The 72089-nt window shown below is 43.3% G+C and overlaps 3 protein-coding genes across 5 annotated transcripts in view; all 3 read left to right on the top strand.

Annotated features, from left to right (window-relative positions):
* Positions 1-37928: 37928 nt before the first annotated feature.
* Positions 37929-55043, top strand: LOC136664468 (cylicin-2-like). Of its 3 annotated transcripts, none has more exons than XM_066641667.1 (19): positions 37929-37971; positions 40775-40914; positions 41399-41509; positions 42195-42248; positions 42479-42539; positions 44359-44438; positions 45926-46021; positions 46117-46236; positions 46332-46439; positions 47293-47406; positions 48533-48607; positions 48735-48779; positions 49361-49394; positions 50310-50413; positions 51535-51633; positions 52143-52256; positions 53429-53515; positions 53763-53825; positions 54193-55043. In XM_066641667.1, the coding sequence occupies exons 1-19, from the start codon at positions 37950-37952 to the stop codon at positions 54445-54447; spliced, it is 1782 nt and encodes a 593-aa protein (XP_066497764.1). In that variant the 5' UTR covers positions 37929-37949; the 3' UTR covers positions 54448-55043. The 3 variants fall into 3 exon arrangements, with proteins under 3 accessions (XP_066497764.1, XP_066497757.1, XP_066497749.1); XM_066641660.1 differs by having other exon boundaries at positions 48533-48625; positions 53432-53515; XM_066641652.1 differs by having other exon boundaries at positions 48533-48625.
* Positions 55044-55658: 615 nt separating this feature from the next.
* On the top strand, positions 55659-59568 carry LOC136664213 (uncharacterized). The gene is made up of 4 exons (XM_066641315.1): positions 55659-55755; positions 56096-56190; positions 56662-56820; positions 59431-59568. The coding sequence occupies exons 1-3, from the start codon at positions 55734-55736 to the stop codon at positions 56818-56820; spliced, it is 276 nt and encodes a 91-aa protein (XP_066497412.1). The 5' UTR covers positions 55659-55733; the 3' UTR covers positions 59431-59568.
* A 5899-nt stretch (positions 59569-65467) lies between these two features.
* Positions 65468-72089, top strand: part of igsf11 (immunoglobulin superfamily member 11) — a 95181-nt gene continuing 88559 nt past the window's right edge. The window contains exon 1 of the mRNA XM_066679657.1: positions 65468-66020. Coding sequence (XP_066535754.1) covers positions 65960-66020 — 61 coding nt within the window. The 5' untranslated portion in view covers positions 65468-65959. The remainder of the gene's footprint in view (positions 66021-72089) is intronic.

Genomic DNA, 72089 nt, shown 5'->3' with positions numbered 1-72089 from the left:
TGGTTTTTATAATCCTGTTCCTGTCCTCGTCCATTTCTGGCTCCATCCACAACAAACGCTCCCACGCTGCCGGCGGCGGCTTCATTTGGTAATATCCGCGTTTATTCATAAGTCCTCGTGGCTAACGTGCCGACAGATCGCGAGAGGGAAACACGTCGTATTTCAAAGTAATTTCAAAGGGGACCTTGAGCAAGAGCGTCACATTTGTGCTGAATTTATGCTCGCACAGAACAAAGCGATCCCAAGAAATACGAAGGAATAACGGAATGGCAAAATAAGGGAATAACGCTCTGCTGTGATTGCCACGCTGAAGTTTCTCATTTTATAACTTCAGCTTATTACCACAGCAATATCCTCCTCTGCTCTCGCTTTATTCATCCGTCTTTCATCTGAGACACTGCAGAGGAAGCTAACCCAGGAAAGAGAGAGACAGAGGGAGAAAAAAAGAGAGCGAGGTGACCATCATGAAATGACTGTGAACACAGTGCTGATGCTACAGGCCATCCCTACAACCCATAAAAACCCAGTTAATCATATCTCTCTCTCTCTCTCTCTCTCTCTCTCTCTCTCTCTCTCTCTCTCTCTCTCTCTCTCTCTCTCTCTCTCCCTCTCTCTCTCTATTTTTCTGTTTGTTCTCCTAACATCCCTCCATCATGTTTGCAGCAGTGGGGTTTACTGATTTGTTAAAGCCCCCCCTGCAGGAGCAATTCAACCTTAACCACTCACTTCCACATTTACAGTAATTACAGTAAAGGTCTGCTGCCCACAGGTTATGCCGCAGATTGCTATGAATCTCCCCAACAGTCCTCATGGTCACAAACTAATTGTCGTTACCACATTCTTAGTTGTGCCCTCCAGTTGCAAACGATCTGCCCATAAAGTAATGTTGTTTTGACCACATGCTACATCCCTTCATTGCTACTTGCTAAAGACAAATACATGTCCTTGGCACCTGCATCAGTTGCCTGTGAACTGTAACAAAATTCCAGCACTTTGTCTAGGAGTAAACAGCTGCAGTTGTGCTGTAAAACCATGTACATTAACCCATGTACGGGATCCACAACCTGGTTAACTCTGGATTGTGGAAGTGAACACTGGGAAACAGGTTGCCAGAGGCAAGAAAGCTTTAGCCCACAGGCAGCCAGCAAAAGCTTAAATAGAAATTAAACTAAGCAGCCACTTGGCTCTGTCCAGCTCTTTATCCTGACCAGAGCATCATCGCCTGGTGTTTCTTACTTACAGCACAATGACAGGTAATCAGAGCTGAGTCGAGTGAGGAATATCGCAAGGAATATTACACACAGCCCTCTCTCAGCAGGGGTTGTATTGCCAGATTCTTCCCTGGCACTTCATCTCGCGCTGGAGATGGAGCATGGGTATGAGCATAACTCTGGCTAACTTTGGCTCCAACTGGGCTGACTTTGTATTTGGATTTGTGACACATTGTCCACTATCTTGCTTTAAAGCCTTCTGAACAAGCAGGAAATCTTATTCCAACACCTGATCTTCACTAAGAACTCTTGCTAGGTTTTGAATTTGTTTAGTTTGTTTAGTGTTTATTTTGGCATTGTCTGCCAATGGGTTGGTTAGGAATATTGGAATACAGGTATGGATTCTCCCTGTTCAAAAGAATTACCCCTTCCCTTTCTCATGTAAACATCTGGGAGTATTTTTTTTTTTTTTTTTTTAGAATCAGGCATTTATACTTTCCAACCTTCATTCTCTAGGGCCTGCTTAAAGGTGTCAGCTACAAAGTCCAGTGCTCAGCTGGTTATAACCACTCTCTTGAAGTTCTCCAATACAGTGAATCAGTTCCAGTAGACGGAGCTCAGTCCAGGGGCTTGAATAACACTTGGCCCTATTCGCTTGACCGCCGATCTGTCCTTAGTTGCACCAGAAGGGGAGCACTAGCCATCAGACAGAGGGCAATTAAATGGGGTCAGTGCCTAGTCCCACGAATTGTGCACTGGGAGTATGTGCTGGAACACAGAAGTCCTTGGAAAGACTTTCAGCCCTTCCTATTCTAAGGCCATGGCTAGTCCTTGGAATCTGATGGCGTACTTCCTTCAGGTAAATGGGAAAGATCCAATCCTAAGTAAAGGAGTACAGGTATATTGGGATGTTCAGAAGAGATTGTGTGATTGACTATTGGTTCGCTGCTGTAACTGCAGTAATGCAGACATTATACTAGTGGTGGCAATACTATCTGTGCTCAGATGAGGAGCTTTGGAAACTGGGTGAAGTTGGGAATAGAGCCACTGCTCCTTAATTTGGTGAAGTGCCGCTTACTGTGGTTCAAGGATCTGATCCCATTAGAGGTTTACTTGCCATGGCCAAGTATAAATGAGAAGAGATCCCAGAGTAGACCCATGATTTAGGATTATATCTAGCTATAGCTTTGGTCAGGGAATGCCTGGGGATCCCCCAAGGGGAGCTAGTGGGACAGAATTATTTGTGCCTCTTTGTTCACTTTTCCACTACCACAATCCTAATTTGTTCACTGAGCATTTACATTGTGTGTATCAATGTTTAATCAGTGCTAACTGCTGAGTAAACTGAGAAGAGGCATGAAGTAACAGTACAGTGCAGATTAGAGACCCTCTTAAAACCATAAAAGCTGATTTTAATACTTTAATATTTACATTTTATGCTTTTAATATTCCAGCCTTCCTTATGCCCTGTAGGCCCAGTCACTTCTAACAGCAGGGGGGCTTTCACTGTATTACCAGCAACAAGATCTTTATAAAGACCACCTCAGTACTATTATCTAGTACACTATGATCAAGTACACACTCCTGTTGTTTGGATGCCCCTGGGTTTACAGGTGCAAAGTATCATGGTCCTGTGTTGTACTCACTTCTTGGGTCACTGTTTGTGAGGAGGTCAAGGTGTTCCCGGTAGCCTCAGGACCCTCCACAATCCTGAACAAGATGAAGTGCTTGTGGAAGATGAATGAATGCATGATTTTGTAATTAGTTAATGATTCAGGAGACATTCTTTAAGACAGAGTTTACCATTAATTATTTAATAATTTATTAACATTAGATAAAGTCTTTTAATTTTACACTAGTATTACACCTTCTGCTGTTGCTTCTTGATTTCTTGATTTCTTGCGTTCTAAGCACATGCATTTTGAAAAGAATAAATATGGATTGTTGCAGAGGTCAATTTCTTCAAAGCCGAATGTGAAAAGGAAGGGTGAGGGCCGGTATCCCCATCTCAGTCCCAATCATTACAGACTGAATGCTGGGGTTGTTTCTATGTTGTGATTAATCAATCAGGGTTTTCACAGCACAAGAGGAACTGAAATTGATTTGCGCTGAGCCAGTAAAGCATATTTACAGTCTCTCATTTCCTGCTTGATGTGTTCGGCCTGCTGCCTTCGCTTCCATTTAGTTTAACCTTGAACGAGACAATGCACTCATTAATGCAATCTCATGCCATTACAGGCGTAAACCCACCCGCCTCGTCCTTGCTTCCTCACCATTTTGCATCGGAATGAGACTGTAAACCTGAGCAACACATTTCGCCAGTGTTTAGGGATTTGTATTCTACCCTGTGCTCCATGATTTTAGAGCCATGTCTGTGAAATCTGGCTCCGTGTTGCGCTTCCTCTGTGTGACTGAATAGAAGATGGTAGGGAATTGATACGTGTCTCGCAGTACGCCAAATGATGCAGTTTGTTGCACGCTTAACTAAAGATTCCTTCAAAATAAAGCTAACTAACTTGTTTTTTTTTTTGTTTTGTTTTTTTCCTTTGGGGGTGGGGGGGCACACATTCCCAGCTGTTGAGTCTCTGTGCTTCGATTATGGAGTTAGAACAACAATCCACAACCCTGTGAGTTTCGCATGTGAACATACAAACATGTAGTGTCTGGCATTTGAAAAAAATGTACTGTACACTTGGTCTGTCACCTACCAAAAAGTTGGGAGCTTGTTTCATGCATTGTTCCTCTACCTTCCATTTTCAATGCAGTTTTACAGTATCACTCTAGTGTTGACCATCTCATCTGTGCCTCAAATCTGATGTGCATGGACATTGAATCTGACCCTGTAGGGTCCGCCCTGTCCTCTTCATCCATCACCACGTCCACCCTCACAGACTTTAAAGAGGGGTTGAGGTACACAAGACACACATCTGTGATCTACCTCTCACTCCGTGTGACCAGTGCAGTCACATGTCCATAGCTATTCTTTGTAATACTAACGGATAAACACGCATGAGATTACTTAGGACTGATCCCTCACATGTGACACCTGTTGCTCTTCACTCAGTCAGCATCTGAGGAGTGTGTGTAGTTGTGTGTGGTGTGTCTTCCTGCTGTTGAAGCTCCTGCAGTGAATTTGGAAAATAACAAAAAAGATAAAGGAGCTCCAGAGCCAGAGGGGTTTGATTCATAGACTCCCACAACTGCACTTGACTTTTTTCATCATATGTTACTCCTTGATCTTCACATACAAGCATTTCTCCAAAGTCCCCGAGTATGTCAGTGTTATCATGTGGTGTAGAGAGCCCTCAGACCCTGCAGCTGTGGGGCAGCGACACCAACTCTACCACTGCTGTGCTGACAAACTTGCTGGATAAGTAAGCTTAAGTGGCAAAGCAATTTCTTGGTCATTGGATTTATCTGTGGAAATATTTATGGAAATATTATAAATATAAATAAACTGAATTGGAAGTTTTTAAAAAGTGGATTTAAAAAGTGTTAAAAAGTGTTTATAATATGGACCTCCTATTTCCTCCTGCTATTCCAGATGTTTTGGGACTGAGTTTGTCCATCATTGGCAGCATCAGTGATTTGGTGAGGACCCTGCTGTTGTTTTGTTTTGTTTAATCACAGAGTTTCGGACGCCCAGACACTCCAGGAAACAGCGGAGCAGGTGGACAGTAGAGTGCCCTTGCGGCAAGCCACACTGGCAGACTTCACACACACTGGAGCATTTCTCTGAAGTAAATTATCCACCACTGTCCCACCGTAAATTACAGCAGCTGCTGGGAATCACACGTCGGACTCTGGCTCTCCCCATAAAACCAGTCGTCCGTGCACTCTTCAAATAACTTCCTGGAGAAGCCTCAGGTAGAAGCTTTGCCTCGAATAGAGAACATCACACACACATTTAAAGTTCCAGATTACAGGAGGAATGTTCGGTTTCCCTTATTGCTCATATCTCTAAACCCTTAACTTTACATAAGAATTATAAAACATTCTTAGCTTTCAGTGAAGGTGAATTATAAATATGTAAACTATATTCAAATGCAGTTTTGTTTTACAAAAAATTATCAACCAAAATAATTGATGGTTTAGCAATATTATGGGAATTTCTATTAGAACGGACTATATACCTTATCAACTATAATACAACGGTTACTTCCAGTTGAGAAGCATTTTTAACAGCAAATATATCACTACACTGAACACTTTCTAAAACTCTATTTATGATGCAGACATTATTCATCAGTAAATAACCTTCAGCTCATGTTTCACACCAATAAATTATTATAAAGAATTACATTTAATGAGAGAGTATACACTGTTTCTAACAGTGTACACAAATCATGTACAGATTCTATATGTTTTACTGTTATACATTAGTAATATCCTGAATTATAAAGAGCATATGTATTCAAGAAACTATGAACTAATAAACTAAATCAACTTAATGGCTAAAGAGGGAAGGCAGACTAATAATACAAAAACAGACAGAGAAAACAGATAGCAGTGGAGAGAAAGCCCATCAGAGAGGCAGCTTTTGTAATGCATCTTTAACAGTTTATTTAGCATTCAAGAAGGCCTTCCAGCTGCACATTCAGGACATGTCTCAAATCACTTCCGATTCCCTAAATAGTGCACTAAAATGGCATGTAAGCTATAAATATAGGTTTTAAAACAGAATACAAAATGTTAAAAATGCAATCACGCAGCCTGTGGTTGAATGCGGATAGTGTTTTTAAATGTATAATGTTTGGCTGTTGAAACCATTACCTCTTTAGTTAAACAGTGTGCTACAGAAGGGACATATGCAAATCTGAAATAGTTGCAGCCCAGCCAAACACACATGGCTAGATAAAGACTCTTCTGGGCAAGAATAATTTCATCTGGAGTAGTTTAGTCAGCAGGTTAGTGGTCTGAGAGCTTTACTAAGCAGGTTAGTGACAGTGTAGCGAGGGATTTGGTGAGTAACTGACCGATCACTGCGGTGAGTGAAGTGGAATTCATTACTGGAATGTAGCAAAAAGTTACTTGTTGAGGAACTACAATTTGGCAGAAGGAATCTGCAATTTGATGTTACTTTCACTGCTCCTTTTATTAATTTCTTATTTATTTATTATTCAAAATCGTTGTATAAATCTATAGAACCCTTCAGGTTGGGTGGTATTGTGAAATAACAGCACAGAATTTCACAATAACCAAATTGTGAATAGTGTATGGAACTTAATATCTAACTCACTCCTACGCCCTTGCACCAGCCTTTGCTCATTTTTGCACAGATTGAAAAAGTGAGAAACCTTAAAATTGATGGTAATGTTATTTCTGGTGTTTATAATGTTAAGCTACTGATTTAGAGATAGAAGTTGGTGTTGAAAATTGTAAACTTGCATGTGCTTTTTATTACCATTTTGGGGGCAATATGGGACAGGTGGGATGTGGGAATTCCCTTTCCTCTGAGGTTTGAGAACCATTGGGTTTAGGGTTTGTGTTAGGATAAGTTTGAGGGTTTGGGTTAGTGTTAATAATTTTAGTGTGAAGGTTTGGCATTGGAGTCCTAACATGTATCACATGCTGTTCTAAATTTGCTTTAGAAACAAAAGACTAATTCAACAATAAATGATGATTTAGCGCTAATTATTTTGATTCAAAGCACACTTGGAGGACCTATTATGTTCCTCATGTCATGCAGTCTTGCCACCATTTGAAGGCCAGCAGGTATTTTAAGACCAAGGCAAACAAATTAATGTGGATTTAAAAAAAAAAAAAATTCCATTAATTATGTTATAGAAATGTGTGTGTGAAGATTATTTTTAAAGGATCTTCTGTGGAGATAAATATTGCCGTTGGCTGTTTATTTTTCCAACTAACAGAACCTTGCAGCAGTAGAAGAGAAAGTTGAGCTGAATGAAACACAGGTCTGAGGTCCTTCTGGAGGCGTCTGACCTGTCTGACTTGTCCGACCTTGTCCGACCTGAGAAACTCTCCAATTTAACATCAAAGCCACAACACACTCACCTCCTCACACTCCACAATGGGCTTTGGAAGAACTCATCAATAGAGTCAGTTACTGTAGATAAACAGCTCCTTCAAAGGGCACAGAGGAACCAACCAGTAGCAGCCAACAGATGCTGAGCCAATGGCGATGCAAGGTATTTTTGAACATCGGTAGAACGCCCCTTAATTAGTGATTTCAGGTACTTTAATAAATCAGTAGAACATCAGAGGGAGTGTGTTGTTGTGAAATAAGAGCACAGCTGTGATACGGCACAAGAAGTCCATCTCAGTCGTGTTGTTATTTCATGATAACACATGACCTTATGTGTTCTATTGCTTTTATACATCATTAATGCTTGAGCATTAAATAAAATAAGACATTCATTAACAGTGCAATTAAAGTGAAACAAGTGAAAGTGGCATGAAATATATCTTAATATTGGCAATTATTTTCTGCAAATTACAGTTCCTCAACATGTAGCTTGTCACAGCAACAAACTCCTCTGCATTCACTCACCCCAGGTTCTGGAACAGCCTCAGCTCACTAACCCCCTCATTACAATATCGCTAACCTGCTGAGTAAACTACTCCAAATGCACTTCCTTCTGCCCAAAAGAGTCTTTATGTAGCCCCATGTTTCAGGGTGAGTGTTAACATCAAACACAATGAAACGTATTTATATACTATTGTGTAAAATAATCCATTCATCTGTCATTAGTTCACTTTTACATCTGTTTTGTTCTCTGTTGTGTCTCCGGTGTCGACCCGAGGAGGATGGGTTTCCCATATGAGTCTTGGTTCCTTCCAATGTTTCTTCCTCGTGCGCTGAGGTAGATTTTCCTTGTCACTGTTGCCCCTGGTTCGCTCATAGGAGGCTTGGACCCGGATCTCTGTAAAGCTGCTTTGTGACTACTTTTTTTGTTGTGAAAAGTGGTATATAAATAAAGTTTGATTGATTGAACTCAGACACAAGCTTTAATCCATATTTCAATTTAAAATTGACCTTCTGACATCCCTGAACTCAACAGTAGTGACACTGCATTTACATCGCCTAATGTGTCACTGTAACAAACTACTGGGTGTGTGAATTACTGGAGAAAGCTGTGGCCAAATTTGACAAATTTATTAATATGCATTTAAATATATATATATATACATAGGGTAGACAATGATACTGAAACACCTGTCATTTTAGTGTGGGAGGTTTTATGGCTAAATTGGAGCAGCCTGGTGACCAATATTTATTAATTGCACATTGCACCAGTAAGACCATGTGTATCCAATGGTTCAAACATTGTATCCTGAAGGCGGTGCCTTGTATCAGGACGACAATGCACCAATACACACAGCAAGACTGGTGAAAGATTGGTTTGATGAACATGAAAGTGAAGTTGAATATCTCCCATGACCTGCACAGCCACCAGATCTAAATATTATTGAGCCACTTTGGGGTGTTTTGGAGGAGAGAGTCAGGAAACGTTTTCCTCTACCAGAATCACGTAGTGACCTGGCCACTATCCTGCAAGAAGAATGGCTTAAAATCCCTCTGACCACTGTGCAGGACTTGAGTATGTCATTCCCAAGACAAATTGACGCTGTATTGGCCGGAAAAAGGAGGCCCTACACCACACTAATAAATTATTGTGGTCTAAAACCAGGTGTTTCAGTTTCATTGTCCAACCCCTGTATATATATATATATAAAAAATATATGCATTAGAGTTTCCAGATTTATCAAGTGTTAACATGTTAATGTTGACAGTGCTAATAATAATGCTATTCATATTCAACTATGGGTTGCATGACTGTTCTGTTGTAAAACCCGTAGATGTAATGTTAGTGCACTTTGTAGAGCATAGGGAGTCATTTGAGACTTATCTTTAATGTGCAGCTGAAAGCTCTTGACAAATGCTAAAGGAAATATATAACAGATGGGCTTCATCTCCATTGTATCTGTTTTACCTGTCCACTTTTCTTACCATTTGTTTTTTATGCTTAACCTGGTTTGATCTTTAGCTGTTTAGATTTATTTTAATTTGGTAGTTCATAGATGTTTGTGAAAACAACTATTTTAACATGATTTACCTCTGTATTACTATTACAGTATTCTCAAAATAAATGTAACACCATTAATTGTTATAAAACACAAACTAACATGTAGAATGTCTGCTTGATGTTATATAAAATCTGCAAGAGTTTCACGAGTCACATGAGCCACTAGACTCAGTGCCAAGTGTTGGCAAGATAGATAGGAAAACCTGCGGAACAGTGGAACTGGAGTCAGGAAGCATCGTCCTTTAGGATCCTACAGCTGTGTACAGATATAAAGTGCAAAGTAGTGTAGAGACTGTTATGTCAGCAGAGGGTGAAGACCACCTGTTGACCCCTGATTTCAGAAGACATGTTGCAGGAGCAGGTGTTCTTTTGGCTACTTGGTGTTTACCAACTGTTGCTACCCAATTCATCACTGGTCAGGTTCTGTCCAAATGAGCTGTCGACCATCTGACCATCTGACCATGAGGCACAGTGGTGTTCCTGGGGATTTTGACCATGATGCTGCTAAATTGCGAGTGGCCCAGTGCTCAAAATTACTCAGACTGCAGCTTTGGGGTGAGATTTTGACCATCAGTGAAAGGTTAGAGGATGTGTAATTTCAGACAATGGGGTACTGTGTAATGGTAAGTGCTGCAGTTCTGGTAGCATCTGGTGAGCTCTTGCTGGCTCCCTTGAAAATCCAGGGTAGAGGGTGTATATCTTGTATCGGCCCGTACCCATATCCACAGCAGGTCTCCAAGGTGAACATCCTCTGCATGTTTGGAACAAGGGGAGTCAGCAAGTCAGATCTGTATGTGGGATAAAGATTAGCTCCCAGTGCTGGTTCGGTCAGGTTGGGTGTGGAGTGGGGCTGGGCCTGAGCTGCAGCAGGGAGGAGCGGGTGTCCCAGTTACTCACCATTCCACCTCACGTCCAGAGGCTGGGCTGGACAAGCGGTGGACTGCAATGTTGCTTCAGCAACATTAGACGTGTGCTGGGCACTTCTCACCAATCTCCATGCCACAGTTCATGTCGGGACCTTCCTCCGTTCTCCCTCTCAGGGTGGGGCTCAACACAGTCCTCTCCGACACAGTGCCTTGGCCGACACTGTCTTAAACCTTGTGCAGACCAAGAAACTTCTGGATGATGTTCCATATGATTTCTTAGTCAGTATAAGTTCAATTTATATAGCACCTTTCACAAACCAAAGGATGATTTACATCGCCAAAAAAACAAAACAAAACAAAACAGTTGACTTCCGACTTTCTCATCCCCTTTCTCTTCCTTCTTATCAGCCTCATCTTTTTTCCCTCTCTCTTCCCTAATCTCAGGAGCCTGTTCTCAATCCAGCATTTGTCCCATAATCTGGGCCTCTGCAACATTGTGTTGTTGCTGAAGCAAGGAGAAACCCAGCAGCAACATTCTCCCAGAGATGGGGACAAATTTTGAGGGAGTCATCCTCTATTTGGTTCTCATTATCCTCAAAGTTTAGTGTGTTTACAGAGCTGTGTGGAGCCCACCAGTGCCTGGAGAGGAAAAACACCAGAGCTAGAGCCTTGGTAATGTAACATTAAAGGGGTGTGTGTCCCAATAAAACAATGTGAAATCTCTGCTTCTGCAACTGAGTGGAGCCAAGTGTCATGGCCGATGGACCCAGGTATAGAGGGGTGATCTGAGAAATAGAAAGCAAGGGAATGTGTGAATTTTAATGACTTGTCTGATTATGTTGTATATATCACTAACTGCCTCCTCCAGAGCCTCCAATCCTGAGAAAAACTATTTTTACTGGTCATTTACAGTAAAGAGGCTCTGAAATCACTGCTGTTTCAGGAAAAATGACAGACGTGGTCTAATCACATGGGATTAAAGCTACAGAGACACTCCAGTTATATTTTTTTATTACCTTATTACCACATGTCCACAGTTAAAACTATCCTACCCTATCCAAATAGAGCTCATGCAGCTGTTGATGGGGAAAAAGGCAGAAAAACCTGTGAACAAAACAGATGCAGAATGATTCAGACAAAGGATTTTTTTAAGAAGAAGAGAGCCAAACATAACCACTGAGTTTTATATCAATCTTCTGTTCTAGACTGTTCCTTTGTGTTGTTTTCTTTTTTGTGGTATGTTGCTGTGTTCTGGTTGATCTTCTTAAACTATCGTGTTCTTCCACTTGATCTCCATCTGTCCTCTATCCGAATAATTCTCAGCTCTGCCTGGACAAACACCTGACCCAGAGCACTGTGGACAGAGATCTCTCACACAAAATCCGAGAAGCTGAAGTTGGTTTTTACAAACTCTCCCTCTCTCTGTGAAAACACACCATTGCTCATGAGTGACCATCGGTCAGCGCCCCATAGAACAGAGACTGACAGAGAGGTGGAGGATCTGGCAGTGAGTGGACAGGGCAGTATCTACAGTTTCAGAAATGTTTAAACCACGTTTCTGCACTGTGTTCTCACAAAGATATTCAGAACTAAATCCAGAAATGTGCAGGTGACCCCAGAGGGTTAAACATTACCAAATAAGTTCAGACAATTCCACTATATTAAATATACACAGATGTTATAAGTGCAAGCTGATGGTACACTATTCAATATGAGATGTCTTTACTGAGGAAGCCTGATGTGAATCCAGATGTGAGGCTTAATGGACTTGCCCAGGGTCAGAATGGGTAATATATTCTGCCGCAGCCCAGTTGACCAGACTGAACCCCATTTGGGTAAAACGCCACATTTCCAGCATGGAATAAATGAATCTATTAAGCTCTGATTTCTCCATTTTTTATTTCCTCACCCAGAAATGCTGAAGGTGTCTGAGACGAGGCATAAAATACTTTGGCATGGTTGTTTGATGTATTCATTTGGAAGTCTTGTCATTTTACATGGTCAGGATTATGCTAAATTAGTGTATAGCGGCTTAGGGCAACCTCAAGGCGGCATAACGCTTTCATTTGGAAAATAACTACTGATTCCCACACAAGGCGCAGGGCACCCTGAGTAAATGGATAGGAGAATTTCAGTTTGTCTGCTTTCAATTCACCTTCTTCTAAAGCAGAACTCCAGGATCAGTAACTGAAAATTAATATTATAATTATGATTATTTCCTTTCAGAAACTGCCAAGATATAACATTAGTCTTCTAAGGAGCTATATACAGACTTCCCCATGTTATTAGTGCTCTAGCACACAGCAGTAGGTGGAGGCCTTAGCACTGGAGGCCCTGGAAAGATTCACTCATTCATGCATTCACCCAGTCACTCAACACCTGTGGAGTTTCACACAGTCATTCACAAATTCACACCTGTGGAGTTTCACACACTCGCCCAGTCATTCACACACTCGCCCAGTCATTCACACACTCACACCTGTGGAGTTTCATACACTCACCCAGTCACCTACACACTCACACCTGTGAAGTTTCACACACTCACTCCATCACTCACACCTGTGGAGTTTCACACACTCACCCAGTCACTCACACACTCACACCTGTGGAGTTTCACACACTCACCCAGTCACCCACACACTCACACCTGTGGAGTTTCACTCACTCACCCAATCACTCACAGCTGTGAACAGAGTCACACTGTCACTCCATCCACCAGCACATTCTTAGAGTTAACTATGTTTCTTGGGAACATGAATATGACCATGCATTTATAAAAGCTGAAATCCATATATCTTAGTGATTGCTATGGCAACGCACCTACATATCACATTTCTGAATAATTACTGAAAGCCTCCCCTTTTTTAGACCACGCTTGACCACTTTAGAGCCATTTGCTTTGGGCATCCAGCCTCCTGCTGTGTTAATTAATCCCACTTAGAGATTTAAACGATGGTCCATCATCACATCCCTTTTGAAGCATGAGCCCATGGCAGCAGTGTAAGATTCTCGTAGGTCAGTCTGAAAAATATTGATGCATAATTATCCACTACCTACAATCCAGCAAAGTGCCTCTCAGTTGAGCCCAATTGGCCCTAGTGAGGCCACTGTGGTCAATAAAACCTCAAAGACATCACACAGACTAGCCTGGTTTGAAGTAGCCCACACCCCTCAGGTAGACAGTCCTGTGTTGGCGCCAATATGTAGGGGCCAATGATAAAATTTCGAAAGGGGTTTAGCTGACTTCAGAGTAGGGGCCATTATCAGTCCCAGTGCAGTGTGGCTCACTGGGAAAGGGATGAAATTGTTCTATGAAAACTATACATATCTGCATAGGGGTAGGTGTGGCCTTGAGGTTAGAGAAGTGAGCTTGAGGCCGGGGGGTCCTGGGTTCGGTTCCTGGGACGAGCAAAAAAAATTAATTCATGGCTGAAGTGCCGTTGAGCAAGGTACCTAGCCCCCCAAAATCCCCCCAGTTGCCGAGGTGGTCACAGCCCACTGCTCCGGCTGTGTGTGTGTGTTCACTGCCCCTAGTGTGTGTTTGTGTGTTCACTACCAAAGATGGGTCAAATGCAGAGAAGCAATTTCCCTAATGGATCAATAAAGGTGTTTCTTCTTCTTCTGTCATCCTCAGAGCAGTAAAGACAGCCCTCAGTCCTTAGACATCAGAGAGATGGCAAAGGCATTTCATATTATTTCACACTCACATATGTCTTTTAAAAAAGCCTTTCTGGAACTATCTAATGAAGTCAGACCTGTCATTGCTGCTCTCGGCTTGCCCCATAATGATTTGGACACCCATTTCTGGACAAGCTGACATTGTCCAATGTAAAATAAAAAAACAAAAAGTCACACAAATAAAGCTGTGTCCAGCTGTAATTGGCACCAATAGCTGTCTGTGTTTTTTTTTTTTTTTTTTTTCTGGGGAAGACAATAGTCACATCCTGTGACTGTGTCCCTGTGATAATAATGGACATGTCCCTGTACGGCACTGTGGGAAGATAACACTAATTGTCCAAGTCTGCCACTCGCCATCATTGCAACCTGCTGGGTTTCACTGTCTCCGTAATTACCACATTTCATTTTATTGGAGAACTTCTATGGTCCTTTTCCATTTAAGAGACTCCTGAGTCCCCCAGGGTCCATAAGTTCCTGGGCAGCTGGTCATCCAGTATTTGTTCTTAAATGACGTTGATGTCTCTAACCCTCTGGTAGGACCTTAGAGAAGCTGCTGGAACAGTGTTGTGGGGACTATGAGGACATCTGTCACTGAAGACAGCTCCACAGCCCAGAGCTGTGGGACTTCACACCCTGCTTGGCTGACGCTTGGCATTGGGCATGGGACCTTAGGCTAGAGAATTGCAGAGTGTCCCTTTCCTTTCCTTGGGCTTCATACATGAGACATGTGCAAAACAAAACTGTTTAAATTGTTAATGAAACACATATTTTTTCGTAAATATCTAGATTCACAAGTGTGCATAGTCTAAAAATTCATAGGTATGGACACAATTTTGAAAATGGGTAAAGTGTATGTAAGGCAAGTGTAATTAAACATGATTGCACAAAAACTAATTAATTAAAATGTATTAAATAAATATTTAAATAATAGTTTTAATTAAATAGCAGACAAACAACTGTCTTCCAAATGCAGTTAGAGATCTGTGAGATATCATAGAGATAGTCAAATGGCTCCAAAGTCATAAAAGTCAGTTGGATCAAGATTGTATTTAGCTTTTGTGCATCTAACTGTAAAGGAAAATGCACCTCCTCCCAATTTGCAAACCATTGGTACATAGACAGGTTCCACTGATAAATCTCGTGTTTATGCAGCATTCCTGAATCTGCCAGACAGTTTTCATGAATGTCCATTTTATTCACAGTTTACTGATGTTTTTAGTGAAGTTTCATGTATGAGGCCCAAAGTGTCCACCAAGGGTTAAGCTGAAAGTAGCCAAATCCACTCCACTTATTAGGGATATCCACAATGTTCACACCGTCAGTGTAGTTAATGCAGCCGGAGGTGGAGAAGTGTCTCTGGGAGCGATGTTCTGCGCTGTCGGAGGATTACTCACATCCTGTTTGACAAATTACACCCAATCTAAACAGTGGTGGATTGGCAGGGAGCTAGAGAGCAACTGACATGGGATTAATTACCATGACAAATTACACCCACCCTGTCGGAGAATAGACAAACTGTGTTTTCTCTGTTTTTCCCCAAAAAACATCACTCTTAGCTCAGTGAGGGGTGCTGAACACCAAACCTACCATTTAGTGCTGGCTTATGCTGCATTTACATGTGTAAAAACAACGGATGCAGGTAACGCAGGCTGTTCAAAGACTAGACACACCTTCAGATGTGAGATCATTTTTTTCTTAAAACTCCTACAAGAATAGCAGGCCATTCAAGTACTTCAGCAAATAAGTTCAGTGTTGGGAGGGTTAATTAATCCTTTCATATGTATTCCAAAATACATGCTGTAAAATGTAACTGGTGACACTTTATGAATCCTGTATTCATAATGAAATGTAAAGGTATATATAGTGCGTTTTTGCATTGTGTTTGTATAATTACACATAAATAGACATAGTTACATACACAGCTCTTGAGCATGTGACTTCATAAAGGCAGGAGTTATAATGCAGTCTAATACCCCTTCATAAGAACACTGTACCTAGCAGCACCGGAATCCGGGCAGGGCTGAGTTCTCACAGGGGAGCTCCCGACATGCACTGCGGCCTCCCCCTGGTCAGTATTTTGGGTTTTTTCTTATTGGTATGTGTTATGCGGATGGGAGATGGTGTTTTGTGAGTTTGTGTGTGTGCCTGGTTTGTGATGATTGACAGGGGCAGAGTAGTATCCACCATCTGGGAGACTTGTGTGGCAGTGGGTGAGGCTCTGACACTCATCATCATCCACCAGATAATGCCTTATTCACTTGTTTCCTTATTAGTTTTGTCTTCCTTGTGTTTATAGTGGTTGTGGGATTGTAGGAACTTCACAGTGAGAGAAGAAAGACGTCCAGTTGAATGGATGAAGCCATCGTTTCTTCTCTGGAGCAGAAAAGGACAAGTCGTAAATAAAAAATAAAATAAGAAATAAACACTAGCAATTGAGCTTTCTTACATGCCTCATTTAACTAACAGTTGCTTGTCATCCATGTGTGTGTGTGTGTGTGTGTGTGTGTGGGGAGGAGATCTAATGCTCACTGACATTTTCCCTCAACGGACAACCCTCCCCCTCACTCTCCCTCGCCCCCTGAGGCTGAGCAGGCCAGTCGTTGGCCTTTTTTTCACTGATCCGAGACCACTTCTGCTGTTCCTCATTGGCTGTGGGTCCAGAGGTCAGGCACTGAGGACTGGCCCATAATCAGTTCAGTAGAGCGGTTTCCAGGCGTCCAGAGGATTGTGGTTCAAACAGGGTGTGGACCCCTGTCAGAAACAGCCGGCTGACATTTAGCTCCGTGAGGCGGACGTGGCGCTGGACCACTAACCAAGCGGACAGCAGGGAGACAGGGGGGTGGTCACCTCTCTATCTGACCTCATCACACCTTCCTCTGCCTGTTTTTCTTCTTCTGCGCTGCTGATGAAACAGTGCTGTGGAAATGAAGCAAGGGGTCTTTCTTACTCAATCTGGAACTACACTGTGTCCACTGTTGTGGTGTCCAAAGCAAGCACTGTGTTTAGTATGGAATTCTCTGGAGCAGCTGCACATGAGACTGCTTTACCGTACTCAGAGTAAAGTGTTGGCAAGTGCAATGTAAAAGCCCCTAGTAGAACATTTCTTTTTGGAAGTGATTGGATACTGTTTGATCTTAGTTTTGCTCTTGAGAACAGGGGGCTCTATTCCTGTGTGGATCCCAATATCTGTGTGCAGTCACAGGGACACAGTACTGAATAAATAATGCTGTCATTTGGATGTGATGAAGTACAGAGCCTCTCTGAGGTCATTAAACCCCCAGAGACATTTCCTGGAACAGAGTTCAATGGTGACCCTGATGTCCAGCTAAATCTGCCACTGAGGTCACTATCTCTGGCCTCCTGACCATCCCCATCCTCAATAAATCAGCTTGGTCACTCCCTCTCACCTCCTCTCTACCTAACAGCTGGTGTGAAGTGAGGGGACTGGTGTGTATCAGCTGCTGGGGCATCATCCAGGTGGAGGCTGGCCATTCATAGATGCTGAGATTAATTGATAATATCCCAAACATGGTCTAATGAGTACAGGAGGTGCAAGAAATGTTTTATCAATTTTGGGAGCTAATATTTTTTAAACGGCGGCACCGTGGCAGAGCAGGTAGTGTCTCTGTCCCAACTCCTGGGACCTGGAGGTTGTGGATTTGATTCCTGCTCCGGGTGACTGTCTGTGAGGAGTGTGGTGTGTTCTCCCTGTGTCTGCGTGGGTTTCCTCCGGGTGACTGTCTGTGAGGAGTGTGGTGTGTTCTCCCTGTGTCTGCGTGGGTTTCCTCCAGGTACTCTGGTTACCTCCCACAGTTCAGAGTGTGAATGTGTGAGTGCGTGTTGCCCTGTGAAGGACTGGCGCCCCCTCCAGGGTGTATTCCCACCTTGCACCCAATGATTCCAGGTAGGCTCTGGACTCTACATGACCCTGAACTGAATAAGTGGTTATAGATAATGAATGAATGAATATTTTTTAAACAAACATTTCCACTGCAGGTCTTAACAGTACATCTGACTTGGAAGAAGCTGAGCTTGATCTCTCTGACCTTCTCCATCCCTCAGGGACTCAATTTAGCCTCCACACACATATCGAGATCTTTAGACAGAGGTGACTTTCATGCCTCAACTGGTTTCAGACACATCCTACTGGATGCTAGCATTTGAACACTGTACTGCATCATGTTGCCATGTGCCTACTGCCTCTAATCAATACAGAAGTCCATTTTTGCCATGTCTTTCAGGAAATTGAAGTATTCCTTAGTAACCTGAGGAGCACGGGTTGCATGTGACATCACTGTGTAGAGCTGCTGTAATAGTCATTACTCAAACCCACAACACAAATAAAAACAGTGATATTTAAATAGTATGTTTTCTTTCAGCACTTCTAGTTTTCATGTAGACATTAAAATTAAAGTAATACAAGTATGGCTCCCTGACTCATTTATCCACATCACATCCATAAACAGAGCTCTATTTGCCTGTGTTGAGGAGCCCAGGCTGTGTCCAACATAGTCCCATACCCACTACATAGTACACATCAAAGATAATTGAAATAGAAATACTGCACCCAGAAAATGTGACCAGATTATTTAACAGAGGTAAGCAGGAAAAAGAATGAGATAAAAAAAAAATACAGGGCTGGTGTCTGTAGTCTCTTACACTTTGAAACAACACAGGAGTGAAATATGATGATTGCTGACGCTTGGGTATTATCTGTGTGTGAATAACTCAGAGAGCAGAGAGACACATTAGAGTCCATTAGATCCTATGACAATAGTGCTAATATATCTAACAGAATATAACAGTCTTGCTCTCCTCATTATGCAACCAAGAGGGATCATTTAACCCCTGACGCAGAGAGGCAGTAGGCTTCTGTGCTTCTAAGTGCTGTGAGCCTCTCTCCAGTGCAGGAAGAGGAGCTGTGTAAGAGATAAATCTTTTCATTTTTCCCATTGGTTTTCATTAGTATTGCGCTCTAATATGCGCTGACACAAAATACAATCATGTAACTGCAACCTATGGATAGTTTATCACAGCTCTCATGCCTCAGTTGGCTTGACCCTCAGCCTGCCACATGCCAAGGCCCTTTACGACATAATTTTCCCATATGGCATCAATTGCTTGAAATCAATAGGGTCAATATAAAATGTAATGTTTTACATTTCCTTTGGGAAACTTAAGTACATCTTAGTAACCTGAATATTAGGTAGAGAGGGCAGTGACCCAGACATTTTTCTTTTTTGAATATTTGGACAATTAGGAGGTCAGAAGTTAGCACAGGGGCAGATTTAGCCAGACATTGAGGACATTTTGAGCCCGACTCCATTCCCCCAGCCTTTTAATGGCCTCAGAGAGTCAGGAACTGTTTTACATCTCACCCAAAGCACTGCACAATTTGTTCAGTACAGTTTCCCTGTCACTGCACTAAGACATAGGGTTTCCACAAAGCACACAATCAGCGCTCTGTAAGGTTTACACGCCACGGTTTAGTCCCTACCCAGCCCGCTCAGAACCAAGAACAGCCACTAAACGCAAAAGAAAAAAGTATATATAGTGACGTTGTAGAGTAGGGACAATACAGTGAAAAAGCACCTTAAGGCGTGTCTGTAAACTATTGGACACAGTGAGATCAGCTATTGAGCAATGGAAACAGCAAGAAGTGAGGCAAGGTCTGGGTCGATTTAATTTTGCCACAAACAGAAGTCAAATGCGAGGAAATCATACATAAAAATGTGAGCGAATTCCAAATATCTGAGGAATTGCATTGCGCTCATTCCTCCGTCTGAATTAAGATTGAGTTGACTCTTATCCCTGACCCCAGGCCTGAATGCTGTCGAGTCTAAAGAAGCAGTCAGTGCCTCACGCTGCCTTGTGATGTCACTGAAAACTACGAACTGAACCAGGACTCTCAACTTTCTGATTCACAACTTCTGATTTCTGAACTTTCTGACATTCATATCTCACACATTCATTCACTCACTCATTCACTCACTGCCTCCTGCATCATTCACTTACACACACATTAACTCACTCACACATTCACTTAATCACACATTCACTCACTCACACATTCACTTAATCACACATTCATTTATTCACACATCCACTCACGTACACATTCACTCACTCACACATTCACTTACTCACACATTCATTTACTCAAACATTAATTTATTCACACATTCACTCACTCACTCACTCACTCAAATTCATTTACTCACTCACACATTCACTTACACATTAATTTACTCACACATCCATTCATGTACACATTCATTTCCTCACACGTTCACTTACTCACACATTAATTTACTCACACATTTATCCACACACACTCACTAACTCACATTCATTTACTCCCAGATTCACTCACACATTCACTTACACATTCATTTACTCACACACCGACTCACATACACATTCATTCACTCACACATTCACTTACACATTCATTTACTCACACATCCACTCACATACACATTCACTCACTTACACATTCATTTACTCACACATTCATTTCCTCACACATTCACTCACTCACACATTCATTTACTCACACATCCACTCACGTACACATTCACTCACACTAATTTACTCACACATCCACTCAGGTACACATTCACTCACTCACACATACACTAACAGATTTACCAACCAATTAATTTACTCACACTCACTTATTCTCATTCTTATTCTTTCATTAACATAAGTTCACACTCACTCATTCACTCAGTCCCCACCACACACACACACACACACACTCACACATTTGTTTCCTTACTCATTAACTAATCTACTCACTGAATGACCAATTCAATTTATCACTGTCACTTACTCACTCGTTCACTCACACACATACACTCAATCACTCTCTCACTCACTCATTCACTTACTCCTTCACTCACATGTATACAAAATTATTCACTAACACACTCATTCAGTTACATTTTCACTCCCATGTTTACTCACTCATTCATACCCTTGTCATTTACTTCCTCACTCATGTACTATTTCAATGCCTCACTCAGTCACTCCTTTATTCACTCACTCACTCACTAGAGTTTGACTAAATGCAGCCTTTTTATATCTTGTGCCTGTGGGTTTGTAATGACGGGTTTGAGCTTAAAGCCACTTTACAGCGGATGATAATCAGGTCTTAGGCCTGAAGTCTGCTCAAAATTGTCCACTCTCTTCCCTCCATTAAACTGCAGGAAGGGAATCGATATTTTATCCCGTCCACTTCGCTGCGAGAAGCAGCGGCTCTTCTCTCTTTTTCCCTGACCACATCATTACACTGCTGCTTTCCAGAGCCACGAGATTCTTCCTTTTATTTTCACATCCTCGCCCTTCACTCACTCCTCTTCAACTCCTTCATCACCAGACTGAGAAGAGAAGAGGAGACAAAATACACACTCCAGGAAACTGACGCACAATCCGTTTCTTCTTCTTCTTCTTCTTCTTCTTCTTCTTTGTCTTCTTCTTCATTGATGGCTCCATTAGCAGAGGACAGCAATAACTGTGGTGTAACATCTGGAAGCAAGCTGCAAATGCTTTAAAGCTTTGCCATGACTTTAAGTCTCATGTTTGTGTCTTTCCATGTTTTTATTAACTTTCCATGTTAGTTATTAACATCAGGAAAGATGAAGATAATTGAAAAGATTCAGTAAAACATAATGCAAAATGATTTATATTAATTATATTACTCTCATTATGCTATAGTCGAGGATAATGTTGCTACAAAATTTTACAACGACCAAAGCACTGTGTCTGTCTGTCCCTCAGCCGTCATGAATAATTCACAGGGGTTTTGTAAGTTAATAAATGGGAATCCAATTGAATGTGTTCCTTACCTGACTCAGGGTCAGTGATAATGTCGGGACGCTTCTGGGCGTCCAGTGGTTCAGTCTGAATCAGCCTCTTTAGCTGATTTCCTGTCAGGACCATATTGTCAGAAGATTTCCAGCTGCTGTCCATCCTTTCTGGCCTTGGGCTAATCATGACACAACTGTCTGCCATTTACGAGAAGCAGGAACATGTGCAGACAGTGTATGTCCAAATATTGGTCGAGTCAATTCAGCTACTTTAACGTTCGCCTCATTGCATCATTTCTAATGAAAAACAGGGGATGGAACGAGACATTCCAGAGCAGCTTAAGGTCACTGTGCTCAATGCCAAGCCTCAGCAAGAAGGGCTAATAAACCTCGGGCACCGGGAGCAGTGGATTGTGGTGGTGCTGTTGTAGTTTGGTTGTAGAGGGTTGTGAGTAAGTGGCAGGGTTAGAGTGGGGTGTGTTTAGACGTGATATTCTGTGTGTGATTCCCTCAGCAGGAGAAGAACAGAGAGAAGAACTGGGGCTGAAAGAGAGGATGAATGACAGATCCCTCCATATCTCTGAAATCTCTGGGAAATCCACGTCCTGTCTTGAGAATGACAGCTATCACTTCTTATAAAAGACGTGTACTGCTCCAAATCTCTCTCTCTCTCTCTCTCTCTCTCTCTCTCTCTCTCTCTCTCTCTACACACACATTTGTGTCAGAGATATTTTTATTATTAATTTCATGACAGAGAAAACTTTTACATCATAGGAAAAAAATGTTTATTCCTGTCAAGCAAACAAAAGATACTTTAAGATTTTCATTTTGTATTTAATTAATTTAAATGTAGCACAAAATGGTGGTAATCTCCTCTCTAGCTTTTCCCCAGGTGTAAGGAGAATGTCTTGGCCAAATGAAAATAAGAGAAAATGTAACCCCACAGTAACAGTGAAGAGTAAAAAGTGGGTCTCATGTCTAAAAGGCCGGCCGTATCACTGCGAAGTTAATGTGGCTGTAAATCTGGTGATGTGTTTCATGAAAATGGCTCAGTGTCTTTAAGCACTCTTTAAATTCAACCTTAAACTAGAGGAGCTTATCTTTCCAGCCGTGTTATTACCAATTTCACCTACTGTAGGCTTTTTCTTCAGTGGCTACTTAATCAGAGGATTTAATACACCATCCAGAACGAACAGCAGCAGCACTGCTCAAAGTCTTAGGCCCAAAACTAAATTTATAGCCATTTATCCTGGCTACAACTATGTGTTTTTTGCTTCATGAAGCTACATACAATCTTTGAACTGAAGAAAATAAACACAAATACTGTAGATTATCACCTACCCGTGATATAGTCACATATATAGGAGACTGCAATTCGTGGCATAGTCGCATATTTTAAACATTTTATGCAACAATATCACAATTATAAGTGTATGGGTAATTACCATAAAAACCGTCATATCCATGCCCAGTGTTATGCGACAGTACCATGAAAACCCTTCCTCATTACAGGAGTCATTACCATCCATTAATACCACAGTCTTATTTTTATTTATGGAAAATATAACGTTACTAATTCATTATTTCTAAAATATCAAAGCAAATAATGGCTAGAGAAATGTCCTTTTTACTATTAACCTTTTGAAAATTAGTCAAAATTACGTTAAGTGAAAGAAATGTTCTTGTTAGAGTTAAAGCTAAAGTAGGACACCAATAATAAGCATTGCTTAGGGGAATATATAAAAGTATAATAAAACACTTTAATAAAGCACAGTAAATTCACCAGTGTTAAATCAACACTACTAGTGTTAAATTAACACTGTTAGTGTAATAATTTAACACTCTCAGTGTTAACACTAATAGTGTTGATTTAACACTGGTGAATTTACTATGTGTCTTTGTTGAAATAACAACCTATTTTATGTAATTTGCATTATGCCTTTTTCTATGTTATATGAGTAATGACGCCTTAATGAGGAAGAGTGTTTGTGTTACTATCGCATAGTGTTTTTATGGTATTTACCCATGCACTTATGATTGTGATATTGTTGCATAAAATGTTGAAAATATGCAACTATGCCATGAATTGCAGTCTCCTTTATATGTGACTATATCACGAGTAGATGTGAGACCGGGTTGGGAAAGAAGCTATAGTAATAAAGCATTGATTGGCCTGGTATTAAAAAAAAACCCATTTCCTTTAGGTCATAAGGTGTTATCATTAATACAGTTTAGTCTCAAACTAAAACAGGCTGCACACAGTCAAATCTCGAAATAAAATGTGCCCTTTATAATAGGTCAAAATTTCAGAATGAATGAATCAACAGCAATCTCCAGGGGAGTTTAATTCCATCAATTTCCAACAGCTGAGGATTGTTTTAGCTTCAACTATAACATTCTCACTGTGGACATGTGTCAAAAAATGTAGGCTTAGGTCCTCAAAGGTTAAAAGGTTCAATTTTATGATGGGGTCAACAACACTATATTGTGTCATGCATCATAATAAGAACATTCAGTTGCCTGTTATATTTGCTTTACGAGCCATTGATTGGTCCATATTGATCGCAAGGTCCAATCAATAAACTATGACAGAAAAGCATGTAAATCTAAATCTATGTGCAGTGCACAGTAGGCACTTTCAGACCAAAGGCAAATGAGGGTGAAATGACATTGAGCAAAAATACCTCTTTCTCTCTCTCTTTGTTCTTCTCAGACATTAGCTGCTCTGGTCTCAGCTCTCATTTCTAAAGGAAAGGTGAAATGTCTCAGAAACAGCCTGAGATTTTTGTGTCTTGACAAGCCTTTGAAAGGCCACGAAAACTCCATCCGTCCAGACACTGTGACGTCTCCGTCCGACCTGATTTCATGCTTCAGAGCGAAATGGCAACCTTTAACGGAAAACAAGGAAAAGCTGAAGAGGCATCCATCAGGATCACTTTAGTCACACGTGTACATTTCTACTGATCTTATTGGAAAAGTGTCTCAGCTTCACCCTGTGCCAGGCCTAACGTGTGCTGTACATGCTACCAAAGCACACCAATGTGTCAGGTCACGTTTTTGGGCCTTTAGGGTTAGCTTTGAGGTTAGGGTTAGGGTTCGAGTGAAAGCTAATGTTTAGAAAGAGAGGTAACGTACAGAGAGTGACCAGTAAATGTAAAAAAAGCCAGTACATGGTAAACTTGTGTGTGCCAAATGATTTAAAAGCCTGTAGTTGTCTTGTGTAAAACGTATGCAGCGTACTTAAACATTTATATTATTTTTATTCTTTTTTATTTTGTTTCTTGTGTTCTCTTTGGTATTTTCCAGTTACCAGCTGCTCTTTTAAGAAAGTGCTGTATTGTCTGTGTGCATCTCCTGAGTTTAAAAAGCTCCCTGTCCAGATGAACATAGTTTGGGTAATCACCCCAGAGCATTCTGGGAATACGAGTTCTTGGTAAAAGCTGCTTTAGAGCAGTACCATGTCCCCTCGCTGGTAACAGGCAGCACTGAGCAACTCCACACTCTTGGTGGGACACTCCCATTATTTGTAATAAGCAAATTTTCAAAACTCCTCCCAGTCTCAGTGCTTCAGGAGGGAAAATATATGGTCATTTCTGGTTTTGGGAACTGAGTAGTGCCTTGAAGTCTAAGGACTCTGATGGACAGTTGATTACTATTGTTGTTGTTGTTGTTACTGGAACACTGACCTCCGTTTGTAAAGTAATTCTGCTGTGTCCCAAAAAGGTCAGCCCTTCAAAAATGCTTTGTATCCCAGCAATGGCTGCTTGGCTCAAGAGGGCAGGGAATGTTCTTAACTTCTTTTATGGGCAGAATTTCATTCTGAGTCCAATTCCATGAAATTTTCACACAATGTAATGGGCAGCATTTCAAAATTGTGTGAGAGAAAGACCCTCAGGAGAAGAGCTGGATTGAGATTTTGTATGACACAGACTCAGTAAGGTGTAGGCCTCTGAAGAGCAATTTCAGAGCTGCGTAAAATGTGTCACAGATGTGGTGGCTGTGTTGCCTTTCCTTGCATCAGGCGCTTTCTGTTTTGGCGGCTAATTCCTGTAGCCTTCTCACTAAGTGAGTTGTTTTTGTTTTTGGCGGCGTGTCGTCACGTCTCATGGTGCACAGCTGTTTAAAAGACTTTAGACGTAAAACACGACGACTGAGATGACGCTAATTAATCAGCATGTCCGAATATTTATATTTCACTTCAGCTGACTCTTTAATTGGATGGCACGCATGGGTAAGTCTGCGCTGAACAAATTAGCGGTCGCCTATAGGTATGTTATGGGACAGATTAGCACGCTCACTGAACGAGGCTGTAATTAGCAATGGTCTACCCATGATCCTGTGCTTCGGCTCAGCATCGCTCAGAAAGAGTTTCGATGTTGAGTTGTAACATGGCGGTTCCTGTCACGAGTGTTGTATAGTTGTGAAGAAATTCAGATTACAAGGAACGCTGGATCTTACTCTCAGTGTTTATTTCCGGAGTTAAACCCAGTTGTGTTAGAGTCCCAGATGCTTGGAATATTTGTCGGGAAATCTGCAGGAGACAAGAATGTCCTCATCTTCCTTGCCATCTTAAATAAAACAATGGCCCCTGTATCTTTACTGACAGGTAGGGAATTAGGGAAGTAGGCATTTACATAAGGTATGCCCAGTTTCCCATCATTTACACATGCCTTACATTAATTATGTAGATGTTAGATCATGCAAATGTTACAAATATAAGCCACAGTGAACCATATTCAGTAGCTCATGAGCCAATGGTTGTCCTCATAATTAGAGCGTACATGAGCCCAGTCCAATGGTCGACTCGCTGCATTGAGCGTGTTCAACTCATGTGCAGCTACTCCAGATCAGCCTGTCGCACTGGTCTGTGCTTTTCTACGAGGATTATTAATTTATTCATGATAAATCTTACAATGAATCAAAAGTTGCTCTTCTTCTGCAAAAACCTGACAGCTCTGTTGTTTTTAAGAACTACGGTGGCTCAGAGGAATCAAACACTATCCTCAAAATGACAAAGCACAGTAAGGTAGCAATTGCTTTTAGGGTAAAATGGTACACAGTAGGTGTTTCCTTAAGCCCCTCACAACACCCTCCCCCCACCATTACCCACCAATACCTCCTTTAAAAAAATACTGATGTGGTTGCCATGGTAACAGCGAGCAGGTCTGGTGCGGCGACAGCCTCCCCAGTCCCTACGGCTGCTTCACATGCTTTTTATCAGAGAGGGCCAAACCTTCACACACACACACACAAATGTGTAAATACAGAGCTATGGATGTATTCGTGTGTAACATTCCACTAATTCAGGGACTCAGTCATGAACACCTCATGGAAAGACCACTGGCAAGTTGTGTCCACAGTGGTCAGAGCTCTCTGATGGGTGCTGTGTTTACTATCACTAAGTAAATGATGCAAGAGCCTTCTTTTATTACTGGATGACAAAGGAGGGAGGGAGAGAGAGAGAGAGAGAGAGAGAGAGAGAGAGAGAGAGAGAGAGAGAGAGAGAGAGAGACATACGTTACGGTATAGTAATGTTTTACAAACTTCTTACTACAACATGGTAATATTAAGATAAGTCTCTGATTCTCACATGTGACAGATGTGTTGATATTACAGAGAATTACTTGATATTTTAGTGACTAAGTAAAGCTGAAAGTACATTGGGATGCTGATGTTATTCCTGACATTAAGACTAAGGAGCTTATGGCTCATACAGTGAGTCTCATGATCTATGTTCATAATTGGATCGCCGTTATATTAAAATGAAACTATGTTTCATCCCGAGGTCAGAGCAGAGAAGGAGCCAGAAGATGGGTTCGAAGAGGGTTATATTTTCAGATGTGATTTAATTAGAGTTGTCCTCCAGTGGAGGAATATGAATGGAGCCTTTTGGGGGTTTGGGGAACAAAGGGAAAACAGCTCTGGCTTTAATTGTATCTCTATCTGTTCATCACAAAGGATCTTTTATTAAATTTACTCCGGAGTAGCACTCCCAGGCATCAGGTCAGATGAAGAGGACGAGAGGAGAGATCACACTCATACCGATGAGCATCTAACTCTGACTTCTGAATTATTAAAAGGTGAAACTGAATCATTTTCCCAGAATTTAATGTGTTCAGTGAGGAATGGGTCTGGATTTCATTTGATTGGACCCAGTCGTGGTGGTCATGTGGTTTATCACATCAAACATCCCACCACTCGTGTAGACGTCTCTATGTGGGAACCTCTGGAGGAGCAAACAAATGCCAAGGGTCACTACGCTCAAAAGCAGTGGATGTTGAAGGAGAATGAAGTGCAGTTACCAGTTTTTCCTCCCAGTCCATGGTTAGGGTGATGTTACAGTCCCAGATTCACATTTCTTATCTTTTACCACAGGGAGAAGGCATGGCTCCAAACAGCTTCGGCCAATTCATTTGGGATGATTTGGAACTCCAGAATTAAACATCCAGTATCAGAACGTGACCTTAATAAAGCTCATATGGCTGCCATCAAACCCTCACAGCAATGGTCCAAGATGTAGAGACTTTCCAGATGAGTACAAGTCAAAATCCAAAATCCAAGGGTCCCAGGAGACTATGGCACATTTTTACAAATACAGTTTCTAGAGATTTGGAAGAAACAGTAACATGTGTTCCACTTTTTTCCCCAAAACACAATACTAAGCACTTGCTAAACATACCCCGTCACCAGAAATGATTACAGCAGGAGAAACTTGGATACTGACAGATTAAAAAGTGTTATAAGGACTTGTAGAAGTTTGGGGCAAAACCAAACTCCAAGTGGGATCCCCACAGACCTAGCATCAGCGAATCACAATCCTGTGCTCGGGAGGCTCTGGGAATAATGCATACGGCCTTTTGCACATTTTCTCAGAATGAAAAAGTATTTCATCAGCTGCTGAAACGTAAAAACAAATTGAGTTATTAATTTATTTGCCCCGACAGAGCCGTGCAGCTTGGTGAGGCACAGGTAGCTTGGCGTGTTGAGAGTTCATTAGCCATTATGTGGCAGTGTATGGCTTTGACAGCTGCAGGAGACGAATGCTTCTCAGAGTCTCTGGGTAACACTGTAGTTTATAATGCTGTTATTACAGTGTAAGGACAGTATAATTATATTGATTTAGCTGCTCATCTGATTAATTACATGGTTAGGAGATGTGGAGTGATGACTTTTTGTGAAAATGTGAAATTGCAGAACTTGTAGAACTTGTTGCAAATGTCTACAACAAACTTCAGAGCCCAGTGCGGCAGGGGGTGGGGGTTTATATTCCTCTAGGCTGTTCTTTTGAGTGGCCATTGTTTCCTGTAGTACTGCCAGTGATTGTCCTGGGAGAGTATACAGTACACAGCGCAACACTGATATAAACAGAGAAATCAATGATGTAGACACTAATCCAGGCATAACTTTAGTGGTATTTTGCAGAAAGAGGTGGACCTTTGCAGAAAAGGAATGGACAAATATTTATAATAAGCATTTGACCCCATCCAATATGCTGAAGCTATAACTTTAACATTTTTTTTTCCAATTTTGTTAACACACGCTGACCAGCTAATCTCCCAGACAGCAATGCCTGCTGAAAAAGCCAAGCATGATCGCTGTTACCATACTGTCACTGGAAGCTTGTTAAGCTTTGACTTACCTTACTTTCACTGGAAAGACTGAAGGCCTGAGAAAGCCAGAGGTATCAGCAGCATATGTTTAGCTGCTGACTCCAGCAGAAATCTGTCCCAGCCACAGGGAGCCTGGCATACAACAAACGATGAGATGTTAGATGTCATTTCCCAGGGTGTTTTATTTATTTATTTATTTATTATTGTTTTATATATATATATATATATATATATATATATATTTCTAGGTTGTTGCAACTTGCCAGTCAAAGAGAATTGCTACAGATAGTGGACGTTTACTTTCCAAAACACTGTGGGCACTGTTACTGTGGGCATAACTGTGATTCCTCAGCCTTGAGTCACTGAGCCAAAGCGCAACTTCAGAGGAATGCAGAATCGTCTCAGACTCCCTCAGTCAAGAAAAGCAACATTTAGTTGTGGATGCTAGGTTTCTGAGCAGGGTGTAAAACTATCTTTCTCCCAACAGGCAATAACTTGAGCCCTTTCAGCCACATTTACCCATTTACCAGCTCAAGAGGCAAGACCTTACAGAAGCACCATGTCCACTCAACTCCCATTTTTGTAAGTTAGAGTTCCTCACACCAGGGTAGCACCAGTCTCTTTAAATGAGGTACAGATATAAGAAAATATATCCACAGCCGCCTGATTGTCTCTTCTTATTTAAGAGCAGGGTTTCTCCTGTGGAGAGATGCTCTGTTTACTTTGTAAGAGATTTCCCACTCTAACATTAACCTTTTTTAATATGGTTCTAAGCAATTTCTCAGGGTCGATTTGGTAAAAACAATGGATAACAGTGCTGACCAGCAGGATTCCATTCCCCATTCAGGCAGGAACACATTGGTCACAGCAACTTTTGGGCACATCTGTTACATCACTGTAATCTTTTAATAGTTTCCCTACTTAGACATCTTCATCAAATCCCAATTAGAAGCCCAGAGTCAACATGGCTTTCTGTTTGTTTATTTGTTCATTTGTTTGTAAAGATAAAATTACAAGCTATGATTAGGCTATTCGACTGACAAAGCATCCATCGGGGATGGCTGTCACTCAAGACATTAGCATTTAATTAGTCTCGTCTCACTGTGAGTCATTTAACCTTCTTTTACATAACAGACGCAGAGCGGCACGGATTAGCCATTAGCTAACTCGACAACTCGACTTCAGATCTTGTGACTCTTGACTCAGATTCACTGATTCTTAGTGACTTATGATCAGACTCTGATTCCACATCCAGAGAGAAATGAGTTGATTAAGTGATTCATAACCCAACTTGGACTTGATTTTCATTGATTCATGATTCAACGCCCAAGAATCATTTCCTGAGTCAATGATACTTAATTTATATATTTTTATTTATAGTTACGGTGGTGCAGCAGGTAGTGTCCCTGTCACAGCTCCAGGGTCCTGGAGGTTGTGGGTTTGAGTCCCACTTCGGATGACTGTCTGAGCAGTGTGGTGTGTTCTCCCTGTGTCTGTGTGGGTATCCTCCGGGTGACTGTCTGTGAGGAGTGTGGTGTGTTCTCTCTGTGTCTGTGTGGGTTTCCTTAGGGTGACTGTCTGTAAGGAGTGTGGTGTGTTCTCCCTGTGTCTGTGTGGGTTTCCTCCGGGTGACTGTCTGTGAGGAGTGTGGTGTGTTCTCCCTGTGTCTGTGTGGGTATCCTCCGGGTGCTCCGGTTTCCTCCCACACTCCATAAATATACGTTGGTAGGAGGATTGGGTGTGTTCCTACCTTGTGCACAGTGATTCCATATAGGCTCCAAACCCACTGCAACTCTGAACTGGACAAGGGTTACAGACCCTTAAAAAATATATATAGTTACACTTATATAATGCCTTTCTCGATACCTAAGGACACTTTACAAGCAATACTGCTCGGAACGCCATTACATTCAACACTCAATCCACAAACACATACACACACACACACACACACACACACACACACACACACACTGGTGAGATGCAAGAACGCACACAGCGTACTCTCCAACAGGAATAAACATCCACCTGGAGGACTGCATCCGGCACTAAGGCTTGACCGAGGACAGAGTGCCAGTTCATATCTGGGCACACATTCATTCACACACCAGGACAGTTATTAAAAACCAATTCACCTAACCTCCATCTGTGTGGACTGTAGGAGGAAGACGGAGACCCTGGAGGAAACCTACGCAGACACGGAAAACATGGAAACTACACCCAGATGGAACTTGAACCCAAGATCCAAACACAGGGAGGCGACCGTGCTCACCACTGAGCCACCGTGCTGTACCCTACATAAGCCCCTTTCACGTGTGCAGTATCACATAGATGTTCTAGACATGGAGGAGTTGTATACTGAACGTAAACATCCATAACATTTGCACCAGATTTCACCCAGACTTCATCCTGCCATCCCCCGAATACCGAGTAATGTCGGAGTGAGCTCCTGTGTGAACAGAGACAGTAATATTCCTGAGATCATACCGTGCCTCACAGGAGCTGCTGCATAGGTGCCGTCTCAAATGCCTGAACCACGTGGAACATTTCCAGCTGTGAGAACACATCTGTCACTGAAGATCTGAGACTAAATGCCAAATGTGTGAAAGGGCAACACCTGATTCTCCCAACATTTTCCAGAATTCCAGATTTAATGATTCATGAATCAATTCTCTCTGACTCAGAAAACGACTCTTAGTGATTCATGGCATGATTCTTAATGACTCAGGGAATGATTCTCAGTTATCCATGAATCGATTCTCAGTGATTTGTGACTTGACTCAGGAGCCATGGCAGGTGCCTAATGACTCAAATTCCAGTGATTCACTACTCATTACTTATTGATTCCTGGCACAATTAGACCTAAATTCTCAGTGATTCATGACTTGATTCTTAGGAGCTACTCACTAGATTCAGACTCTATTCCTAGTGCCTAATGACTCCCTATGATTCATTCATTTATTTCTCATTTCTTCGTGACTAATAACACAACTTGTGCTCATTTCTCACCGACTTATGACTCAAGCTGATCAAACTTGATCCTCAGTGACTTGATTTTATCAGAAGGAAATAACTTACTATTCTGGATTGCTCTCGTGAATTCTTAATAATGTCAAACCTACAAGAATGCTGAACGTAAACTTGGTCTTAGTGCAGCTCCTCACATGTTACCCCTATTTATTTACTAATGTAATTATGCAAATCCGTTTTAAGAGTATGTCAAACAGCAATACTATATAAAAGCCTAGGACTCATGCTTGACTACAAACCTTTTTCTTTTTTTAATGCTCTCTGCTATTGACCGCGTAATTCAGTGCAGAACTAGGCTTAAACTGGATCTAGAAACCTGACCCTGAGCATCCCAGTAAATACGGCCAGCCTCCTGCAGCTCCACACTGGCTTTGATAGATCAATATTTTACAAGCGTGGCACTGTCTTTGCCGGGAGAAATGCAGGGAGTCTGGAGTCGTTGAAACCTCTGTAGAGACAGTCTATATCTGGACATGGTTTATAGACACATGTTTATCTAGGGTTTCATTTGAACGGATGGGTATTAATCATCCTCTGCGCTATGCTAACAGCATCTACTCTTATGGGAAGATGGTGTAACATAGCTGTGAGAATGTGATGGCAGCCAGAAGGACAATATGATCAGTGTAGATTTGCTAATTGACAACCTCAGAATCAAGATGGTCCTGTCTTAGGGCATAAGACTTGGGTGAACATCAGTTCAAGCTGGTTGTCATTGGAGAGCTTTGGAAAGCACCACGGCCTGAGGTCCTGGAACCACAATCAGCAAATTCCACTGGAGCTCTAATGCCCTCTCAGCCCTCTCTGCTGCCCAGTGGATGGACCTACTATCTATTACTCATTGCCTTCTGCACTGAAGCCCAGTATCAGGATGCAGCATGCCATGACTGACCACGTTGATGAAAACAAACGAGAACATAAATATTCAGACGGGTGAATGAATCATACCCTGAGAAATGTAATAATGGAGGAGTGTGTTTGTGTTTGGGAAGCGCTTTAGAGCAGAGAATCAGTCCGTCACGTCCAGGGTGGGGTGTGTTACACTGAGATAGAAACTGATGCCTGCAATGAGTATTACCCAGATCTCTCTCTCTCTCTCTCTCTCTCTCTCTCTCTCTCTCTCTCTCTCTCTCACTCTCGCCCAGGCCCTCTTTCCCTGAATCAATAGCTCGGACGGCTGCCGCATTGTCTGCCAAGCCTCGCAGCCTCCTTCTCTTTCACACTCGGCTTTATCAAGGTCATCTGAAGCAGGCACGTGGCCCTCCCTCTCCCACGCGCCTAGCTCATGCTCCTCCGGCCTCAGCCAAATGCCAATAGCACCCACCAGTGGATGAAAGGTGGAACTACAGATTCGGATATAGACAATCGCATCGAGTCCCATTAAGACCCACCGCTTCAGGACTTGGCACATGTTGTCATTCGGCCAAATAAAACCTAATGTGAATTTACACATTTACAGAGGTACTAACAGCACAAATGTCCACGGACAGGTCCCAGCAGTGGTCTAAATCCTGCCTGGTTCCAGAGAGGGATTTTCAAGGTAGAGTCAGACCTTACTGTCCATGGGGGGCTGGTTCCACAGCCACCTTATACATTATGTGTGTGTGTGTCTGCGTGTGTGTGTGTGATCACTGGCACAGACGAGTTAAATGCAGAAGACATTGTATGTTCTACACTGACAAATAATCGCTGTGTATTCTCTCTCTCTCTCTCTCTCTCTCTCTCTCTCTCTCTTTCTCTCTCTCTCTCTCTCCCTCTCTCTCGCGCTCTCTCTCTTGCTTTCTCTCTTTCTCTCTCTCTCTCTCTCTCTCTCTCTCCCTTGCTCTCTCTCTCTCTCTCTCTCTCCCTTGCTCTCTCTCTCTCTCTCTCTCTCTCTCTCCCTTGCTCTCTCTCTATCTCTTTCTCTCTCCCTTGCTCTCTCTCTCTCTCTCCCTTGCTCTCTCTCTCTCTCTCTCTTTCTCTCTCTCTCTCTCTCTCTCTCTCTCCCTTGCTCTCTCTCTCTCTCTCTCTCTCTCTCTCTCTCCCTTGCTCTCTCTCTCTCCCTTGCTCTCTCTCTATCTCTTTCTCTCTCCCTTGCTCTCTCTCTCTCTCTCTCTCTCTCTCTCTCTCTCTCCCTTGCTCTCTCTCTCTCTCTCTCTCTCTCTCTCTCTCTCTCTCTCCCTTGCTCTCTCTCTCTCCCTTGCTCTCTCTCTCTCTCTCTTTATACATACGTCCAGAGTCCGTTCCACACTCCAGTCCATGTGTTGTGTGTGTCACTGTTTGCTGTACGTCAGCGCCCCGGGGGGGAATCATAAAGACGCCGGTGTGAACGCTGAGGGCCGGTTGTGTCTGTGCTCTGTGTTAATATTGAATCCTGTGTTTCTTGGTTTTGACTTAGTGCTTCCTGTGCCTCCCGTAAACCTTTGTAAATACGTTCACTGTGTGTATGTCTCACCAGAGTAGAGCTGGATGCCTTTTGTTTGTGTGTGTTTGTGTGTGTTCTTTGTGTGTGTACTTATTTTGTCGGCATAAGACCTTCTTGAATTTGATGGGTGTCTGTGTGTTTGAAAATATCACATCTACGATAAATTCTATCCCTTATCCATTCTGTGTTTCCAGTTGTGTCCTTTCCATCCACATTCTTATCTCTGTTATAGTTCATTTTCCCACACACTGACCATAACACACACCTCATTCTGTCACAGCTCAGCCCTAGACTGGAACGAATGAATGAATAAAGGAAAGAGATTACAAACTACATGGTACTGGTCCAACCACAGAGTTAATGAGTGAATTAAGGACACGAGGGTGAACACTGCCGAGTCCATGAGGCTGGACAGAGACTGAGGACGAGTGAAAGGGTGAGGGCTATGCCCTTAGACCACTACTGTGCCACTGAGAGCACATTTACAGTGCTTTATTTCTAATAAACAATGATGTACCGGTACAGAACTTTTTACTCCGACAGTGAGGGGACCCCAGTGCTGTCATCCACTCTTCTTCATCCACGAGAATCTTCTGGAAGAGTTTGTGCACCAGCCGCAGCAATGCGCTACTCTTCTGGAGACATTCAAACCCAAAATCAAAACATCCCCACATCCACCAGGACTGGGCACGTTCCGATCCCCAGCACTGCGCACAGCTCACCGCCGTTCCGCTTTTAGGGCTCCCTGCGTCCTGATATATCCCTCCTTTGTGTTTCCTTCTTCGGAATGAGTCACAGAATGTTGTTTTCAGCTGGAAATATATCGGCATGAAAGGAAGAGTGACACCCACCACAATGAACGCGTGTCTGTGTGTTGGAGATAAGACCCACATTGTGACCCACAGGAAAACAACACTGGCTTCAAGACGAGGGTAAAGTTGTCCAACTCTCTTTTCTTATTTCGCAGATTGGTTCAAGCTAATTTTCTTCAAAACACATGAAGCCAAAGTAAACGATGCTGGGAATTATGGGAAGTGGGTTTAATGGAAGAGAAAGATGTAAGGACTACATTTACACAGGTGCATGTCTGAGCACTTATGACTAGGGACTCGTTGTAGAAAAGGCATGGCAGTGAAAGGCACTGGAGTAGCTGGGCATGAGCCTACACTCACCCTACACAATGCCAGAGTTGGGTACGGACCGGTGGAACCGTGATCCTAAGAGTAATCAGCTCTGTGAGGACTTGGTGTTGATGACCTTATTAATGAAATGAAATCACCCAAAGATATGAGGGGTCCCAATGAAGCAGGGAAAGCAACTTTCCAGTGGACCCCAGCAGTGACGGGAGGGATCCTATAACAGGGATTCAAAGAGAGCCACCCCAGTGATACAGGGTCCGATCGACAGAAATCAGCTTTACAAGTTTCTTGCAGCTGCCATCAAATGCTCAAAGCAATCTTCAAACATGTTTTGTAAGGTGTTTGTACAGCCCTGAGTGTAAAGTATAGAAGCTCCTGATAATTAATAATATAATCATACATCATTGTAACTAATGATATAGCTATGTAATAACAGATGTAATTATATAATGCAAGGACAGCTTATTAGCACTGGAATAGATGTGTTTCTGTGGTGTGTTGGAGCGTTCTAGTTTGATGTCCGTTTTTCTTCTCTTTTCCTTCTGTTTTAAACATTTTCATAAATAATAAAGTTACAACGCGTTTGGATCAGTATTCTCACCGATCCTCTGTCTGGACTCGCCTCACTCCTCCAGGTTACTGAGGTAAAGTCAAAGCCGGGCTTTCCTTATGTGCCTTGGGTCCGGCTCAAACCTCTCTAAAGAAAACCTTATGAAAATTTCATGTGCGTTTTCCAGCCTCTCTGACAAGTGATGGATTGGAGCTCTGGGACCGGGCGGACTCGGAGGGAAGCGGAGCGAGAGGATGTGGGTCAATCCGGGTCAGTCACGTCAGGTTGGAGGCATTTGAGGTGAGAGTTAAAGGAGTAGGTATTTTACACTCTCCTCTCTAAAGTGCAGCTAATGAGGTGAAGTTCCAGAGTGGGGGGAGTTATGGGACATGGAGAGGGTCCCCTGCATGTGGGGGAGGGGTGCCATGACTAAGATGTCCAGACCACATGGTGTCAGTATGAAGTAAACCAACAGAACCTCTAGCTCTTATTGTATGTAAAGCTCCCCATGCGTTTTCCTCAAACATGCTGCAACTGTGGATCCTAGGGCTGCGAGAGTCTGCTCAGCAACTCGGCGAAAGCAAACGCTTTGGGTGTAATTGCCCACAAGGTGTGCTCCAATATTCTTGTCCAAGGAAGAGTTACACCAGCATCTTCCTCCCTGGAGAATCCAAGTAGGTCGTTTTACATAGTAGCGGCAGCTGTGCCTCGGCAACGGTGATTAAACTGCACTCAAAGAAAGGATGGGCTCTGTTTTTCTGTATGCGGTATGCCATGAAGATTTGAATTATCTTCCATGCTGTTTGTTTATTCCTTGTTTCTCTCTCTATATATATATATATATATATATATTTATATATATATTCATATATTCCCTGTGATTATTTCTTTCACCTCGACACACGTCTGGATGAATAATGAAGCCTTAGTTAAACAGATACGCCTCCAGGACTAGCACTTTCCAGCCCATACGTCCAACTCTTTCAGCTAAAGCTGTTATGGACATCAGAGGCTTCAGAGGAACTCGCAGTGGAGGTGCTGCATGGTGCACGGAAAACGAATGAAAGGGGGGAATTGGGACAGTTACTGAGAGTCTAAGGGGGGCTTCTTGAGAGGGGGATGAATGTGGAACATGAATTAAGAGCTCAAGCCTCCAGTATATTCTTCCAAGTAAGGCTAGGTGTTAGCTGTTTTCATAAATAACGCTTTTTATAAAGAGGAACATTATAATTTTCTTTTTAAAGCCAGCAGAGGGAGGTCTGTTTATTACTATGTTATTTGAGCATTATGTGCCGTAATGGTTTATCTGCGTCACAAAATCTGCTCCACACAACTGACGGCACAGGAGACACTTCATTTCAAGAGTGACTATAGCAGGAATTATAACACAGTTATAACACAGTAATAAGTCTTATATATACACACAGAAACAGTAACACCTCTAGCTCAGGCAGCTCATGAGTTTACTGAGTCAGGTGACTACTGTCAAAACGCAGAACTGGTTTAACCTGCTGAGGCTCCACCCACCTGCCAGCCTCAAGGGAAAAAACACCAGCAGACTTTTATTCTGTCAGACTGACCCTGAGAGAGCATCCAGACCTGATGGAGACCAGGCAGCTTCCAGGTAACTTCAAATAATAATAATAATAATAATAATAATAATAATAATAATAATGAGATTAAATGGAGGACTAACACCATTCTTTATATTACGTTAAAATTACCTCTTTATTTCTGCATTCACTGTCCATTCTCTCAGCTCTACTAAGCACATTGGCCACTTTATAGCTCTACAATTACAGACTGTAGTTGTTCTGTTGTTCTGCATACTTTGTTCACCCCCTTTCACCCTGTTCAACAACCACAACCACAGGTGAACTACTGTCTCTGACTTTAGGGGGCTGTGTGTAATAGAGTTGACATTGAGTGGACACACAGATATGTTCCATGTTCATTTTCAGGGTACCTGCATAGGGATGTTAAAATGCATGCATAAGCATGTAATACATGAAGAAAGGCTTTCTAAATCGTTGTCATCAGCATTTTCAAGATGAGTGTGTAGGCAAAGATGTTTCCAACCCAAATAACCCTTAGATTTTAGAAGACAGACGTGGAATAGTGATTTATTTTTAGTTGTATCCCATTAAAATTTTATTTTCTTTTTTAATCAACCAGCTCCGGGAGCATTTAAAAAGATCTAAAATTAATAAACACACAGGAACATATGATGAGCACCTTAAGTCTCCCCCAGTGTAGACCTTACTCATGCCTTCAGCATAGAACCTTATCAAATCTGCTCCCATCACTGCTGCAGTAATCACAAACACTGCCCTGTTCCATCAACAGTGAACACCTTGTGTAAATATTGATCTGTGCCGGTCCCTGATCAGATTTCTGATCATGTTTGTGTTTGTGTGCTCTTTTATTAACACTTGCTCTTTTGGTTAGAGGCTAAACTCTGGTGAGATGTTGTTTCATTGTTTCACAAATAGGAAACCTTCAGTGACTCAGCAGAGTGACTCCTGACTATCCACAGGGTTTTAACACAGACTCCACATTCCTGACATCTGCTAATGTACTAATTCTAACAGAGTATTAACACACCCAAGAAAGTGATAACAATATTTACATATCCAAGCTCCGCCCACAGAGCCACTCTCTCTTTTCCTGATCAGGATTCAGCAGGTAGACCGTACCTTCAGGCAAATGTCCAAAAACATGCTGTTTCTGCTCATGTGTTACTGCAGGGGTGTCCTCTAGTCAGGGGAATGGACTACAGCCTGAAATTAGAGAGCTACAATGTGGCACTAAATGTCCAGCAGAGCCATAATATTACACACATCTTTCTTTTTATGTAAAGGGAAATATTATTGATCTATTGATACACATTTAACAATTTATCAAAAAAAACTTCTACTAATTCATTGTAATTAAAGCTAATGATGTACTTTAATACGCTGGTCCTACCTCACATTTTAATGCAGTGGAGCAGTAGTGCTCTACTGATCTGTCTATTTTGGATCATTCTCCTGTGTGATATCAGCCTGAAAATGAGCTGCTATCAGATGAAGTGCAAACAAACCAGTAATCAGGTCTTCACCATGTAATTAGCTTAGCCTCTGAGCACAAAGCCAGTTCAATCAGCAGCGTTCTTCACATTCTGTCTTTATATCCCCAGCTCTGGTCTCTATACCAACATCTGAGTGCTTATAGAGCCCTTATTTCACAGCTTACAGTTTCACAAGGGGTTGCAGAACAAGTTTGCGGAACACTGTCCCAGTCCCCTTGGGAGGGGACACTTGGTGAAGGGTGAGGCACTTGGTGAAGGGTGAGACACTTGGTGAAGGGTGGAACACTTGGTGAAGGGTGGGACACTTGGTGAAGGGTGAGACACTTGGTGAAGGGTGGGACACTTGGTGAAGGGTGGGACACTTGGTGAAAGGAGGGACACTTGGTGAAGTGTGAGACACTTGGTGAAGTGTGAGACACTTGGTGAAGGGTGGGACACTTGGAGAAGGGTGGGACACTTGGTGAAAGGAGGGACACTTGGTGAAGGGTGGGACACTTGGAGAAGGGAGGGATACTTGGTGAAGGGTGAGACACTTGGTGAAGTGTGAGACACTTGGTGAAGGGTGGGACACTTGGAGAAGGGAGGGACACTTGGAGAAGGGAGGGATACTTGGTGAAGGGTGAGACACTTGGTGAAGGGTGGGACACTTGGTGAAAGGAGGGACACTTGGTGAAGTGTGAAACACTTGGTGAAGTGTGAGACACTTGGTGAAGGGTGGGACACTTGGAGAAGGGAGGGATACTTGGTGAAGGGTGGGACACTTGGGGGAGGGTGGGACACTTGGTGAAGTGTGAGACACTTGGTGAAGGGTGAGACACTTGGTGAAGTGTGAGACACTTGGTGAAGGGTGGGACACTTGGTGAAGGGAGGGACACTTGGTGAAAGGAGGGACACTTGGTGAAGGGTGGGACACTTGGTGAAGGGAGGGACTCTTGGTGAAGGGTGGGACACTTGGTGAAGGGAGGGACTCTTGGTGAAGGCAGGGACACTTGGTGAAGGGTGGGACACTTGGAGAAAGGAGGGATACTTGGTGAAGGGTGGGACACTTGGTGAAGTGTGGGACACTCGGAGAAGGGAGGGACACTTGGTGAAGGGGGTGGACACTTGGTGAAGGGTGGGACACTTGGAGAAAGGAGGGATACTTGGTGAAGTGTGGGACAAGTGTGCATTCCCAAGGCTAGCTAGCGAGCAATTCACACAGCCGGAGCAGGGGGTTAGGTCCCGGGAATTGAACCCAGGTCACTTCTCTAACCTCAAGGCCACGGCTGCCCCCTATGGGCAGAGAGTAAGATTGTGGGTTTTACTGGTCTCTAAATGATCAATATATCAATATGTACATTTCTCTGGATCTCTGCAGCTGTCTGGTCCATACACGGTAATGGGGCAGAGGAGGAAGTGGGCATGGCCTCTCACAGTCCTCCTGCATCAACTGGTGAAGTGGGTGTGGCTGAAGAAGTGGGAGGCGGTCCTTTAATCCCCATCATCAAACAGGAAAAGGTGGGCTGCTTATATATAACAAGCCAAAATGTTCCCATGGAGGATTCCACTTAATTCCTCTGTGTAGAATAGTGCTGAGTCCACTTTTTTCCATAAAGAACCATTGTTGCTGATTTGACTAAATGGGTAAAGAAATCTAAGATTGAGTGGGTGATTTTTAAACTTTTATAAGGTTCTTCACGCTCATAATTCTTTAAAAAACAATGTTCTATATGGAACCAAGATAGGTTCTTCTAAGGCATCCCTCAAAGAGGCCTTTGTAACACATTGGTAGCGTTGGTCTTTTCTTTACTGAAAGGTGTCTTGATCTTAGCCTTAACTCTGACTCGGTATTGGCCCGGTCTTGGTCTTAAGTCAGACTCAGTGTGTCCTGGTCTCTGCCTTGATGCAGCTTTGTCTTGTCTCTAACTCTAGTACACACTGGTTTGAGAGCAATGAATTCCCACTCCTCACTGTCTCCAACTTTACATTCATCCTTCCTCAGGACAAGCTGTGGTCCTGTGACAGCTCTGCTTCCTCCTCAGAAAGTGAGGATGAGGAGGATAAAGGCAGAAAGAAGAAGAAGAAGAAGAAACTGAAGAAGAAGAAGAGTAAGGTAACAGTGATTAGATGTGTGTTGATTTTCCAGGTCAAAAATCCAGTGAATGTTCTTGTAGATAAGTCAGATTCTCTGTGGAAGGAATGGTGTTCCTGGGTATAACACATATCTCAGATTTTTTTTTCCACTGGAAAAGTGTCAGTTTGACTGCAGAACATGTCTCAAATCCCTGTCAAACCTGCAGTGTCAGGTTATTACTCCCACCAGCTTCAATGTATTCAGCTCATTTACACTGGACACATTGGGAGCGGCTGCCTCCGCACATATATACAGTGTATCTCCGGTCCTATTCTTTTTTTTTGGCATAATCTGAAAATCCCAACTGTTTACAGCGTGGAGAATTTAGACGCAGTGCAGAGCAATAGGGTCAAATTAGTTTGAATTGGTTCATTACTACATCGATTACTGTACGTCCAGAGCAGTTTATTTATCTTTGTGTATATTTAGAGGAGACTACAGTGCCATGTTTAGAAAAGAGGAGGGTGTATAGCCCCTCTAACATTGAGTTGTGTAGCAGTGAAACTGTCTTCTCTAAAGTGATGTGGCACCATCCAGCACCATGGGATGAGCTGAGATCCACAAATCATCCACCATCTGCACTACTCTCAGTATTTTGTGCTAAAATGTGAACCTGAAAACAGCTGGTATTTTGTGTTTAAAAGCACTGTGACTGTTTTCACAGAGGTCCAGGTCATCCTCATCCTCCAGCAGCTCCTCAGACAGTGACAGTAGTGAGGTGAGTAATCCGGATTAAAACCCTAGCGTTCACACACAAGATCATTTCGAATCATTCTGCATGCAGAGACTTTAGAATGGCCTCGCCCCCTTTTTCGGAGTCTGTCCAATCGCAGCGCTGGACCCGCATTTATGTGAGAGCGCAAAGACGAGGTTAAACGCAACAAAACAGACACAACGAGCGCAGAGAAATAAGAGCACTGAGTAAGAGAACTGAGTTTTCCTTTTCAGGATGAAAGGACGAGGAAGAAAAGAAAAGAGAAGGCTGTGGCGACAGTTATACCTGAGTCAGGTTAGTGTCTCTACTCTGTCATCAAAGTACTCTAGCTAGATAGCATGCTAATCCCTGACAGTGTGTAGTACAAAACTGGCACACAAATACAGTATACACTACAGTAACAGAGTATGTAGTATATATTTATAGTGAGTACTAACACTAATAGTACAAGTTTCGCAGACTAGTACAAAGTATTAAAACACTTCCCTGTTTCTTACTAATGGGATAGGATTAACTGTTGCTATGACAACACACAACACCAATCTGCATTTGCAATGCTGTCTGCCTTTTTCCTCCAAAGGGTTGAAACTCAAATGTTGTTTTCCACACTATGTAGTGCACAGTGCAGGTCATAACATAACTCTGCACGAAAATAGTTTATATTCACATTGCTCAAGAGGCATGGCTCGCTAACATTTAGTCTAGCATTTAGTGCACTGCCCAGTGTTAGCTTTATCATCTGTGAAGTGCACTGTGTAGCGAGGAGGGCTCTGTTTGGGATAAAGCCAGTGTTTTTTATTTCACATTGGACTGAGGGACTAGAGTATGCACTGTGGGTATACTCAAATTGTAACGGTAGTACATACTACACAACTACACACTCAAACACTACCTTGAATTATTAGTATTTCTTCTAGACTGCAAAAGTTACATAGTGCAGTTTCTGCAGTGCTGAGCCTGGACCAGCAACAACAGAGGCATTATTATCCCTGTTACAGCTCAGTAAATCATCACAATGATTTTAAAACTGTAATTTTAAGGTTAAAATATCACCTAGAGTTCCTTTAACACCCGAGCAGAACTTCATCTGTCTTTAACTGGCCACACCCATGCAATCAGAAATGTCCTTATCTACTGATACACTGCCTTTGTGTGTGTGTGTGTGTGTGTATACACATTCCAACACACACCATCAGACTTCCATAATAACCCACAGGTCAGTGGACTATTCTCAGTGCAGCAGTGACACTGAGGGGTTTAAAAACTCCAGCAGCTGCTGCTGTGTCTGATCCACTCACACCAGCACAACACACAGTAACACACCACCACCACGTCAGTGGAGAATGCTGAGAATGATCCACCACCACACAACACCTGCTCCGTGAGGGTCCTGAGTGCTGAAGAACAGTGATGAATGTAGACAAAGGGAAGTGTCTATAATGTTTTGGCTGGTTGGTGTGTGTAAGAGCTACTTGCAGAAGGCAATGAGTTTCTCTTTATTTCATTAGAGTCTCATATTCAGCAATGTGTCATTACACGCCGATCTATATAATGGATCACTCCAGCTGCTGAGGATACACACACATACACACACAAAAACACACACACACACAGTCTGCTCAAATGAAACTCACAGGTGCCAAAGGAATGATGAGTGAGACTTTCACTCTCCACCTTTTTCAATTACAGCGCTGGTGGATGGATAGCATCCAGAAAAACAACACTGAACACATGCACTGTGCATCCAAAAGTGTGTAGACCCCCCTGAACACCCCCCCCACACACACACACACACACACCTCCCTTCACACACACACACACACACAGTGTGATTTAAAGTCCCTGTGGCGCTGAACCACGGAGCAGAGGAACTGTACTCTCTCCTGAGTGAAGCTGATCAATGCAGTATGTTTGGAATGAGGTGGAGCGACTGAACTAAGCACCCAAACACAGTTCCTGACCACACTAATGTCCCTACTGCTGCCATCAGATCCTCACAGCAATGTTCTTAAACCTTCTATATAGTCCTTCTGTGTGTGTGTGTGTGTGTGTGTGTGTGTGTGTGTGTCTGTTTGTGTGTGTAAATGCTAAATGTCCCTCGTGTGCTCCTCAGGTCTGATTTTGGAAATCGTACTGATTCCCCTGAAGGACAGTGATGAGCTGCAGAAGAAAACAAGAAAAAACAGTGCTAGAGTAAGAGCAACTGCAGAGAGAGAGAGAGAGAGAGAGAGAGAGAGAGAGAGAGAGAGAGAGAGAGAGAGATTGTGTGTGTGTGGTTAAAAATTATTTAAATTTTCTTTCATTAAAATGTGAAGATTTGCATCAGGTTCAGGACAAGTGTAGGATTAAAGTTAAGAACAGGGTTAAGGACAGTGTCAGAGGTACAGTGTTAGGGACCGTGTTGGGGAAAGTGTTAGGGACAGTGTTAAGGGGACGGTGTTGGGGACAGTGTTAAGAGGACAGTGTTGGAGAGTGTGATAAGGGGAGAGTATTGGGGACAGTGTTAAGGGGACAGTGTTAAGGGGACAGGTTTGGGGACAGTGTTAAGGGGATAGGGTTGGGGACAGTGTTAAGGGGACAGGTTTGGGGACAGTGTTAAGGGGACAGGGTTGGGGACAGTGTTAAGGGGACATGGTTGGGGACAGTGTTAAGGGGACAGGGTTGGGGACAGTGTTAAGGGGAGAGTATTGGGGACAGTGTTAAGGGGAGAGTATTGGGGACAGTGTTAAGGGGAGAGTATTGGGGACAGTGTTAAGGGGACAGGTTTGGGGACAGTGTTAAGGGGACAGGGTTGGGGACAGTTTTAAGGGGACAGTGTTAAGGGGACAGGGTTGGGGACAGTGTTAAGGGGACATGGTTGGGGACAGGTTTGGGGACAGTGTTAAGGGGACAGGTTTGGGGACAGTGTTAAGGGGACAGGGGTGGGGACAGTGTTAAGGGGACATGGTTGGGGACAGGTTTGGGGACAGTGTTAAGGGGACAGGTTTGGGGACAGTGTTAAGGGGACATGGTTGGGGACAGGTTTGGGGACAGTGTTAAGGGGACATGGTTGGGGACAGGTTTGGGGACAGTGTTAAGGGGACAGGGGTGGGGACAGTGTTATGGGGACAGGGGTGGGGACAGTGTTAAGGGGACAGGTTTGGGGACAGTGTTAAGGGGACAGGGTTGGGGACAATTTTAAGGGGACAGGTTTGGGGACAGTGTTAAGGGGACATGGTTGGGGACAGGTTTGGGGACAGTGTTAAGGGGACATGGTTGGGGACAGTGTTAAGGGGACATGGTTGGGGACAGGTTTCGGGACAGTGTTAAGGGGACAGGGGTGGGGACAGTGTTATGGGGACAGGGGTGGGGACAGTGTTAAGGGGACAGGTTTGGGGACAGTGTTAAGGGGACAGGGTTGGGGACAATTTTAAGGGGACAGGTTTGGGGACAGTGTTAAGGGGACAGTTTTGGGGACAGTGTTAAGGGGCTGCAGCGTGGGGTCGAGGCAGAAGTATAAACTGGGTCTGTCGGAGAGGACTGAAGGGACAGGGTTGGAGGGTGGTGACGAGGTCAGGGTCAGTGTTAGTAATGGGCAGATAATAAGGTAATGGGCAGATGTCCACGTCCCCTGCAGTATGCTCCTGTCTGTGCTGCTCTTTATCACTTTGAATAGCTCTGGATCTGAATCTATGTCTCAGTCTCTTCACCAGAAAAAGAAGATGAAGAAGAAAGACAAGAAGAAGCAAAAGAAGAACAAGAAGAAGAAGAAAAAGAAAAAGAAGAAGAAGAAAAAGGTACAAATGGAAATTAATGAGAAATGTATTTTCTCTGTTAAAACATTAACAGTGATGACTCTCTCTCTCTCTCTCTCTCTCTCTCTCTCTTTCAGGATTCCAGCTCTTCTTCCTCTGAGAGCTCCTCCTCCTCGGACAGTGAGGATGAGAAAAAGAAAAAGAAGAAGAGTAAGAAGAAGAAGAAGAAGAAGAAGAAAAAGAATCAGAAAAAGAAGGTAAAAGTGGAAATGGGAATGTCTTCTTTGTTGGAAACATTAAAAGTTATGAGAATCTCTCTCTCTGTGTCTCTCTCTCTGTGTCTCTCTCTCAGGATTCTAGCTCTTCCTCTGATAGCTCTTCCTCCTCAGACAGTGAGGAGGAGAAAAAGAAAAAAAAAAAGAAGAAGAAGAAGAAGAAGAAACTGAAGAAGAAGAAGAAGGTAAACAAAAACATCAAGTACATACAACAAAAATTCTATGACTTCATATTTTATTACTTCATTTATATATCACTTTATGTTTCATTTATTTTTGATGAGTGGCTGTAGTTAGGTTTGTGTGTGAGGGGGAATGTTTTCGAGAGCGTGTGCAGGCTACAAATATTGGTAGATGGGGTGAAGCAGGAGATTGGAAATTGCTGGTGGACAAAGGTAAAAAAAGACTGCAAGTCCCAGAGTGCACTGTGTTAACTGCACTGAGGCCGGAAATTAAGGGCAGCTATGATCAGAAACAGCTGAAAGGTCTAGTCATTGGCTGTGGATAAGGAGAAATCAGATTACTTGGTGAAATGCACTGTGGAGGTGCTAATGTGATTGTTGGTGATGTAGCATGTAAAGTTCACATGGAACTGGTGGCACTGAGCATGCATTAACAGTGCCAGTGGGGCTGGGTACAGCCCCAGGGAGGCCAGTGTGGATGTATGGTTATTGATGGTTAAAGGTAAGGTAGGGCTGTAAAGCTGGCTTTGAGGGGAGTGGGTCTGGGACGCCAGACTTCACTGTTCACTGTTCCGTAGGTGTCGGCTTAATTCAGCTAAACAGAGATGAGTGGAGGTGTCTGCCTGATGACCCCTGTGAAGAGCTAGTGATACAGTGGGTGGTTAGCTGATCATATCATAAACGGCTACAGCAAACTTAGTGTTGAGGTATAGGAATCAACAGGAGTTGTGTGGCTGCAGGTAGAAAGAGAGTGGGGTGGGCCCTATGTGAAGCTCTAATCTATTGGCATTGGATAATTTACATCTTACCTTGTGTATGATTATAATTAATAATTAAATTCTTTGTTTCCATTCAGGATTCTTCACTATCATCATCATCTGACACCTCCAGCGATGACGAGAAGAAGAGGAAGAAGAAAAAGAAAAAAGACAAGAAGAAGAAAAACAAGAGGAAGCAGAAGGAAAAAAAGGTGGAATAAAGAAAGTCACACTGTGTGTACCACACTGCAGTCTGATCCATGACCATATATGGAGTTCCAGGTCTGAGCTGTGACCATATATGGAATTCCAGGTCTGAGCCATGACCATATATGGAGTTCCAGGTTTGATTCATGACTATATATGGAGTTCCAGGTCTGATTCATGACCATATATGAAGTTCCAGGTCTGATTCATGACCATATATGGAGTTCCATGGCTGAGCTGTGACCATATATGGAGTTCCATGTCTGAGCCGTGACCATATATGGAGTTCCAGATCTGAGCCGTGACCATAAATGGAGTTCCAGGTTTGATTCATGACCATATATGGAGTTCCAGGTCTGATTCATGACCATATATGGAGTTCCAGGTATGATTCATGACCATATATGGAGTTCCAGGTCTGATTCATGACCATATATGGAGTTCCATGTCTGAGCCATGACCATATATGGAGTTCCAGGTCTGATTCATGACCATATATGGAGTTCCATGTCTGAGCTGTGACCATATATGGAATTCCAGGTCTGAGCCATGACCATATATGGAGTTCCAGGTTTGATTCATGACCATATATGGAGTTCCAGGTCTGATTCATGACCATATATGGAGTTCCATGGCTGAGCTGTGACCATATATGGAGTTCCATGTCTGAGCTGTGACCATATATGGAGTTCCAGGTCTGATTCATGACCATATATGGAGTTCCAGGTTTGATTCATGACCATATATGGAGTTCCAGGTCTGATTCATGACCATATATGGAGTTCCAGGTCTGAGCTGTGACCATATATGGAATTCCAGGTCTGAGCTGTGACCATATATGGAGTTCCAGGTCGGATATGTAACCATATATGGAGTTCCAGGTCGGATATGTAACCATATATGGAGTTCCAGGTTGGAGACGTGACTATATAAGGAGTTCCAGGTTGGAGATGTAACCATATATGGAGTTCCTGACTTACTCCCTTCTCAGATCACTGTAGAATGGAGTGAACCAGTGAATGAGTGAACTGTTCTTTAGACAACTATGAAATATTAAACGAGACAGAGCCTCAGTGCCCTATAGGATTCCCACATAATTCTACACAGTGATATTCTCCTTGTCTTTCCCAGTGCTACAGCCCTTCCTCATCCTCCTCATCTTCATCTTCATCCGAGAGCGATGGGGAGCAGCCGAGCATCAAGAAAGTAGGCTTCATGATTACGGTATTCCTGTCTCAAACAGTGACAGAGTATAACATATTAATAATAATAACAACAACAACAATAATAATAATAATAATAATAATAACAGAGTTTGAATGGCATGTCCTAGGAATCCAGGGAATATTCGATGTGGGATGGTGACACACACAACAAGGTAACGTTCATCCATTCATATTTTCACTGTAGTCGCTATATTTGTTAATATTAACAAATATTAAAATCACTTATTTAACTTTCTACCCCCAAAACATTATCCCCACACCTCCCTAACATAACCACACCGCTCTAACATCCCCACACATCCCTCCCCACACCTCCCTAACATCCCCACACCTCCCTCCCCACACCTCCCTAACATCCCCACACCTCCCTCCCCACACCTCCCTAACATCCCAACACCTCCCTATCATCCCCACACCTCCCTAACATCCCCACACATCCCTCCCCACACCTCCCTAACATCCCCACACATCCCTCCCCACACCTCCCTAACATCCCCACACCGCACTAACATCCCCACACATCCCTCCCCACACCGCACTAACATCCCCACACATCCCTCCCCACACCTCCCTAACATCCCCACACATCCCTCCCCACACCTCCCTAACATCCCCACACCGTACTAACATCCCCAGTTTGATGGACAGTTTCATTTCTCTCGTTTTCTCTTTCTCGTTCTCTCTCTCTCTCTCTCTCTCTCTCTCTCTCTCTCGCTCTCTCTCTCTTTCTCAGGGAGAACAGACAGAGTTTACTGAGGGAAAAGATGGTGAGTTTGTGAAAATTGCACATTCTTCTGTTGTTCTCTTTGTGTATTATGTATAAGCTTAACACAAAATGTAAGGAAATGTGTTTGTAAATTATTTCTTTGTTGTAAGAATGGTGCCACATTTGTAAGGAACATGTATTTGTGGGAGGAGCAGTAGAACTGAGTGTGTGGGTTGCGCCCATGAAAGATTTGCCAAATACTCTCTGCCAAAGACAAACAGCTTATTCTGCCATTGATTCGTTTGGTGTGTGGTGACTGGATAATTGAAGATTGAAGAAACAACATATTGGCAATTTAACAGTTAATTAATTTAACAAACAGGAGCCTCAGTAGCGTGTGGAAGAACCATTCACAGCCACAACAGCCTCCTCCTCCTCACACTGGTCACCTGCCTGGTCACACACTGCTGTGGGATGGCATTCCATTCTTCAACCAGCATTTTTTGCCACCGTGGTTGTGTTGGTCGCTCTGGCACCAACAGAACGTCCAAGCTGATCCCACAGGTGTTCAATGGGGTTGAGGTCAGGAGCTGGCAGGGCATTCCCTCCTCTCCACTCCCACGTTCGGGAGGTAGTCTCTGACAAACCCCACTCTGTGGAGGCGAACGCTGTCATCTTTGAAGATAGAGTTCAGTCCCAGACTGTGGAGATATGGGGCTGCCACTGGTTGCAGAATTTCATCTCTATCTCTGCACTGAGAAGCCTCCCATGATGACAAGCCTTGTTTCTCCAGTGAGGGAGGTGCCACCCCACACCATCACACAGAATAAACTGTTCGACACTGGCAGAGAGGATTTGGCAAAATTTTCATGAGCACAACCCACACACTCAGCTCCTTACTTTTTGTGCTAAGTTTATTTTAAAAGAAACATGATTTATATTTACCAAGAAAACCACTGTTTTCTACATTTCCCAGTATTCCCAGCAGAGGCAGAGGGCAGGAGGCGTGGGGATGGAGAACAATTGGAGGAAGGGAAGACGGGGAAGTTGAAGAAGAAGAAAGTGAAGAAGATGAAGAAGGTTTTGAAAATCCACATCACAGACTTATACCAATGAACCAATACATTATGAAATGATGAAAAAATGTGTGTACATTTAAGTGCAATGTTTAAGTATTTAATCTATCAACTAATAGTTACAATTCCTACTAATATCATCTAGAAAAAAATATATAAATAATAATAATAATAATAATAATAAGGGCAGCACGGTGACTGTCTGTGAGGATAGTCTGTGTTGGTGTGTTCTCCCCGTGTCCATGTGGGTTTCCTCCGGGTGCTCTGGTTTCCTCCCACAGTCCAAAACCACACGTTGGTAGGTGGATTGGTGACTCAAAAGTGTCCGTAGGTGTGAGTGTGTGAGTGAATGTGTGTGTATGTCTGTGTTGCCCTGTGAAGGACTGGCGCCCCCTCCAGGGTGTATTCCCACCTTGCGCCCAGTGATTCCAGGTAGGCTCTGGACCCACCGTGACCCTGAATTGGATAAGCGGATATACAGATAATGAATTAACTAATAATAATAATAATAATAATAATAATAATAATAATAAAGGGCGACATGGTGGTGCAGCAGGTAGTGTCGCAGTTACACAGCTCCAGGGACCTGGAGGTTCTGGGTTCAATTCCTGCTCCGGGTGACTGTCTGTGAGGAGTGTGGTGTGTTCTCTCTGTGTCTGCGTGGGTTTCCTCCGGGTGACTGTCTGTGAGGAGTGTGGTGTGTTCTCTCTGTGTCTGCGTGGGTTTCTTCTGGGTGCTCCGGTTTCCTCCCACAGTCCAAAAACACACGCTGGTAGGTGGATTGGAGACTCAAAAGTGTCCGTAGGTGTGAGTGTGTGTGTGTGTCTGTGTTGCCCTGTGAAGGACTGGCGCCCCCTCCAGGGTGTATTCCCGCCTTGTGCCCAATGACTCCAGGTAGGCTCTGGACACACCCTGAACTAGACAAGCGGTTACAGATAATGAATGAATGAATGAATGAATGAATGAATAATAATAAAACAACTTTTGAGAATAACCATTGGCTCAGGAGCTGATAATATGTTGATCTTTTACTGGCTCACTGTCGAAACATCTACAAAGACTGAGACAAACAGCATGTAAATGCATTCTTCTGCCAATGATACTGTAATTATATTTATTTATTAGGAATTATCATCAATGTCTTCATCTGGGGACAGTTCATTCTCAGAGAGTGAGGGTGAGAAGAAGAAAAAGAAGAAAAAGAAAAAGAAAATTAAACTAAAGGTAAAGGATGACAAAACATTAACAACGGTAACGCGTCTGACTCCACATCAGAAGGTTGTGTGTTCAAATCATGTCAGGGTCAAGTGCATGTGTCACGTGGGATGCCCTTTCCTGTGGCATGGTATTTCTCTTGGTGGAGCAGTGGGGGGTGTCTCTATCACAGCTCCAGGGTCTGTGAGGAGTGTGGTGTTCTTCCTGTGTCTGCGTGGGTTTCTTCCGGGTGACTGTCTGTGAGGAGTGGGGTGTGTTCTCCTTGTGTCTGCGTGGGTTTCCTCCGGGTGACTGTCTGTGAGGAGTGTGATGTGTTCTCCCTGTGTCTGCGTGGGTTTCCTCCGGGTGACTGTCTGTGAGGAGTGGGGTGTGTTCTCCCTGTGTCAACAAATAGCTATGTTAATATCTAATAAATATTTAATATCATTTATCTACAAATGAATTAACGGTCGACACATGATGGATGTTAGTTGAGCACAAGCCTAAACTATTCTGGTAAATATTCATGGTGTGTCCAGGATTCCAGCTCTTCATCTTCTGAGAACTACTCATCCTCAGACAGTGATGACGACAAGAAGAAGAAGAAGAAAAAGAAAAAGAAGAAGAAAAAGAAGAACAAAGGAAAGAAAAAAGTAAACAGTAATCCTTCTGTTTCTGTGGTGGGTGAAGGTGGTTATGGGTGCAGTTTAAGGGCTGAATAAAGCATTTAAGGTTGAACAAGACATTTGACGTTAGATTCCCGATAATGCACAGCAGGCTGACAGACAAAAGCTAAATTTCAGAGCAGTGTTATCACAGCAGTTATATTCTAATATTACAACATGATCATAATCAATATTCTGCACCTATAGGTACTTCTCAAATTTTCTCTTCCACCTTAACTGCCCATTTCAGTCCTCTGGTGAAAAGAATAAATGGTGATGCCTCGTGGCTGAGTCTCAGAAACATGGATTCAGTCAGAGAGGGTTTCATACCTCGCACACTTCAGGAACCAATCCCTGTATCTTCAGGGGGTGGAGGTAGAGGCAGGGACTAATTAAATATTCATAAATCAGTGTGCATCAACACTGAATGAAGACATTTTAAGGTGTCAGCAGATTTTTTGAGGGAATCCTATTTTGCCCCTTAGCCCTAGGTAGGGCTAAGGGGATGGTAAACTCTTTAGCTCTTTAAAATGGTGACATTCAGGGGCACACTTCAAACGAAGGGCTATGAAAGCACAAGCGAGCAAAAAAAAAAGCCACAAATAATTGATAAACTATGATAAACACTGTCTTGTCTTTGTTTAATGTAGTTGCATATCCCTTTACTTCATAACAAGCATAACACATAGCTATTAGTATGCAGATGTCTTAGAATTTCCAGTTCCACCTTAAATGGCAATTAAACTCTAGGACCTCTGACTACTGCAGTGGAACTGGAAAATGAAAAAATGTATAAATATAATTGTGAAACGCTTTTGAAGGTGTGCTGTGTTAAAATTAACCTCATTAAAGTCCATAAAGCTCTGATCTCGCAGCCGAGCGCCAGCGTAGCGCTGTTTATTTTCTGCATTCTTAAGACGTATCTGGCTCTTGAAGGGTAGTCCCATTTGTAGGAGATTTGTAGGATAGAGAGGACTGTTAAATCAACACCATTAGTGTAAATATGTAAACACGTCAACACTTTGAGTGTTAATTTAACACTTATTTTACAAATAAATTCCACTTCTGTAACATAGTGATTCGCTACAAGTTTCTGTTTGTTTGTTTGAGTCAGCAATGTCACTAATGCTCCAAGTAAAACCACTATCCTCACTCTCCAGCAGGTCTCCAGCTCTTCATCTTCATCAGAGAGTGAGGAGGAGAGGAAGAGGAAGAAAAAGAAAAAGAAAAAGAAGAAGGCTGTAAGGGTGAGTTAAGTGATGAATACAAGACAAAAAATGCACATAGCCAATCAGAGTAGAGCTCATTAACATGAATCAGTCCTAAATGCAGAGGGGTGAGAATGGTGCAGGTTGATCTTCTGGGTCACTGGCATGTGTTTTATTATTAATAATAATAATAATAATAATAATAATAATAATAAAAGCATGAATGTGTATTAAGTTGAGTATGAGGTTTATAAAGACCATGCTGTATATTTTCTGTTGGCTCCAGGGCTGTGGCCACCATGAACCTGATGGAGATAGAGGAAAGAAGAAAGGGAAAAAAGAGGAGGAGGTAAACAAAGCAATAAGTCTGAGTTCACATCTCCTGCTGTGATTAATATTTTAATTAATATTTTATTTTTAAATATAAATCCAAAATTCTGCTCTAAAATGATGTGTTTAGGAGGACTTTTATTTTGCCCCCGCAGCATGGGTTGAGATGTATACTAGCTTTTGTCTGCACACCCCCTAGTGGCCGCTCCATCAGAGCAACACATTATTTTGATGTTCTAAACACAGTCCAGAGAACACAGTTCCGCTGCTCCACAGCCCAGTGCTGGGGTCCGTAGACCCCCACTGGCTGACACTTGGCATTGGACAGGAGCTCCATAATTAAGGTGTACTACAGCTACTACTACTCTCCTTTTTGCACTCTTAAGGTGGAGGCTGGGGATCCGCAGCTGAACAGACAGAAGGAGGGACCTGAAACAGAAGGAGGGCGATATGAGTCTTTCTCAGCGGGCCCCGGGCATGACATCCTGATGGAGGGGGCCCAAGGGGGGTACAGATCTCATGGGAATGGGGAGTACACTTGGAGAGGTGGGGCTTACCCCTCAACCAATCAGGAGGCTGAGTCAACATCTGGGACCAGAGAAGAGTCTCCATACCAAATCTTGCATGATCATGAACTGTGATTAGCCAGTTTCATCAACTTATCACAGTTTACACAGCCTTTTCACTGACACCTGGTGGCCGGGAGGTGTCATGCACCCTCACCCGGGTGACCCACACTGTGGAGAATAATGGGGTTCTTTCCAGGGAGACGGAAAGAGTTTGATGTGTGTTTCTTTATGGCTGTAATTGGGAATAAATATGAATATTAGGAAGAATGATCAGAAGAATAATGATCGATATAATTTCTAATGATTGAATTTACATAATTAGGATCTGAAATCACTCGAGAGAAAGGAGGGGGGTCATTCTGATGCTTTCATGTTGTTTTTGATTTTCTTACTGAAGACCTAATTGAGAAGTGACTATTTACAGAACCTGATGTTACTTTGATTAACTAATAATTATTAAAACATGTTTTTAATCAAACTGCAGCAGAATGAACCTTTCATTTACCAAACTAACACTTTTAAATCATGTCACTGTCCAGACGACTCCAGACGGACGTGTGAAGATGAAAGGACTGATCGCAGAAATATAAACATCTGAGTTTTATTCTATTTTCTGGATCTGTTTTAAAGTAATTAGCTCATGTTTTACATTTCAAAATAAACTTGAATCCTGCTGAAACAGTTCTGCATCTGATTTCCTAATTATACAAACATCCCCCTGTGTCCAGTTACAGTCCACCCTCTGTCCACTCACTGTCCATTCACTGCCCATTCACTGTCCACTCTGTGAGACACTCCTCCCTCGTTGGTCCACCTTGTAGATGTAAAGTCAGAGACAGTAGCTCATCTGTCGCTGCACAGTGTGTGTCGGTCGTCCTCTAGTCCTTCATCAGTGCCACAGGACGTTGTCAGCTGGATGTTTTTGGTCGGTGGACTGTTCTCAGTCCAGCACTGACACTGAGGGGTTTAAAAACTCCAGCAGCACTGCTGTGTCTGATCCACTCGCACCAGCACAACACACACTAACACACCACCACCACGTCAGTGTCACTGCAGCGCTGAGAATGATCCACCACCACATCACACCTGCTCTGTGGGGGAGCACAGAGGGGAAGGGGGATAATAAAGTATGCAGAGCCACTGATGAACAACAGTCTAACTGTAGAGCTACAAAGTGCTCCTGTGAGGTCAGAGTCGTCGCGTATTTACCACTCACATGTATTCACAAGAGCCCCGCCACACCTGCTCTGGTTGGCTAGGATTTCTCTCCTGATTGTTTGGTATGAAAGGGGTGTGGCTTGTGGGAGTAAAGCAGGTGTCTCAGATGTTTCCCGTCAGTCTCAGTTTACTCTGTAAACATGGACCTGGACTTAGCAGCAGGTGAGACACAGTTTCTCTCTGTTATTTTTTCTTTATTATTCATTTTATGTTTTCTGTGTCTCAATCATCTTTCACTCTCCTGTCTCTTCCTTTATTTCATTTATAAATATTTACTCATTTACTGTTTTCATTCCGTTTCTCACCCTGTGTTTATCTCTCTACATACCTCTATGTGGTGTAATCTCTCTCTCTCTCTTTCTCTCTCATATATATGTCTCTCTATCTATCTCTCTCCCTGTCTCTCTCACTTTCTCTTTCTGCCTCTTTCTCTGTCTCTATCTATCTCTCTTTGTCTGTCACTCTCTCTCTCTCTCTCTCTCTCTCTCTCTCTCTCTCTCAGCTGTAGAGAAAGAGGGGGATGTGAAGAAGGCTGAGTGTCCACAGGTGGAGGGAATCTTCGGACTTGGAAAAAAGGAAAAAGATAAAGACAAGAAGGTGAGAATCTATAAAACATATGGAGTACTGCTATTTTCATTGGTCGGTGCATAATGAGGTCATCACATGGGGTACAGAGGGAGGCGTGGGCAGCTAGTCTCCTCTAGTTTAAGATATTTTTTAAATCTATTATGAATTCTGATAGTAATAGTGTCCTGTCCAGAGAGTGGTAGTGACCTGTGGCCAGTGTGGTCTCAGAGATTGTGTCTCAGAGATTGTGGGTGTGATCCCAGTCATGCCACAGCCACTGTCTGGGAGATCTTAACAGTCCTGAGTGGGTGGGTTGCCAGTCCCTCTCCCCTTGTCAGTGTTGGGTTAGTGTTCTCCTCCAAGCACGCTGAGCTCTGTTGACTGGAGGTGAAGGATGGACACCTGACACCTCTCTGACTCGCATTCTGGAGAATCGCCTAGTCATGCTTTTCTGGTGTAATCTGAGATACTGACTACTCATCCCTTTGTGTCTTTTCACAGGGCAAACACAAGGACAAGTGTAAAGACAAGGACAAGGACGGGTGCAAGGTCAAAGACAAAGAGCACAAGAAGAAGAACAAGGAGCACAAGAAGCCAAAGGAGCATAAAGCATCCAAGAAAGATGGCCACTCCTCTTCCTCCAGCAGTGACAGTGATTAGGTAATAAGTAGCTTATCTTTGCTAAAAGTGAATTAGCCTCATGCTAATGTCCACAGCTGTGAAGTGGAGGGTTACGCACTGTGTGCAGAGGCAGGTGTCCACTCCACTTAATTGAAGGTGTTGCCATTGTTTGGACACTTCAGTTATACACTCACTGCTGTATAATCTTCATAAAACAAGGATTGACCAATAGGAGGCAGCCTGAGGTCAGTGCGTCCAATCGCAATAATTCAGGACCTTACTGTGAATAAGGGAAACTCTTCTGGACTGATCTCCACCCAGTGCCTTTGAGAAGAGTTGGAATGATCTTCCAGCAACCATTAATGAACTTGTGCAATCAAATCCTCACAGCAGTGTTCTAAACCTTTCTAGAGCATTAGAAGCAACTTTACAGCAGTATAAATTCTGGTAATATAGCATACCATACACATTTAATGATGGTTCTACAGGGGGTGTTTGTTAAAGAAAGAAAAAGAGGGTTCTTCAAGTTGATTGAGAATTTGCTGTAGATGATTTTGTGGAGCACCTTTTAGAAAAGCGTCCATCATCTGAAGAACCCCTTCACGATGTAAACAACACTTTAATCAGGACAAAGGTTCTTCAGGTGCTCAGGGTTCTAACAGTTGAGCTAGCACTGCTAAAATAAGTCAAGGAGGACCTGACTGAAGCCCAGATTTGGGTCATGGACATTCATGAAGCCAGCACCCTGGACTCTGTAGAACTAAGACTCAAACTCAAGTGAGGAGAACTCCATCCTGGAGGAACTGGGAGGCCTTGTCCTTAAGCGTGGGAATGCCTCACAGTCTGCAGGTGGCCATGTCTCGGGATTCACTGGAATGTGAGGTGCCTGTTTGCTTTTTTCCCCTTTTAACCAGTGGAGATCCTCAGAGTCTCCCTGTGAAACAACCATTTATTTCTAAGAAAACAACCACAACTCCTGCTCCACAAAAAGCAGACGAGAGATCTCTGACCAAGCTGAGTCTGGAGTCCTGGGTTGGGCCGCTATAAACAGCTCAGTGTTTAGATAAATAAAACCTTGTAAAACCTGCCAAAGGTATGCAACTGATAGCACTCAGTGATACACAAGAGGGTGTATCTCACAAGGAGGGGTCCACTGTGGAGCTGCCTGTAGCTAAAACCTGTCACAGTGACAGATGATAGTCGCTGACGTCGCTCTAAGTTTCTATTGTAGGAGTGTTCCAGGAAGTTAGCGTCGGCGCCTGTGGGAGAGAACAGGGTCAAAGCTTCAAGGTTCACAAAAGACACAGAACAATACCTGTCCTCAACACTTCAGATTAACCCTGTACACATGCAAAAAGAGCCACAGCAGCTATGAGCCTCATCAGTGTTTAGCCCCAGTCTGAAGAGAATAGGACTGTGTTGGAGCCAATCAGTGCAAATATTGATTCACCACGCTGTAGTTCATTTACATAAAGTTGCAAAAATCAGCTACAGATCTGAGTGTAGCCCGTTTCAACATGTTTTTGGACCGGTCGGAGGTGTGCAGGTTCAGATGAGGTCTAACTCGTGTCTGGAAGGGTCTCAGACCCCATGGTGGTGCTGGTCTTGGGCTAATACCAGATTTTGGTTGAGTTTCTGGACTGGTTTCTCAGGACAGAAACCCTGGAGTGGACTGGGCCAGAGTCATTCTGGAGATAAACCAGGAAGCTGTATACTGCAGAGAGTGAGCTGATGTCAGTGCCACATAATGGTCACTAGAGGGCCCTCCAAGCCAAGGCGACGGAAAGCTATATTTGGGAGCAAAACCAAATATAATAATATTAATTAAACAGAAAAGAAGACAGGCCACGAATAAACCATTACACACCACAACATCAGCCAAAACATTAAAGCCACCTCCTTGTTTTTACAGTCATCCACCCTCTCAGCTTCACTGAATATACAGGCCACTGTTGCTCTGCACACTTGTTACCCCCCCTTTCCCCCTGTTCTTCAGAGCTCAGGACCCCCACAGAGCAGGTGTGATGTGGTGGTGGATCATTCTCAGCGCTGCAGTGACACTGACGTGGTGGTGGTAGAGACTCGGACAGTATTTAAAAACTTCAGCTGCACTGCTGTGTCTGATCCACTCGCACCGCCACCACGTCAGTGTCACTGCCGCGCTGATCAGAGATGGCCGATGGTCCCTGACAGAGAAGAACCGACTCGAGGAGGGGTTCTATTAGGTTCTGTTTATTATTTCACAAAGTTTATTCATTTAACCGGAGAGACAGGGACCCAGGAGAAAACTCCAGGGGTTTCCCAGATCCCCGGCCCGGCCTGTCTGTGGCGCTCTGAAAAAGCCTGAGCACCGAGGGGAGGGTGCTTTTCCCTTAAATAGGAGAGGCCCAGGTGGAGCTGATTGTCTGAGTGCCCCTCTGGTGGCGGGGGGTGGTTTAGCAGGCAGCGCTTCCCCAGACCCATTACACACACATTAACTTATTGTTTTATACGTGATATTTCTTTTGTAAAATCTTATGTGTGTTACATGGTTTTATTAGATTTTGTTCTGCTTAACATTTTCAAATAATATTTTCTTAACAATGTTTTCCCTTGCATTAAAAAAAATGCATTAAAATATTGTTGATCTGAGTGTATTTTCTGTTTTAGGATTAGGACTGGGCTCAGGACCATCTCCAGTCTTCTGACCGGGAAAGACACATTCATTTGACTTGTGTTGAGTTGTGTATTTTTATGTGAAAATAAAGAGAATCAGTTTATTTCTCGTCTGTATTTGAGCTTCACATTTATTTCTAGGTGCAGTTCTGACTTTAACCACAAGGGGGTTTGCTTTAATGTTACGTCTAATGCCACGAGAAACAGTGACTTCAGCGTTGCTATGGAAACGGGGCTGGACTTCCTGTGTAACGTTAACCTGGGCAATAGTCGCGCACACACCACTGTGTCCTGCAGGAGTAGCCTTCGCTGCTGGGGGGAGCCTCGGGAATATTTCTGTGAGAAGTGTCAGAGTAAAATGAAATATCTCCCTAATCCTAAGGAGTAAATACAGGCTGGAAATGAACATAGTCTCTTTAAAAAAATACCAGTGTGTTTGTGTTTAAGGGTTTGAAGACAGAAGACGGGTGTCTCACCCCATCTGCTCCACTCCCCATCTCCCTGCTCGTTTATGAATGTAATTAAAGCCAATGCAGTCATTAGGAGCCTGATGTGTTCATTTCCATGAGTCCCAGGGGCTGAGCGTGGCCAGATGTGCCGTTGGAGCCAGAGGAGTGCAGAATGGTGCGGCTGAAGCGGTGTAAGGGTAAAAACACACCTATGAAGAAAACCAGGGTCTGAGGACACACCACACTCCTCACTAACAGTGACCTAATGAGAGGAGCCCTGAGACATGGAGCCCTAAGACACTGAGATCCTGAGACATTGAGATCCTGAGAGACAGAGACACTGCATTCCTGAGAGACAGAGACCCTGAGACACGGAGCCCTGAGACCCTGAGAGACAGAGCCTTGAGACCCTGAGACACTGAGATCCTGAGAGACAGAGACACTGCGCTCCTGAGCGAAAGAGATCCTGAGAGACAGAGACACTGCGCTCCTGAGCGACAGAGACCCTGAGACACGGAGCCCTGAAAGACAGAGCCCTGAGACACAGAGCCCTGAGACCCTGAGACACTGAGATCCTGAGAGACAGAGACCCTGAGACACAGAGCCCTGAGACCCTGAGAGACAGAGCCCTGAGACACGGAGCCCCTGAAAGACAGAGCCCTGAGATCCTGAGACACAGAGCCCTGAGACACGGAGCCCCTGAAAGACAGAGCCCTGAGATCCTGAGACACAGAGCCCTGAGACACTGAGATCCTGAGAGACAGAGACACTGCGCTCCTGAGAAACAGAGCCCTGAGACACTGAGACCCTGAGAGACAGAGCCATGACAACCTGAGACACCGAGACCCTGAGAGACAGAGCCATGACAACCTGAGACACCGAGACCCTGAGAGACAGAGCCCTGAGACACAGAGACCCTGAGAAACAGAGCCCTGAGATACTGAGACACAGAGCTCTGAGACAGAGACCCTGAGGAACAGAGACCATGAGACACTGAGACCCTGAGACACAGGGACCCTGAGACACAGAGACCCTGATACACAGAGGCAGGAGGGTAACGGCAGCAAGTCAGAAATAGAGGGAGAGACAGAGGGGCAGAGGCACCTCTGAATGTTTAGTACAGCCAGGAAGAGATGTCTGGATATTTTTTATGGTTCTACAGTGGTTGTTCTTTAAAGGAAATGGTTCTATATAGAACCCTGAAAAACACTTGAAGAACATTTTGAATGACTAAATGGTTCTTTGCGTCATGAAGGGGTTCTTCAGATTGATGGAGAATGTGCTATAGATGGTTCTCTACAGAACCGTTTACAGAAAGGTTCTATATATCACACCAATCTGTCCCAGCTGGGACCAAACTGTCCCAGCTGTCAGTGCCGGACTCCATGTGTCAGTGGATTGCAAACTTCCTCACAGACAGAAGACAGTATGTGCGGCTTGGGAAACACACCTCAGACCTTCGAACACTCAGTACTGGAGTTCCACAAGGGTGTGTTCTTTCACCCCTTCTCTTCAGCCTTTACACCAACGACTGTGTCTCCAAGGAACCAGCTGTAAAGCTCCTGAAGTTTGCAGATGATTCCACTCTGGTGGGCCTCATAGCCAATAGTGATGAGTCTGCTTACAGAAAGGAGGTTGGTCAGCTGGTGTCCTGGTGCAGTGACAACCACTTGCTGCTGAACACAGACAAGACTGTAGAGATGGTGGTGGATTTCCGACGCAACCCACCCCCTGTATCCCCCCTCTACATCAAGGGCACCGCAGTTTCCACTGTAGAGTCACTCAAGTTCCTGGGCACCACCATATCCAGGGACCTGAAGTGGGAGAGGAACACCGTCTCCATCACCAAGAAAGCTCAGCAGAGAATGTTCTTCTTGAGACAGCTCAAGAAATTTGACCTGCCACAGACCCTGATGATCCAGTTCTACACAGCGATCATCGAGTCCATCATCACCTCATCCATAACCACCTGGTTTGGTTCCTCTACCTCACAAGAAAGAGCCAGGCTCCAGCGCATCATCAGATCAGCAGAGAAGATCATTGGATGTAACCTGCCAACGCTTCAGGAGATCCACACCAGCAGGGTGAGGAAACGCGCTCGCAAAATTATGCTTGACCCCTCACATCCTGGACATCACCTCTTCCAGACTCTCCCTTCTGGTAGAAGACTAAGGATCATCAAAAGCAGCACAACACGACATGCTAACAGCTTCTTTCCCAGAGCTGTAGCTCTCCTCAACCACAGTGAACACCTCTGAGTCTCCAAACCACTGAACTAAACCGACTGGACATAACTGCACTGAACAGGACACTTTACTCACTTGCACTATGCTATTTTGCACAGCTGTACAGAAGTTCTATTTCTGTAACTTCTACAACAATATATAATATAACCTACTTAGGAATATCTGGAAACATTTATATTCATACGCATATCTGTACAGTATAGATTTTATATTTTATGTTGTCTAATTTATGTCTTAACGCTCTTTTTTTTCTAGTACTTAACTGTATTTTTTTAGTCTATTTATTGTTTATTGTACCTCTTTTAAAGTTTTGTTAACAGTCTGTGTACGTGTTACATGTCATACATGTGTTGCTGTCACCAAGACAAATTCCTAGTATGTCTAACATACCTGGCGAAATAAAGAGATTCTGATTCTGATTCTGATTCTGAATCATGGTTCTTGTGCTATAACACACTTGACATCGTACCAATAGAAAAAGCCTTTCTGCTGCCATATAGAAGCAATGGAACGAACCTGTTAATTATGCAAGGGCTTTCTTAGATTTTCCCTTAATAATGAACCCTTCAAGAACCCTTGCTTTTCAGAGTGTACATTTACACACTTTGTACCTGCAGTGTACCTGTTTATTCTGAGAGTGAGGGTGATGTTTCTCTGTTCAAAGCGAGACGACTTTGCCCTGTGTTTTCAGGCTAAAAGAACAAGGGAATCCCAAACACAATGCTTCCCTTGAATGTGGAGAGGAGGGCTAGTGTAGTTCTGTTCTTTGAAGAACAGAGAGAGAGAGAGAGAGAGAGAGAGAGAGAGAAAGAGAGAGAGCGGGAGGTTAGTTCCAGACATTAAAGTTGTAATGTCTCTTTTTTTCCGGCGACAACTGTACTCTCCAGATAAGACGAGAGAGGAGCTTTTTTGCCTTTGGGCAAGTTGGGGAAACATCCCAGAATCCCACTCTCTCCGTCAGACTACGATGAGCTCACCCCTCCCCCTCTTCCCTCCCTCCTCAGGCTAACTGCTAACCGCCAAGTTGTGGTTTTGCTCTGCCACGCCCCATCAGTCTTCGACCTGCATATTTCATATTTCATACTGCACCACCATCTGGAAATGTTGAAATTTTAATATGGGGGGTGGGCAGCAGGGGGCAGCGTGGGAGGTAATAAAGTGACGCCATATGTTCAGGATACGTAGCTTTCTCACACAGTGTCCAGAACCTTACTTCTGTGTGAGGCCAGCTTCCAGTGTGCTGTTTCACTGGTCCAGACTGTGGCGTCACTGTTTCAATTGAGCTCCAGTGAGTCGTTGTTAAGACCTTGAGTCTGTTTTTGCCACTTGCTGAGATCCTCACAGTCTGCTGTTGGAGAGTGTGCTGTGGGCTTTGTGTGAAAAACCTCAGGGATTAGCAAACTAAAGGCATCACTTTATTTAGAAAGCATTCATTTTTAAATTATATTGTATTATTATGGGGCGGCACGGTGGTGCAGCGGGTAGTGTCTCTGTCACAGCTCCAGGGTCCAGGGTTTGAGTCCTGCTCTGGGTGACTGTCGGTGAGGAGTGTGGTGTGTTCTCCCTGTGTCTGAGTGGGTTTCCTCCAGGTGACTGTCTGTGAGAAGTGTGGTGTGTTCTCCCTGTGTCTGCGTGGGTTTCCTCCGGGTGACTGTCGGTGAGGAGTGTGGTGTGTTCTCCCTGTGTCTGCGTGGGTTTTCTTCCGGGTGACTGTCGGTGAGGAGTGTGGTGTGTTCTCTCTGTGTCTGCGTGGGTTTCCTCTGGATGACTGTCTGTGAGGAGTGTGGTGTGTTCTCCCTGTGTCTGAGTGGGTTTCCTCCAGGTGACTGTCTGTGAGAAGTGTGGTGTGTTCTCCTTGTGTCTGTGTGGGTTTCCTCCAGGTGACTGTCTGTGAGGAGTGTGGTGTGTTCTCCCTGTGTCTGTGTGGGTTTCCTCTGGGTGAACGTCTGTGAGGAGTGTGGTGTGTTCTCTCTGTGTCTGCGTGGGTTTCTTGCTGGTGACTGTCTGTGAGGAGTGTGGTGTGTTCTCCCTGTGTCTGTGTGGGTTTCTTCCGGGTGACTGTCGGTGAGGAGTGTGGTGTGTTCTCTCTGTGTCTGCGTGGGCTTCCTCCGGGTGACTGTCTGTGAGAAGTGTGATGTGTTCTCCCTGTGTCTGTGTGGGTTTCCTCCGGGTGACTGTCTGTGAGGAGTGTGGTGTGTTCTCCCTGTGTCTGTGTGGGTTTCCTCCGGGTGACTGTCTGGGAGGTGTTTGGTGTGTTCTCCCTGTGTCTGCGTGGGTTTCCTCTGGGTGCTCTGGTTTCCTCCCACGCTCCAAAAACACACGTTGTAGGTGGATTGGCGACTCAAAAATGTCCGTAGGTGTGAGTGTGTGTGTTGCCCTGTGAAGGACTGGTGCCCCCTCCAGGCGCCCATTGATTCCAGGTAGGCTCTGGACCCACTGCCACCCTGAACTGGATAAGCGGTTATGAATGAATGAATGAATGAATGAATGAAAGAATTAACGAATTAACTAATTATTATATACACAAGATAAATGTGTCCAGTTAATTGTCCACTGGTTCTTGGTCATTGATCTTACACTCATTACGATCATATCATTAAAGTTATACCTTTCCGGTCATGCAAATAAAACCGAAAAAAGAGTAAACAATTTTTTACAGACAATTTTTAAATTGTCAAACTAATTTTTTTTTTTTTTTTACGTGTAAAGTGAAATATTGTATAGATTACAATTTTACTGCATATAAGATTCAAATTTCAAAAAGTGTAATGTTGTGTGTACTAAACCACAGTTACACTGAATAAAGACATTTTATTCTGCTGTCCTTCAGTTCCAGATAAATTTTAAAAATAAATATAGGCCTAAATACATACATTAAAAGAAAATAAAATATAAAATGAAAAAAAAATTTTCACGATCTATTTATTCTAGTAAATTAAATGTTTTATATTTGTTAGTGTTTAAATTATTGTTTCCAATAATTTTGTTATTGGGGGCTCATCAATATTTTCTTCCCATTCATTCATTCCTTCATTCATTCATTCATTCATTCATTCATTCCTGTTTGTTATGTGGTTTAAAGCAGGGTGCTGTGAGATAGAGGGCACTTCTTCGGTGGTGGAATGAAGTGGGCAGACATTTCAAACTCAAAGCGGAAAAATGTTAGCTTTAGAGGAATTAAATAATAGAAAACTGCCGTTTTTTAAGTGTTAACAGCTAAACTAGCCTCTCCCTTTCGCGCCACTGGAGGGCACCGTGGCCGCGAGCGCGCGGATGGCGTCAGCGGTCTCCAGGCAACAGCCGCGCGCTGAGTGTTTAATCAGAGCCGCACGGAGCGGAGCCCGGGGAGAGATGGCAGCGCCTCAGAGAAACGACTTCGGAGCTCTCTCTCTCTCACTGGAGGACTCACCGGGAAGGAACCGAGGTTAATACGTGGAGGAAAACCGAGGGAACCCGTGAAGAACGACTGACAGAACCGTTCTTTACCAGGAGAGGAATAAAAACGAGCGAGGGACGCCCTAACCGCACCGTTAGTTCTCTCTCAGCTGATACCCACTGGCGCCATTGTTGGAGAAATGCGGTGATTACAGTTGAGGAGTCTCTCCTTTACCGATCAGAAACCGATATCCGTGACCTCTTTCTACATTATTTTTCTGTCCCGCAGCGCTTTTACAAAGACTTCATTCATGTCCACGGCTTCAAGGAACCCTTAATTCCCTCCTAAGAAACTGTGGAGTGGTCGAGTTTGAAAATCCGTTCAAAACATTAACAGTTTTCTAAGAAATTAAAAAAGAGGGAAGGTTTCCAAAGTAAATTTCACCCAAGAAAATGGTGAAATTTCACAATTCTGACCTGTGGATTGCTTGGCTGGTGCTCTTCTGCATGGAAGGTGAGCTAAAAGATCTCAGATCTCTCAGAAGTTATAGCTTTCAGAGGTGTGTTTGTACTTTCCGGGGTGTTTTCAAAGTAGTAGCCTACTACTTCAACACAAGTGAAAAAGTGAGGAAAGGAATCAGCGTCTCACCTATTTGCATTGTATCTGTCGATGAATAGTTATTAATCGCTGGTTATATTTTTATTTTCTCAGTGCTGAATCGTGATTAATCACAGCTTTGGTGTGTTGTCTTTTAATTTCATGAGGAAATGTTCCCCAAACGTATTCTTCCCCACTCCAGACTTCATGCTGAAAGAAGCTAAATGTTCTGAAAACATTTCTGCACGTGATACGAGTCACTCAGTGTTTCAGCTGCTAGTTCTGTACTTGTGCTAAGTGTGTACTTTCCTGAGTGTGGGGTCAGGCTGCTCCCCCTCCTCTGGAAAGTTTAGTCTTGAAAGTTTTTGCAAAGTGTGGGTCAAATCATTCTTGGGTTCGAACTGTGGTAGAGGTCTTTGGTGGGAGCGTTTGTTATTGGAGGATTCAGTCAGTGAAGTTATCTTTTTACCAAAATATGAATCATATTTCCTCAAACTTCATATATTTTATATTCATGCTGGTTTTATAGCCTTATTTTTGATCTAACCAACTCAGACCCCTCTGCCCTGTCCCCAGTGCTGCTGGAGTTGGTTTAGCTTTTACTCTAGTAGTGATCAACCAACGATATACCCATCTGTAGGACATAAACCAAACAATGCCAAGATCTGGGAATGTACTGATAAACCGGTGTTGGGAATTCTTTTTTCAAAGAGTTCAAAATCAATAGCCTTTGCTGGCTCTAATGTGCACTGATGACATTTAATTGCAGTTGGAGCAAAACCTCATATCGGTTTACAATGTTCTGACTTACATTTTGTTGAGATCTGGTGGTGGACAATGTATTTATTATCTGTGGTAAAGTGAGCTGTTTTGGAGGGTTAGAAAGTTTAAGCTGTGTAAATGTGTGATGTGTACGTCTTTATTTATAGCATCTACAAGTGTCTGAAGGTGTCTAACTTTGCCACTTGAGGATGAACTCTTCTCCCGTTTTAAAGGGAGACAGTAAGGGCAGTAGTGTAATGGAACCGAGGGTAAATTTAGGAAGTGGGTCACTTGATGCAGCAGCTTGGATTATGAATGAAAATACAAACTGTAAATAAGGAATGAGTCCAGTTTCCTCTTATTTACTGGACACACTGAGGCCCACCTCTTGTCCCTTTCCCTATCCTGGAAGTTAAGCATGGCTCAGAAAACAAGAGCGTCAGATTGAAGCTGGTGGACGAATTGGAATCTGCTTCCAGTTCTTGGTCGCTGTCCCATGAGAGCCGGCCACCACCGTCCCTGGCTAAGAATCTGTGATGCGTTGGTCATTTTCATAATTTTGGTTCATTATTCCAGTCACAACATGCAGTTTCCTGAGGAGAAACACCATCGCTGCTGCTGAAAAAAATGTGAATGTCATGGACGTTTTAAAGTGGAAACGCAGGGCCAGACGGTGAAGGTCTACACCCCATAATCCCACCCTCCCCTCCACCCTCCCCTCCCTGATTAAGGAGAGCTTTCATCCACGTGATGAGCTCCGGCCTCGTCACAACACACACACACACAAAGTTTGTATTACTATATTTGTGTTGAACCGGTGCTGCTCTAGCTGCTGTTCTACTGTCAATTCTGGCCTTCTACTGACTTTTTAACATTTAAATACTATAAAAATACTCAAACATATCTCTATTGCTGAAAGGTAAACTATCATTAGTGGTTTTGTAAGTTTCCACCATTTTTATAATTAGAACAAGACCTTCTCAGACAAAATATTACAATAACATTTAGTCAGGGAGAATTTTACATTTAAAAAGGCACTAAATGAATGAGACGTTGGGTTCCTACCACCACAACAGTGAATTTTTTTCTTATTAAACTCGTAGGAGTGAGTCACCAGTCAGTGTATTATATGGCCCTTAATATAAAGCTAACACAACCTATCACGTGATTTGCGCAGCAGTTTGGGTTCCTCTGCACATGTACTTCACATAGAGGTGAGTTTCACTTTGGACTGGGTTTGCTCAGGTTGCTTTGTCCGGTGCAGTATGAAAGGGACATGCCAGGGTTTGTGGTGAGACTTGAGACTCATTCACTCTCAGTACAATTGTTTTTTTTCCCACAATGCGATATTTGACATAGCAGAACCTTCACACCGTGTTTTGTCTCAGCACTGACGTCGCGGTAAGACGATGGGAAACTAAAAAGACATGGATTCCTTGTGTAGGAGTGATGATGAATCTCTCTCTTTATTTTAAGCACTGCTACTAAACGCCGCACTAAATTCACCTCGTTCTAAAGAACACACCTCATCTCAGCACCTCATTTAGGGTCTAAAGCTGTTAGGAGCTGTTCCGAAAATGGTTACAATGTCATGCTTCTTACAATCAAATAACCTTTTTCAGGTTCAGATGTTCAGATGTTTCAAGTTCAGATGAGGCTTATACTGTAAACTGTAAAACGTATTAAAGCTGGGGTATTATTTTATAATATTTCTGGGAGATTGTTTGTCTCTGTTTTTGGGCCATGTTCTGTTCATATTCAGTGAATTATTGTTGTCTTCACGTCCAAACAAGACATTTTTCTTTGGTACGAGTTGCTAGAGTCTCTCGGTTGGCCTCTGTGTTTAGATTCTACTCAGTGTTGCCTCCATGTGGCAGATTGGACGGAGCAGACGTAGGTGACTACAGCTCAGTAGTGTGGGTTTAAAGGGACAGTATGAACACACAGTGGGTACAGGACCGGGTGGATGAACATATTTTTCAGAATGTGGATTTGAATTCATCTTCTACTAGCCCTACTTTGACGTAAACTTGCAACTCCCATAGGTCTCTTCCCTTCCACCAACCTTCACCTGAAGGGGACCAGAGGGCTTTGTTGTCCAGGCTTTTTTTTAAAGGAAGGAACACAGACAAAGGAATGTGAATGATTGTGAAGGAAGCTAGAAAACACTGAAACATCCCCTCAGTGATCTCTCCATCTTTCTCTTCCTTTCTCTCTCTGACTTGCCCCACACTGCATTTGCATTCTACACTAATTAACTTGACACATTCAATATGGCGACCTCTCCCCAGCTGCATAACACGATCAGGATGCTCCTTTCTGCTGCCACTCACGCTGACAGAGGCAATCAGTGGCAGATCTGTGTTTTATTTCTCCTCCTCCTCCCGCAATCTTCCTTTCTGCAATCAGAGAGTTCCTCGACTCTGTGCTGAAGGAACAGCCTTAGCTCTTCTGGGAATGGTTTGAAGTAGATGATGGAACATTGCTGTGAGGATTTGATAGCAGTTATGTGAGCACTGATGATGTTGGATACTGGTATGTAATAATGCATTGTATTGTTGCTGAATCTTAAGTTGTAGTCCGGGTTAGAACACATTAGCTAACGCTCAGCATTGAGCATGGACAGGTTAGGCACATGTTTAGCTGCTCCATATGCACCACATCAGCATTTAAAGCAACATTTATTGTGGGGAAACACTGTTCTCTGGTTTGATTATGTTCAGGAGCTCCACATCTTTTAAAGTGGACCTCATATTTCCAACATGGCACCTTTTTCAGGAAATGGAAATAAGCATTAGTTTCAGTGTAAACAATAGCAATAGGATTGGTTTTCTTTAGGCCTATTGTAATAGACCATAGACCTTTCCAAACAACAAATGGAGATCCAAGGCTTTTACAGTTTTACATCTACAACAGCTACGTAATCAAAAGGTTTTACCCACCGTTCACTGTAATCCAGTGCTAACCTGCTGGAAACTCGAGCTCTTTCTATTTCTTTTCATGGCACGTCTTCTTCCATGATCCAGGATGCTGTTGTTGTGCGTCTTGGCCTGGTGATATTTTATGCAAGCGGGCCATCAGTGGGTTCAGCTGTCATTCTGAGTTTGGACTGCTCTTGCTTCACATGGCCAGACCCGCATCCATTAAATTTGCATCAGCTGCCATTAAGGAAGGAACAGCCATAGGAGGAGGACCTAAGAGAGGACAGTGCAGTTATCCCATGTTATACACAGAGGGTTGTAGGGTTAGGCCCAGACTGAGAGGAGCATCGGACCACACTGGAGGCTCCACAACTTAATGCACAATGCTAGATGGCTTTATATCAAAGCTGTCAAAATTAACACGTTAATGTACACAGGACATTTTATTTATTATCATCAAAAATAATTAGTCATTTTACCAAATCCACTCATAAATTGCCTCTGTTAAAGCTTCTGTGTCTCATACTAAAACTGTCCCTGAAATTTTTACTCAAATTAAGAGACTGCAATTCAAAAATAGTCAAGAATTTATAATTTAAACAAAAGGAAGGTAGTGTAGTGTAGGGTTATCGTGAGAGAGAGAGAGAGAGAGAGAGAGTGGGTGTGAAAAAGAGAGAGAGTGAAAGAGGTACAGTAAAAGGCTCGACGGCCATAAGAACATAGCAGATACGCAGATCAATGAGGCCAATTAAAATTCAGCAGAGCTGCTAGCACTGAACTATTCAACCAGGTCCTGACGACAAGTGCTTCTATAAACATTAGCTAAGAGCAGCAGAAGTGCCTCATTGTTTTGGGAAGTATTTCTAAATGTAGCACCACTGGCGCTTGTTAATATCATGTGTCATATCATGATCTGTCTCTAGAGATATTATACTTGTGCCATATCCTCCACGTCTGTAACGTAGCACGGCAGGGTCGAACAATCCTGAGTGGTGAGTGTCGCTGCTCCCGTAGTGTTTCTGCAGGGACACAGTTCAACACTGAACACTGCTCAGCCTGGCGTCTTCAGCACAGTTAGCCAAGGAACTGTCCTGGTGCCTGGGATTAATGGCGTAGGGATTCACTGGAAACAACAAACTCACGCGTCCGGACCAGTGCGGAACTGGCTGATGTGGTAGTAATTGTTGCAGTGGAAAAGAGGCCCATGTTAGTCTTTTAGAACATACATTTCCATCCCGAAATTCACAACACATTTACCATATTTATGTTTCTAGTGCGGGCGGCACGGTGGAGCAGCAGGTAGGTGTCGCAGTCACACAGCTTCAGGGTCCTGGAGGTTGTGGGTTCGATTCCCACTCCGGGTGACTGTCTGTGAGGAGTGCAGTGTGTTCTCCCTGTGTCTGCGTGGGTTTCTTCCGGGTGCTCCGGTTTCCTCCCACAGTGAGTTGGTGTGTGTGTGTGTGTGTGTGTTGCCCTGTGAAGGACTGGTGTCCCCTACAGAGTGTATTCCCGCCTTGCGCCCAATGATTCCAGGTTCTGGACCCACCCTGACCCTGAATTGGATAAGTGGTTACAGATAATGAATGAATGCATGTTTCTAGTGAAGTACAGGAATAGTGAATAACAGGAAAGAGACAACACACAATGCAGAGGGTTGTCATGTCAGTCAGCATGTGTAGAACCATTAGCAAAGCTAAAATCAGTTGTCATTTCTAGGACTAGGATTCTCACCGTGGATTGAACCAGTCATTTCAGTCGTTTCAGCACCTAGACTGTGGCCCACTCTGGAGACTTTTCTGGACTGTGAAAGGGAACCAGAGCATATTGGTCGTCTTTGATATTTCATTCACTTATTTAAAAAAAAATACACAATTTTTTTTTTTATGAAATATGGGGGTGGAGGTGTTCTCATTGCTCATCTCATTGCTTTTGTGAGAGACTGAATCTTATGAAGACATTTGCATTCCTTAATAAATCATGGTGAAATCCCAGGAGTGGCGTCTAAATTCAAACGGAACCATCACCAAACAATTTTACAAAACCTCTGCGGGTGTCGACTCACAATCACTTTCCTAGCCGTGACACCTGTGGGGAGGCTTTTGAAACGCCCAGAGATTGAAACACTGAGCTTCCGTTTACTGTTGGTGTGATCATGCAAATATGATATTTATTTATTTCCGCTCTTTTCTCTCATCCTCTTTTTTTTCCTCTTGTTAAAAAAAGAGAAATAGACGAAGCAGGGCAGCTGGGATGTACACGGGACAGATGGGAGTTTCCACCTCGATTATCTCCAGCTAAAAAT

This window comes from Hoplias malabaricus, chromosome 1, assembly GCF_029633855.1.
Source record: "Hoplias malabaricus isolate fHopMal1 chromosome 1, fHopMal1.hap1, whole genome shotgun sequence".
Lineage (NCBI taxonomy): Eukaryota > Metazoa > Chordata > Actinopteri > Characiformes > Erythrinidae > Hoplias > Hoplias malabaricus.
The sequence above is the reverse complement of the archived record's forward strand: the minus strand, read 5'-3'. Positions and strand labels throughout refer to the sequence as shown.

Coding starts and splice junctions, on each gene's coding strand:
- LOC136664468 (XM_066641652.1), top strand. CDS start 37,950: ATGGAGACCAGGCAGCTTCCAG. Junction 46,440..47,292: donor AACTGAAGAAGAAGAAGAAG/GTAAACAAAAAC, acceptor GTTTCCATTCAG/GATTCTTCACTATCATCATC. Junction 47,407..48,532: donor GGAAGCAGAAGGAAAAAAAG/GTGGAATAAAGA, acceptor TGTCTTTCCCAG/TGCTACAGCCCTTCCTCATC.
- LOC136664213 (XM_066641315.1), top strand. CDS start 55,734: ATGGACCTGGACTTAGCAGCAG. Junction 55,756..56,095: donor GGACCTGGACTTAGCAGCAG/GTGAGACACAGT, acceptor TCTCTCTCTCAG/CTGTAGAGAAAGAGGGGGAT. Junction 56,191..56,661: donor AAAAAGATAAAGACAAGAAG/GTGAGAATCTAT, acceptor GTCTTTTCACAG/GGCAAACACAAGGACAAGTG.